Raw genomic sequence first — 72,089 nt, forward strand, 5'->3', positions numbered from 1 at the left:
ACGCCCTAAATCTTTGCCTCATTGACACACATTGATTATGGTTCTCATGCATTTCAATATGTTTTTGAAAAACATGCTGTGCATTCCTTTCCTTCATCCTATAAATATGATTGTCATGTTGACATTATTCCTGAAAAGAAAGTATCTTTTGATAGAATATATTCATTGTCTGAACATGAAAATGTTTTGAAAGAATGTCTTGAGGAGAGTTTGCAAAATTGTCTCATTACTAGGTCTCGTTCAACAGCTGGAGCACCACTCAGTTTTGTAGCCAAGAAAGTGACTTCAGAATTAAGACCTAGTATAGATTACAGAGGATTGACCGACATCACAGTAAAGGACTGTTATCCTTTACTCTTAGTTGGGGATATGTTACAGTCAGCACAAGGAGCTAAGATCTTTAGAACACTGTATCTTCATGGCGCCTATTACATGTTAAGAATAAGAAAAGAAGAGACGCTCGGCTCCGCGAACCCTCTCACCCTGCACATACATCCTGGCAATTATCTTGAGCCGTAGCGGCCTATTTAAGTAGGCGAAGGGAAGCTTTCACTTACCGTTTGCTCCTGAGGCTTCTACGTGCGGCAGTCCCAGAGAAATGTCCCTGACTGTTTTGCGGCCCTCGCGGAGCTGGGACTGGGGTGTCGAGTAGGAGGAGCAGCCGGCCGTGACTGCGACAACAGCGGCAGTCAATGGAGGCGTAGAGTCGGCCGGAGGGCGCCGGAGAAATGATGGACCGCTGGCGACAGTGCTGACCCAGTCCACCTAACGGAGTGCCTCGTGTGGATGTGTGGCTAGGCAGGACCGAGGAGAGTGCAAGATATTTGGCCCCCATCTCCGTTTTGTGTCCGGGCATGATCAAGGACTACCCCCGGAATTGGCGGGCGGCTCCCGGGGAGCGGCAGAGATTTTGTTTAGCCTTTTGGTGACTCCCCACTGGGAAGCCTGCCCTGACTCTCTGGGTCCACGCTGTTCCTTCTGTTGTGCCCTGGTTTGGGGCCCGGTCTCTGAGGTGAGGTGAAGAATGACGAGGCCGGATCAGCTAAGATGGCGGCCGGCGCCCTCCTACGCGGACCATGTCCGGATCGAAAAGCTGCCATGTGGGTGAGATCAGGTGACTGGCGGCACGATAAGGAGCCCACGTCCAGAGATATACTGGCTGCTCTAACGACCCTGCATGTTACCCTGATCTGTAATGCCCGGAACTTGGGAAGAAGGATGGCCGCCATTGTTGTCCCGTCGTTACACCGGCACAGTTCGATCTCGAGGAAGTGCCGATGTGCCCGCCTCTATATCCGTGAAGAGTGCTCCAGCTCCGCCTGGGTTCATGGAGACGCTGGGGGTCCCGGCTCATGTGATCCCCCTGGACAGATCTGATGTATATGCGAGTATCTCGTCGGGGCACATGTCTACTTGGCGGCTGGTGAAACAACGCGGATCCATTTTTTGGGCTGCCCCGGCGACGCTTCGACGCTCGCCGGATTGTGCGACTCTCTTTCCTTGGATGGTGAGACTGTGCTTGGATTTGAGACTGTTTTCGGGGTTGACGCCGATTCGGACGGACTTTCGCCATACATGCTCGGCTGTTCATTGGTTACTGCAGTTCCATGGAGCGGTGGCACGGCCCGGTCCGCCCAGATCACTTGGACCCTCCGCGTCGTTCTGTATGCCGATTGATGAGTGGACGGATGTTGGTACCATTGATAGACCAGGCCAGGGGTGATATCGTCCAGAATCCAGTGGACTCTTTGTTGGCTGATGGTGACTGAGGGACATTTGGTGGGGATTATATTGCTGGTGCGGTCGGTGATTAATGTGTCCCATAAATATTCTGATCTTGCTTTTCGGATGGTTACTTGCGCAGGGGTGGGGGTGGGGGCCGGGTGGCGAGATTGTGGGCCCTTCTCCACCTTTTTCTTCTCTTTTTCTTTCTTTCTCTTCTTCTATATTTCGGGTCTCCATTAGGGCGACAGGCACGCTGCTGGGGGGGGTAGGCTGTGGCCTTCTGCGCAGGGGTGCAGGGTGGGGGGTAGGGGAATGGGGTATGTTAATTTGTTTGTTATTGTTTCTATGGCCCTTTAGTCTTTCTTCCTTTTTCATGCTGTCTTTTTTCATGTTTCCTACAGTATGTTTCGTTTTTAGGGTCGGGGTCAGCTTTGCTACATAAAGGGTTTGTGTTCCCATTTATCCTGACTCGGGTGTCTTACCCCGATACTTTAATTGTATTTGTATATGCTGAATTCCTGATTCATGCCTGATATAGTAGGACCATGTATGATTGTATGGCATTTATTATTCGTTTTTTCTTTAATGTAAAATGAACCTTCATAATCCTGAATCTAGGCCAGTGCGCTTGAATACTAGTCCGATCATGAATGTTTGTAAGACCCCGGTTTTCGAGCTGCCATGACTTTCCACATCGCTTACTATGCTTATGATTTGACTAGCGGCCGGCCGGAGTGGTTGTAGGCCCGTGCTTGTAATTGCTTGAAGTAATAATAAAGGTTCCCCAAAAATAAAATAAAAAATAAAAAGAATAAGAAAAGAAGACAAATGGAAGACTGCTTTCCGTACACCTTTTGCACCTAACAAATACAGGCTAAAGTCCATTGGGCTTTGCAATACACCATTGATTTTTCATAAGATTATTGATGAATTTTTTTCTGATATGCTTCAGCAGACAATCATTGTATTTTTGGATGACATCTTGATTGTTTTCTTCAACCTTTTATCACCTTATTAAACATACCATAATTATTACAAAGAATATGAACCCATATGCTTGCATATAAGCCAGATAACTATGTCTTTGAGGTAACTAATGTTGAATATCTTGCAAACATTCTTTCTGAAGAAGGTCTTTTCATGGATCCAATAAGAATTCAACTGTCCCACTACTAATAAGAAAGTCCAATGTGTTTCCTTGGCTTTGCCAATTTTTATAGGCAATTCTTCAATATATTTTCACTATGGACTGTGCATATTATTAGATTGTAAAGGAAGGGGAATGTACTTTCTTGAGATGCAAGTGCTAATCAAGTTTTTTAGGGCACTATGAAGCTATTATTACGGTCCCAATTATTGAGTCATCCTGATTCCCATTTTCCTTTTATACTGGAAACTGATGCTTCCGAAAAAGCCACTGGAGCAGTTCTTTTATAGAGCTAGAATAATGATTAACCAGAACATACAGTATTTTTCTTCTCTTGTTCTTTGAGTAGTTGTGACATTAATTACTGTGTTTAAGAGAGAGAGTTTCTTGCTTTGAAGGACGCCTCTACAGATTGACAACATGTGTTACTGGGGGCCAGACATCGAGAAAATGTATGTGCTGATCATAGAAATCTACATTACAAAAAGTATGATGGGATTTATATGCAAAGATGCAAACTTCAAAGGTTCAGATGGAAGAATTAGCTAATAATAACAAAAAGAAGGACAGTCCCAGAATATAACTTTGGAGACACGCTTTGGTTGTCATTTAGATTTTTGGTTTTGAGGGAGATGTCAAAGAAATTAAGCAAAAATAATTTAAAAAGTGCCAGGGAGTATTTTAAGACCAGGAGGCACAGACACCCAGAGACATAAATCACATCAATGTACCTGGGTCTAACAGCTAGAACTGGGCTAGATGTAGAAAATCTCACCTCTAATCAATGTTTCTAAGAAAAGGAAAATAAAGCTTTCTTTTGTACAAGAACCCACACCTACCCTACGGTGGCATGCTTCATCACAAGGTTCCTCCTCACAACAGAGCAACTTGTTGTGATGTGGGCTACAACTCCAAAAATAGGAGGAACTCTTGAAAGTTCCACTACCCTATGAAAGTCTAAAGTCTGGGTGAGCTAGTCATTGTGGTGTAAGGAGGAACCCTATGATGAAGCATGCCACCTCAAGGTGAGTCAGAGTTCTCTCCCTAAAAAAAGCTTTTGCCAGGATTCCTGCCACAGCTCACCTCTCTTAACTATCACAATCTACCGGCATGATTCATATCATTTCTCCCAACACTTATGAATGAACAAACATCTTGTACCCTGACTTCTGACCATATTGCATGTTGTTGGTAATAGCTACCTGCAACTGGTGTTCCCCGGTTGGTTTGAAAAAGCTTAATAGCTTTTACAAATGTTTTACCATGCAAATGCAATGTTAGGTTTTAGGTAGCACAGAAACATCCAGAAAATCCACCAGAATAAGCATTAAAAAACCAGCATAGCTTACCTCAACGTGAACTTTTCGGAAGACAGTCCCCATCAAATGAACTGCATGGACCTGCTCCTTGCTATAAGCAATTAGAATGTGACCTTTGTGAACATTCTAAAACACCTTCTAGAAGACAGCCTAATCAAATTAATCATCTGCACTTGTTCCTTGTTATAAACAATTAGAATGCAACCTTTGTGAATATTCTAAAACACCTTCTAGAAGACAGCCTCATCAACTGAAACATCTGCACCTGTTCCTTTCAAAAAGCAATTAGGACGCAACCTTTGTGAACATTCTAAAGCATCGTCTAGGAGGCAGCCTCATTAAGTTAATTATCTGCACCTGTTCCTCATTACAAACAATTAGAATGTGACCCTTATGAAGATTCTAAAGCAGTTTAAAGACCATCCACAGTCCTACCCTTCACTTAGCCTCTTTGCCTGCCACTTACCTGTTTCCCAGCTTCCAGGACTCTGTCTTGCCAGCTCCCTTGGTCCTCCCGCTTCAACTTCACTGCAAAGATAGTCCTGCATTAATCTCGCACCTGGATAGAAAAAAGAACAAGAAAAAAAGGACGGACGCATTAACAGACTTGATTTTACTATGCACTGACCTCAGTCGCAACATCGTGCGGCAAACAAGGGTAACTAGCATTTTTGTTCAACTTGTACATACTGTTGGCAGGGCTCTGCCAAAGAGGACTTGGGTGAAGTTTACCCTGTCCAAATTTGCTAGTATGTTTGATGCTGAAATCATACTTATTCCAGTTTCAACAATTTTGATAAAGGAGCCTCTACAGACAATCTAAATGAAAACAAAACAACAACAAAACAAAAGGTTGGTTGAGATTTGAAAAGCTGTCATGAGGTGATACCTTAAAAGATAGAATTAACACAAGACTAAAGCCTTAATATGTATTTGTTTATACTTATAGTTACCATATCTTCCGGTAACATTTATCAGACTGGTGTAAATTTATTTATTTATTTATTAATGACACTTGTAGAGCGCGTACAATTACCCGTGGGCGTCTCGGCGCTAAAATGCATTGATGTCTCACCATGATCAGAAAGTACAGAGATTTGAATTACTGATTGAATAACCACGTTTTCAGTTTTTTTCTGAACTGAAGTGAGGGGCTTATTTTTATGTGGTTTGGTAGGGTGTTCCAAAGTCTCGGGGCCGCAATTGAAAAGCGGCGATCACCCCAAGAAGCTGTTCGGCTGCGTTGAACCACTAGTTGGTTAAGTGAGGTAGATCGGAGAGTTCTCGGCGGGTTATAGGGAATCAGTTGCTCTTTGAGGAAGCAAGGTCCTTGGTCCTGTAGTGTTTTGTAGACTGTGCACAATGATTTAAATTTTACCCTGTTATGGATGGACAGCCAGTGGTAGCTTTTCAGAGTGTCCGAGATAGGTGCAAATTTAGGTTTTTTTGACAGTACGCGTGCGGCAGCATTCTGCACGGTCTGTAGTTTTTTGGTAACTCTGCTCTGTGCATTGAGCAGCAGACCGTTGCAGTAATCTAGCGATGTCAGAACTAGGGAGGTGACTAACGTTTTGGCTGCTGAGTCTGGTAGATAAGGTATAATTTTTCTTACCATTCTGAGCTTGAAATGGGCGTTGGCTGTCACCTTATTTGCATGGGCCATGAAATTAAGCTGGTCATCGAAAGTAACTCCTAGGTTTCTGACTTTAACCGTGGGGCAGGGAGGTGTACCTAAGGCCGATGGCCACCAGGCTGCTGACCAGACTGGCGAGAGATTACCAAAGATAACCACCTCCGTTTTATCGGAGTTAAGCTTCAGGCAGTTCTTTGCCATCCACTCGCCGATAGCAATCATCCCACTTTGGAATCTCTCTGCCACCTTCTGTCCATCACCCTTTATTGCCAGCACCAGCTGAGTGTCGTCGGCGTATGAGGTTAGGCTCATCCCATATGCTTTGATGACACTAGCAAGGTCCGACACGTATATATTAAATAGTGTCGGACTTAGGGATGAGCCTTGGGGAACCCCACACGGTAACGACAGGTCAGCTGATTGGAAGGGGCCCAGTGTAACCGCCTGGGTTCTATTGGCCAGAAAGGAAGCAAGTAGGTCCCTAGCAGTGAGCTGAATACCCATCCTCTCGACACGGTCGACCAAGATCTTGTGGTCAACCGTGTCGAAAGCTGCTGAAAGATCCAAGAGAACTAGCAGTGCAGTACCTCCTTGATCGCGGATGACTCTTATGTCATCAGCTGCTTTGATGAGAGCGGTTTCTGTGCCATGATGTTTACGGAAACCGAACTGAGTATCATCCAGCAAGTTGTGGCTTTCTATGTAGGTTGACATCTGCTGATTCATAGCCTTTTCTGTAACTTTGGCTAGGAAAGGGAGGCTCGCTATAGGGCGGTAGTGTTTTAGTTCACCTTTATCTAGACCGGGCTTTTTGAGCAGAGGTTTGATCAACGTGTTTTTTAATGAGTCAGGGTAAGTTCCAGATGTCAGTATTGTGTTACAGACACCGGTGATAATGGGGATAACTGTGTCTGGTACAGTAGCGATCACGGAAGTTGGGCATGGATCCAGAGCTGAACCAGCTTTAATCGATTTTACTATGCTCTTAATTTGGTCAGTGGTGAGGGGGCTAAAACAGGTCATGGTCCTGCTGCAGTGTTGCTGTTGAGTAGACGAGTCACATAACTTGGACTCTACACACACTATCCATCCAAACCCCATTCCCTATGGGATTTACCACCGGAGCAGTGTATTTTACTGTAAACCGAGGGCAAGTCTTGCACGGTTTCGGGAACTAGTGTCACTGCCCCATTGGAATTATCTGGAATCCAGGTAGGTGGCTTATTACTAACCCTGGGGGAAATTGGCATTGTGGGACTTTGCGGAGGTCCACGGAGTTGGGACCCAACTCCGTGGAACTCCGCTCCACCACCGGCCTTCATCCCCCCATTAAAAATTAATTTAACATGAATTAAAACAAACAAAAAACACTTACCTGACCTGCGGCGTCCCCAGGTTGCCCTCCTCTTCTTCCACGCCGTCTCTCTCTCGAAACTTTGTTGGTCATTGCAAAAACTGAGCATGCATGTGAGTTAAACTGAGGACCCATAACGGTTTTGCCTTCCTAAAAAGAACAAAAGAGGAGTAAAGAGCAGTGATGCAGCAATGGCAGACCTAATAGTTCTGGATTTAATGGCCACTCCACAGAGCTGTTAGCTCTGCCAATGCATGTGGATGTGTGGGTGGCAATAGATAACGTTTTGAAAAAAATGCTAAAAAAAGGTTGTCTGTGCGTGCGGACACAAGAGCAGCCACCTTTAAATGTTTGTGGTATTTTTTATTATTTACTAGTCCAAGATTTCCGATGTAATAACACAATGCATTGTCATGTTGTAACTGTAAAGACCAATAAATTATGACTAAAAGATTGAGAAGCATGATCCGCTCACAGACAAGGAAGGGCAGTCATCTTCGAATGGTAAACTGGTGGCTCTCTATAAAAACAGTACTGACATAGAAATAGTGCACTGAGAGTGGCCTGTTAGCAGTGTATGGGAAGTTGTGAGACTCCCACAAAAAAAGTTTACTAAGAGTTTGTATTAAGGCAAAAATATTATTTTGGGAAAATAGAAAGTAATGATTAGCCCACCAACCCTAGCACTTACGTGGTCTATTTTTAATGTGGATGTGCATAATGTGTACAACTATAATGCCACACTTCCTGTGAGGGGACACAGTGCCTTAAGTGTATGACCCATTGCCCCAGGCTGTATTGTGTGGTGGGCAGTAGTAAAATGTGAAAGACGATTTAACAGAGCAATAGATTAAAACTGCTGATCCATGACGTTCATACTTGGGGCCTTCTCATGACTTTGGAGGTCTTGTAGCAGGGCTGCCATGATGCCGTCCCACTCGAGACCACCATTAAAGACCATCCCTCAGAGTACAACTTATTTTTACTCTGGCGGGCAGTTCTTTGGACGTTCCACTGTGGTGCCACTGAAAAAGGCACTGCAAGGAAAGCCTTAAATGCATTTCTTGCAGGGCATGGACTGTTGAATGATTATCTTCTTTTCGGCTTATGTGGTGCACAGACCTTGCAGATTCTAATTCAAAGCGTGAATCAGTAGATCCCGACAGGAGCGATCTCATGTTCAGCAAATCTCCACAGCCAATAAAACATTGTCAGCAAGTTAGTCAAACAGCAGGTGTGACAAGACAAATGATCTGCCCCATTATAGCGTGTTAAGACGGTTTTCATACCAGAAGATGCATTGTAAAATTGCAGCAAAATCTAGCTGGCAACAGAATATCAGGGCGGACATATTTAAGACACAGTGGAGTAGGGTGCTGGAGTTTGTACATAAGAGCCTCATTAAACGCTCATCTGGAGCACACACAATTTAACTACTTACACCAGACTGACCTGACCCCCAAGCCCATTACCAAAATGTATGAGGGAGCGGGTGACAGATGTCCCCGCAGCCAGCATCTACAGGCAGGATTTTATCATATGGTATGGCAGTACTCTGTGATATCACAGTACTGAGAGGAAGTACTGTAAGTTGTTGCAGAACTGACTTGGACAACAAAGCCCTTGGAGCCAGCATCTCACTTGTATTGCCTAATGTCCCGACTGAAGGGATCTAAGTACCTCATGAGGTTTATCAACCTGGCTCTTGTCTTGGCCAAAGGCGTATAGTAATGAGATGAAAGTCCACCAGGGCCCCTGACATGAGTTTATGTTTGGGGGACATGCTGAAGTAGGCCAGGGCTAAAGCTGACACCTGGAATACCTCAAGGAGAACGTGGGGGGCCGGACAGGCTAGTATGTTGTGGGACACAATTTTTGCTAGTGCTGAAAGCCAAATCTTACATGAAACTCCCCTTCAAGAAACTGCCCAGACTTGCTGCTGGTCAGAGCATTGTGGCTTTGAGATCATTTTGGGCTCTTTCTCTTTCTCTTTAGAGCAGAGTTGTGGCATGCAGTGTGGACCCTGGAACCAAGTTGTGGCCTATGTGCTTTGGGAACCAGGAACTTTGGTGGCCTTCGTGGGGGCAGCTATACAGAATTAATGCTATTAATGCATAAACTTTTGCAATGCATATGACGGCGACCGAAAGCTAAGGGGTAAGCTCACTACATATTTTTAAATAAGGTGGAACTTTAAATTTGTATTATATCATATTATAAAACACTCCATGCCCATGATTTAGTGTAACAGGGCATTTATTAGGACATGGTTGCAAACCCTCAATTTGAACTTTAATCAACTTATAAACAAATAACATCAAATTTTATAAGTGCGACACACCCACAATTCCTGTAATCACTCACACCTCATGCCAACTTTAATTCCCAAGCCATCATACCTTGTTTCATACTTCCTTGTTCAACTCACTAAGCTCTTCCCGTATATTCAGACTTCACTTTCCTACCAAACACCCTCCACTGAAACTCTTTCCTTGTTCGACAAAATACCGCACACTGTCTTTTGTCACCCGTACTCTGTTCTCCCCCCTTCCAAAGGGGTGGATACACTCACATGTGACACTCCACCCCCCAAGATACCACCACCCAGAATAACCCCGGAGGGTGTTTTACTGCCCCCCCTGTCAGAAACCCTTTCAACAGTGATCCCGCCTGCATCAGATATCCTCATCCCACAGTCGGCTAACCACACCCTGCAACTCCATTATATAGTATGTGTAAGAAATGGGGGTCTCTAGTTGGCAATGGTTTGCACCTTTGTCCAAATAGGGACCCTTGCTTCAAGTCATGGTAAGGGGGATACACTCCTAAAATAACCCCTGCTCACCCCTTGGTAGCTTGGTACAAGCAGACAGGCTTATCTTAGAGGCAGCGCGTAAAGCATTTGTGAACACATACAGTAATACAGTGAAAAACAAACTTGGCAGTAATTCACTATCAGGACATGCCACAGACACCAAGGCATGTCCTGCCTTTTACATACATTGCACTCTGCCCACAGTAGTACCTTGGGCCTACTTTAGGGGTGACTAACATGTAGAAAATGGAAGGTTTAGGGACTTGCAAGTGTGTGCACTTGCCAAGTCGACACAGCAGTCCTAGACTGCAGACAGGCTCTGCAATGGCAGTCCAGAGTTACATTTTACAGGCTGCTTCAGTGGGTGGCACAAACCCTGCTGCAGCCCGCTGGCAGCATTTGATTTACAGGCCCTGGGAACACACAGTGCACTATACTAGGGTCTGACAAGTAAATAAAATATGGCAATCATCGAATCACTAATTCATAATAACAATTTACAAAGGGAGCACTTGCATTTTGGTACTGAACAGCATTGGCAAAGTGCCCAAAGCATCTAGACCAGCACAACAGAGTCCAACACACATCAAATACACAGGAGGCAACAGCAAAAATATAGAAGGGAGAACCACGCCAATGGTGCCAGGTCTAAGAGTACGCATTCACCATTTGTGAAAGAAGTACCCCATTGTCTCGAAAAAGACATCCATCATCTTCACTTATGTCCCCATGTGAGATCACCATAATGTTGTTTGCTAGGCAAAACATCCTCATGGCCCTGTTAAGTTTCCTACGAGCCTTGTCAATTGCAGCATGTTTCAGTGCTCCCCTCCAGACCATTTGTTGCACAAATTCTGTCCAGAATATGCATGTCCCAGCAAAGTTCCTTTTTCTTGCCTCCAGATCCCACTGCATGTGCTGTAATAGCGTTAATCCTGATAATTGCACCAGATCATTTCCCCCAGGTGAATCAAAAGCATGTCTGGGCAACCACAGTGCGGAACCAGCTTTGTCAACCAAGATAACAAGTTACCCCAGCGCATCTCCCCTTTATCCCACCATAGCACCTCATGCCTGCTGCTATGCAGTCCCAGGTTTCGTCTGTATATTTGGTGGTCCGCGTATTTCGATGCCCAGTGCACAAACGAATGTCCCATGATCCAGGTCACCGTCTTGGGGTCTCATTATGGTGGCGGACGGACATCAGTCCGCCCGCCACCATAACGGTGATGGGACCGACCGCCAGACGTGCAGCGGTCCCATCTTCCCAATTACGATGCGCCCGCCATACCGGCGGGCGCATTCTGCCCTTTTACCATTGAGGACGGTGCTGCAGGCTGCAGCACCGTCCGCAATGGTAAAAGGGCATGCACAGCATTTCCATGCACCACATGAGAGGCACCACATGGTGCCTGCCACCTGGTGCATGGACCTGCAGGGGGTACCATGGGTATCCCCCAAGTGCACGCCTCACCCCCAGGGGACCCGCAATGGGCCCCTGTAGCAAATCTCCGCCAGCGTTTCCATGGCGGCAACACTGCCATGGAAAGGCCAGTTACTGCACCCATCCTAATATGGATGGCGGTGCCTGATAGGCAACCCCACCATATTAGTGGCCAAATCTGCCCAGACCGCAATCAAACAATTGCTGAGTGGGGGAAAAACGGCTGACGGACTTTCCGTCCGCCGCGGTACCCCCACCATGATAATATGGCAGGAGTATATCAAGTTGGGATGGTGGGTGGCCAGGCGGTGGCAATCTGCCCGCGATTATGATCTCCCCCTTGGTCTCAGGCCCACTATCACACCCTGCATTAGGAGAAAAAAGAATTAGGTCTGGCGGCCAACCCAGACCCCAAAAACCTCCTATGGAGCAGAAAACCCCTTCATTTCCACACATAGCGTTCACAGCACCTTGACCTCCACCTACTGATCTGACATAGTTTACCCCAATCTCCCCCAAACTTGCCACTGCCTTCACTGCTCCAATCTGAAAAGAATGTGTCCCGAAGACAGCAGGGTCCCTCCCCAGGTGGTGAAGCGTCATCTGCAGCACTGCCAACAATTGAAAAGCTGTCACCTTCCTGCCTTCTTCATGACAAAAAACCACCCTATGCCATCCACCAGACCACACCTGAAGATTCCCACACAGTGCACACCTCCAGACTCCCCTTTCATACAGCCATATCCATTTCCCTCTGGCCTGCTGGTCTGTCTTGGAGCATCTCAACCAAATGCCCAATCGTCCAGGGTCCAAAAGCACTTCTTCATGCAGCACCCTCAACTCACTCTGGTAGACCCTAACAGCTCCGAAATACAAAAAGTTCCCAAGAACATCCTAATCATACGAAGACGAAAAACAGACACCTCAAAACTATCGTAACAACACACAGGCAACACTGCTGATTACTTCCACAACTCAAATGTAATAGCCTCTCGCACTGCTGACCCCCTCCCCCCATTTGTTTACCCCATCCCTTTGGAATCTGGCCCAGGATCTTATCCCTGGGAGGGTTGAGACCCGAGTTCCGCTTGTTATAGAATGAGACCCTCTCCAACTTGTCCCCATATAGTCTTGGGCAATAAACCTTTGTCAATACAAAACAAAGCAAAACGTAACACTCTCCTATCTGCTGACTGCAGATACATTGCCCAGTCATGTAGTGAACATCGCTCAAACAACCCAAACTCGCTCCAAGCCAGCCTCTAGCTCCTCCTGGTAGATTCGGTCAATCATCCCTCGACTAGACCCACAACTCTCATTAGCCCAATGCCCAAATGTCTGCCGTCAGTGATGTCTTGTCTTTCTCTGCTCCTGGTGCCAATATGCAAAAACGGGGCTGCCACTGCAAATGAGATAAGGAATCCCCAATGTCATTCTGCATACAAGGTACATGCTTAGCCCTGAAAACAATGTTGAAACACAAGCAGGTCAGCATGAAACCCCACAACAACTGCAGCACTCTCAAGTCACTAGCTCTCTGTCTATCAAAACCACCACTGTCATGTTGTGGTTATTAAACAACACTGTCATGTTTGTCAGTTCACTTCCCCACACCACCACTGCCAACAACAGTGGAGAAAATTCCAAAAAGGCTAGCTATGACCCTGGCTCATCCAGTGAGCTGGTCAGCATTCCGCACACCACCTCCCATCCCAAAACAGACCAAAACCTTGAGTGCCTGCAGCATCAGAAAATATTTGTATTTGCCAAACTGTGTGCTCATCCAAAAAACACATGGGTACTCCATTGAAGTCATCAAAAAAAGTCAGACAAACACCCAAGTCTGCCTTGACCACCAAAGAGATTAAAACCAGGCCTGAGTGTAGTTCGTGGAGTTTTGCTAAGTGGAACTCAGCGAAGTTACAAAAAAACTCCACAAAGTTCCACAAGTGTTGGAGTGTAGCGCCAACTGCTGTTTGCACTGGTCTTCTGGCCACCTGGGTAGAAATTCTATCAGAGCTGCAGCTTGCGCTTGCGAACTTACCATTCGCGAGCAGGGAAAAAACTCTGCTGCACTATGCAAAGCGGAGTTTTCTGCACTGCGCAAGTACTGCGGAGTGCGGAGTGAAGACAACTCTGCAAACTCCGGGAACGGAGTGGAGTTCACCTCCCAGGCTTAATCAAAACCCTGTGATGAGGCAAAACCTCACCAGACATGGCCATGTCCAGACACCGGCAAAATGTTTGGCCTGCCTGCACGCCTCGACATGCACATTTTTTAAAACCAAGCAACTTTTGCACAAACCTCAACTTCATTTTTCATTCACCCATCACCTCCAACAAGAAACTTTGAATCTCTACCACCTTCGCTTGTGGCAACCTTCCCATCAAATGAACCACAACCAGCTCAATGCCCAGGAAAGACAACACACAGAGCTAAAGGCACCCTGAAACACCCTGCCATGGATTGAAAATGCTGCAGAGCCCTGAGGCATTCCCACAAGTCCTTCCTACCTACAAACAGGAAATCATCCAAGTAGTGAGACACCTCCCGATGACGACTGGATTTTATGAAAACCATTGCAAGAAAGTACTGAAGGCTTCTAAAAAGGCACAAGAAATGACACAGCCCATCAGCAAAACCTTGTCAACACAGATGTACTTACTGCATTAGAACAACCAATATAGTTGCTTCTTACAGTGAACTGTAAATCGCTTGATTGCAGAAAATTGATGAAATAGGTTCAAAAGGTTCCCATATATTTTCTGCAAATAAGACTTATAGGGAAGAACAGGAAAAACTACCCAAGGTCAAGGCTTTGCCACCTGGGAGAGAGCATACATCTAGCATAACCACACCATTGTTAGACCCTTCAAGGAGTTCTGCTGCTCTATGCTTATGCTTGAAATAGTTGGCTAAAGCCTTCCCCATCCTGCTCAACACACAGAAGGACATACCTGGAAGACTGTGATGCACCTAAAATGTGCCCTTTTCAAAAGTGAAACCCTCTGGTGATGAAGCTGTAATTATTCTAAACTGTTAAACAGAAGTTGTGTAAACGTTTTACACTCGCTCGGCTGTTATATGTATTATTCACCACCAAGTCGCTCACTCTATAAACCAAACATGGATACTTTTTATGCTCTCTTTTCTGGTGGATGGGAATATCACTTGTGGTAACCTCATGTCACAGAGAGCCGTTGGTCAATTAGTAAAGTTACAAGATTTTTCCAATTCAGCAACGATGCTACTGTAACCCATCGCCATGAATATGTTTTAAAATACTGTAGGGTGCCACCTAAAATTGATTTACTAAAATCATTGTTTTTGTCTTTGCTTTTCGCTGTCAAGTTGTTATTTCCGTTACAAAACTGAAGCACATTGATGAACATATGTAGTCTTAGAGCTGTCCAGTAGGACAGTGTCTACTGTATGCAGTAAATACTCTATTGATTCATATGAAAACTGAGTAGAAAACTGGATGCTTCCTACAGGTCACTGATCAGCTCTGCAATGTAAGTCTTAACAGGAGCATTAGCTATCAAGATCTTAGGAGGCAATAGATTGCTAATTCCTAACTTCATTTGCTGTAATATTATTCCATCATTTTGCCAGAAAATAATTATCTATGCCATACCCTTTATGTTTCTGCCACAAAAGATTGTGAGCAATCTTATTGAGTGTTGCTGAGTAAACTTGGCTCCTACACTTTCACTACATATCCTCTCCCTGGAGGGCCAGGGCCCAGGGGGTCGGTGCCATTATCTTTATTGGGGCTGGGGGTGGGGAGGTGGTCCACTCCCTGAGTTTCTGGAGGCCCTAGAGATCTCATCACCCAGGACAATGTTAATTAATGGGGAGGTTGCCTGTGCCCCCCATAAAAGGCCCAGGGGATCAGATCCCCATGACTGATATGTTAATTAATGCAGAGGGGGGGATTCACCACTCCAACTCTCTGAGCAATAACATGACCCAGGATCAACGTCCAAATGTTGGAACTTGGGGCTAGCAGTGAAGCATAAGGCCCCCAGCCCTTGCCAATTCTCCTGCCTGCAAAAATTGCTAGAGCCGCTTTTAGTTGTGATTTGTATTGCTATTATGAATCCTTTCCCGGCTCACTGCTAGAATATTGATGTTTAAAATGTTGATGTTCAAAATATCAAAGAAAATCTATAGCCTCAAAAATATCGACTCCCATACTTACACAGGTAGGTACAAAAAAATTGATGCAACAAATTTAGATGTAAAAAATATTGATTTAAATATATATTCAATATAAAAAAAATATATTTAAATATATTGTTATTAATTTTTATTTTAACAAAATAAATTCAATTTAATATACAATTTTATAAAATATTACAAATAAACGTATTAAAAAAATAAACACACAAACATCATAATTAAAACATATATATATTTACTTCATTCATACATTATTATCTTTAATTTATTTTAAAACTTTAAAATTATAGAAAAACAAAATCTATATATATATAAATAATTTACAAAATGAAAAAACACTCTAGAATAAATTAAAACATTAAACAATGAAAAAATATTTAAGCTTAAATCGCCTTATACAATCAGTGCAACAGTAGGAAAAGTGTTGGATAGCAAAATAATTAACTGTACTATTCCAACTCCAGTCAATGCAACAGTAGGGAAAGTGTTGGAGAGCGGAGGGGTACAATTTACTATTCCCACTCCAAAGAGTGCAACAGTAGGGAAAGTGTAGGATAGCAGAGGGGTAAAAATACTATTCCCACTTCAGTCACAGCTGGGAACGTGTTGGATAGCGGAGGGGAAAACATTACTGTTCCCACTCCGGTGAGTGCAACAGTAGGGGAAGTGTTGTTTAGCAGAGGGGTAAAAATTACTATTCCCACTCTAGTAAGAACAACAGTAGGGATAGTGCTGGATAGAGGAGGTGTAAAAGTTACTATTCCAACTCCAGTGAGTGCAACAGTAGGGAAAGTGCTGGATAGCGGAGGGGTAAAAATTACTCTTCCCACTCCAGTGAGTGCAACAGTAGGGAAAGTGTTGGATACTGGAGACTTTCTTTTTACTATTAACACTCTAACACTAAAAAAAATACAAATTTTTAAACAAATAATAAAAATTAATAAACAATATTTACAAAATAAAACACAAATATTAATCACATAAAAACACATATAATGATATTAATTCAATATAACAAAACCCTACAAATAATATATATAATAAAATAATACATACATTTACAAAAAAATACTTCTTTTAAACTTACAAAATATTTACAAACAAATTAATTAAAACATAAATATATTTATTTTATTTCCTACCCTATAACACCACACCAATAACAAAACACTGCAACACAATTACATTTATTTACATAATTACCATAATTAATAATCAATAAAAAATATTATTAATGAAAAAATCTAACACAAACACCCAAATTAAACTATGAAATAATAAAACACAATTAAAACTTATTTTAAAAGTAACAACTATTACTATTAACAACTAATAATTAAATAATTAAAATGTATTTAATACACACCCTTTACCCCTTTAAAAGTAAAAACACACAAAAAATAAACAATTACCCAAAATAAGTATCAAAAAATGTATATTAACAGCTATACATTAATTAATTAAACACAATTTACTTCCCACCCTTTACTCCTATAAACACCACAACGCACACCTAAACTCAATTACACAATTACCATAATTAATTGCCAATTAATTTAAATTAATTAACAGCCAATTATTAATTCATACATTTAAAATAAATTACTTCCCACTCTTTACACCTGTAAACACCATTACATACACCTAAAATTACTTGCAGAATTACAAAATTAATAACCAATTCATTACTTTAAACTAATGAAGAACCAATTATTAATTCATAAATTAAAAATGAATTTCTTCCCACCCTTTACACCTATAAACACTGCAACAAACACCTAAAATTAAATACACAATTAACATAATGAATGACCAATTAATTAATTACAATTAATTAACAGCCAATTATTATTGAATTAATAATAAATTACTTTACACATTTAACACTATAATATCTCAACTAAACAAATATTAAAAAATAAAAATGAATCAATAAATGTAATACAGTTAAATTACTTCCCACTCCATACCCCCATAAACCCAAATATGCTACAGATCTAAAAGTGCAAAATTCAAATTAAAATAATCAATAAATGAATATAATAAAATTACTTCCCATGATATTCCCATATTAACCCATAACCCGCTACGGAACTAAAAGAGCAAAATTAAAATTAGAAAGAATTAATAAATGTAATATAATTAAATTACTTCCCACCCTATTCTCCAATAAACCCACAACCCGCTACAGAACTAAAATTGCAAAATTCAAATTAAAAAAAATTAATAACTACTAAATATTTAACAGATATATTAAAAATATAAACAATTCTTATACAAAAACACATACATCACATACATATAAAATATATACTAAAATACATAATAATAAAAACGATATTTTTAATAACTAAATTTTTTCAAATGATATTAAACAATTCAAGATTTTTAAAATCGCTATTACTTACATTAAGTCGATATTCTTGACCACAATATTCTTGCTGTCAATATTTCTGGCCCAGGATATTGTTGACTCGATATTTGTGCACCTCGATATTTTGTACTTGATATTCTATCTCTGCACCTCCTTTCCCTTAGTTCCAAGCTGCTCAACCAGTATGGGTGTGATCTTGTGGAATGCTGGAGTGCTTGGTGAGATGATGGAATGCAGGAGTGCCTGGTATGGTTGGAAGAATGTCAGATGGAGTCTGTGGGCTCTGCAGCGAGGAGGCTGCTCCTGGTGGGGCTATCTACATGCTATCTGCTACTTACTTACCATCTTGATTATCCTGTAACTAAGCTTAATAAACCTTCTTTCTATAACCTATTCTATGGCTACCTGGACTTCATTAGGATTACAACACTGGTGATGATTTAGAGAAAAAACTACTTGTCGTGGGAGATGAAGTGTATTTGAACCTGCTGAGAAAACCTGAATTAAAGAAACCTTTAGTTTGAAGGAAAGAAATTCCCCGTTTAGCCTCACCAGTGTCCTTTATCATCTTGACAGCCTGCCTGGGGCGTTTGACCTTCCTTACATCAAGGGATTCGATGAACTTATTGCAACAACATGATGCCTGATTTCTCTTTGCCCTGTTGTGCTATTACAAATTTAAATGTATGTCGAGGCACAAGAACCCGCTGAGCTCTGATCTCTGAGCTTCATACTTTGAACTCAGGTGTGCCAGCTGCGTGTATTTGGAGGTGTTTATTTTAAAGGAACCAGCAGCGTTGTGAGCTTTTATTTCAAAGCTTGGGAGCAGTCTGCGGGACCAGCTACATTTATGTGAGCTATGTTACCAGAGGAGCAGGTAGAGTTTGGTGATTTGCTTTATCATAGGGACATGCAAAATTGTACTGCAGAGTTGCTGTTACTATGGTGCGGTGTTTGAATGGGGCGTAGGACGTTCATTCCAAACGGTTTGCGCACCTCATACTGATGTCAGGGGTTCGGATGAAGGTGCTGTGAGAAGATCTGAAGCATCTCTGCTGATATCCAGAAACACGAGCTGTCCCAGAATGCTTTTGGAGCGCGCAGGCACCTGGAGCCACATGATGCTATTCACTCCTCCATGCCGCCATCTTTGTTTTTCAGGCAGCAGGCAAACCCGAGGTTGCGCTTCAAGCTGCATCGCCCAGGCCGCTGTCTTGTCTGCTTGCCTGTCCCGGTGCACTGTGTGCAGTGTGGGTAGGGGAGGCCGGTGACTTGAACCGCCACCAACCACAGCCGCTGCCGCTCCTCAGGGGACGGCCGCTCAACGAACAGGAGGACATGGCAATGGAAGCTGGTGTTGCAGATGATCCTCCAGGACTACTCCGAATTCTGTTATCGATGGTAACATGCTATGGCTGATTGTTATAAGAAGGATGAAGAAGACATGGAAGATGACACAAGTTGGCATTCAGAAGCAACCTTTTCTTGGGGGGGACGGAAATAATATTATGTTCTTGGGGTCCTATGCTTATGATTGTACTTTATTTAGAGTAGAGCATGCTTATGAGGATATTTTATTTTTTAGAGTAATTGCCCCAGGAGCAAAAAGGGGAGGGTGTAGTAGAGATCCCTTGTATGCGAGGCTATGTTGTGTATGCTTACTCCTCAACTAATTGTTGGATGCAAGCTGGGAGAGGGTATGCAGAGTTACTTTTCATGCTGAGTGTGTTGCCACAGTTTTATCTTATGCCATATGTGATTTCAGCCTAGGTGTGTTTGTTTACTGCAATTTGGATTTTCTGCATATATGCAGTTTTTTGCCTTTTTCAGTTTGTTATCTGTTTTAGTATGCTATCATTAATTTCTCACCTATGTATATAATGCCATGCGTGTGTGGGGGTCTAGTGTGTGGCATTGGCTATGTAGAACCTTATTGAGTTACAGGTTATGTACCCGTGTGCTGTATTATAGGGTTGTGTACCCTAGTGCTGTGTTGTAAGGTCATGTATGCAAGTGTGTGGTGAAGGGTTGTGTACCCTAGTATTGTGTTGAAGGGTTGTGTACCCTAGTTCTGTGTTGTAGGGTGTGTACCCTATTGCTGTGTTGTATGGTTATGAACGCCAGCTCTGTGTTGATGGGTTGGGTGCTCTAGGTGGTATGTACTTGGTACCCTCATTTTTCTGTTGTGTGCAAAAGGGGGGGGGGAGTTTCGCTATTGAAATGTCCATAATTCTCCTAGTCCTGCATAGTAATACGTTGGTGAAATTGTAATGTATGTAATGTCGTAGGACTATTTCTTTATTCTCCTAGTCCTGCATAGCGCTATATTGGTGCAATTGTAATCTTGTAGGGCTGGCTCTTTTTTCTTCTCGTCCTGCAGTCTACTACATTGATGAAATTATAATGTATGTAATGTCATTGGACTTGTATGTTCTTCTCTTATGCTTATAATATTAGATGATGTGTATTTCCATTGCATATTGTTTTATAATATTAATTGTTTTCCCTAAGGGTAGGCAATGTATTGTAACTTGAATTGTTATTATGCATCCTTTTCCTTAGTTCCCTGCTGCTCAGCCAGTATGAATGTGATGTTGTGGAATGCTGGAGTGCTTGGTGAGATAATGGAATGCAGGAGTGCCTGGTATGTTTGGGAGAGTGTCAGATGGAGTCTGTGAGATCAGCAGCAAGGAGGCTGCTCCTGGAGGGGATATCTACATGCCATCTGCTACTTACTTACCATCATTATTATCCTGTAACTAAGCTTAACCCCTTCGCTGCGGCGGCTATTCCGCCGCAGCACTAAAGAGGCAGGGCGGCCGCGCGGCGGCCGCATGCTGGTGACGGAGCCGCTCCGTCACCAGCCGCGGTTGAGCTATGCTGGTGACGGAGCGGTTCCGTCATGGCCCGCCCCGCTCATTAGAACGCCCGCGCAGGCGCGAAATCAGCGCTGCGCAGGCGCGGCGGCTGGGCCATGACGGAACCGCTCCGTCATCAGCACAGCGCACCCGCAGCTGATGACGGAGCGGTTCCGTCATCAGCATGCAAAGGGTTAAAAAAGCGTCTTCCTAAACCTACTCTATGGCTACCTGGACTTCATTAGGATGTCAACACTTTTCTTGTGTACCCTGCCTGCAAGAGCGTGGGCAGGGTGTTGATGTTCTCCTTACCTGATCTCTTATAGGCAGGTAACTGCAGTGTCTTGGCGGATAGTGACCCCTGGTACACGGCTGCCATTGGGCCTCGGGGGATGGGGTCCCTAAATGTAATGGATGGGTTGGGAGGGGTCTCCCAAAGTCCCCTTCCCACAATAAATAAGTCAACCCTGACGGATGCCATCCCATGGCCACTTTTAGAGACGAACTGGCACATACATCAACCAAAATTGCCCCCGGTAAAATAGCGAATCGGTAAAACCGTCCGTTACCGAACACAAAACCTGAAATCCCAATGCATCAACCGCATTACCGAAAAAAATAAAAAATCACAAATAAACCCACGCGCTAAATTACCGAATCGCAAAATAGCGATTCGTTAATACCAAGAAAAGCATCAGCCCCAGGAAATACTGAGTCGCAATTAAAAAATCGAAATGGAATGCATCAAAAATCGCAACCAGGAAGTAAAGTTGGTGAAAGGAAATAAAAAAATCAAAAATAAAATCCTACAGGTGGATACAATCAGAAACCCTTCAAATATGCCACTGGAGACCCTGTATGTCATCCAAAATGGCTGCCCTCTACGTGCTTGCTGGGAGGATGAGAATCAATGCAGGAGCACAGTGCAGGAGGAGGATCCAGGAGAGGGTGTTCAGGGTGCGCATCACATTACTGGGACAGAATGAGGACCTAATCTATGACAACTACAGACTGAATCGTGCCATAATTATGCGCCTCATTGCTGACCTGGAACCACTACTGCAGCACCAGACCTGTAGGACCAATGCCATCCCTGCCCACGTCCGGGTCCTATGCAGCCTGCACCTGCTGGCGTCTGGAAGTTTCCAGGGGGTTTTAGCGGTTGCCGGAGGCGTATCGCAAAACGCACTTTCACGCTTCTTCAGCAAATTCCTAGATGTCATGCTGACAATGATACATACCCACATCACCTTCCCCAAAACACGACAGCAGTTGAACCGGACCAAACAGGACTTCTACCAGGTGGCACAATTTCCCCATGTCATATGATGCGTTGACTGGACGCATGTCCCCATCTGTCCCCCCTCAGCCAATGAATACATATTCAGTAACCGGAAGTCCTATCACTCCATAAACATGCAGGTCGTGTGCAATGCCAAGCACATCATTACGGACATTGTAGCACAATTTCCCGGTAGCACACACAACGCCTACATATTCAGACACAGTGGCATCCATAGGCGTCTGGTCAATGGTGAATTTGGAGAGGGACACCTACTAGGTACATACTTATGCCTAATCATTAACTCCATCATCACATATATAATTGTATTCATGCCGCTAACCCTTTGCTCCCCAACCGGCAGGTGACAGCGCATACGCCTTGCGTGAATATCTCCTCCCTCCCTACCTCAACCCTGCAACACCTCAGGAGCAGCGCTACAACGCAGCACATATCAGTACCAGGAATGTGGTAGAGCGAACCTTTGGTATCCTCAAGAGTCGCTTCAGGATCCTACACAAGACGGGAGGTACATTGCAGTATAACCCTGTAACCTGCTGCCGGATAATAGCAGTGTGTGCCATGCTGCACAACATTGCCACAAGAAGGGAGATACCAATAGAGGTGAACAGAGATGACAACTTTCGTGCTGAGATAACCCCCCCCCCAACAACACCGACAGGCACACGTGCCAAACTTAGCTGAAGGTCAAAGGAGGCAGACATACATCACACAACATCACTTCAGAGACAGGTAAGAATGAGCCATCACTGCATTTTCTGGAGTGCAAATGTTTAATACACATGAGCACTTGTCAAGTGAATATGAAAAATACGTCAACATGACGCAGACTCAAAACATTGTGATCGATACATATCCGTTGGCATCACTGGAGTATCTTTATGACATGTAGGTGGCCTATGGTTACATCACCATGGCCAAATAGCCGGTAGTACATGACTATTTGCACCTACCACGTGCCCCCAGACTCCTATTGCGTGACTCCTCAACATCATCACATTGCGTGTCGGTGGCTGTAGAGCTGCGCGAACTGCGCCTCCTATCGCTGGTCTCCTGCACAGAGAGGCTGCTGATGCTTAATGCAGCCTCACTTCCCTCCTCCACTCCCAAATTGCTGGCACAAAATTTCCCAGACTGCAGATGTTCTACTGCAGTGGTCACTTGGCCCATATCCTTGGCCACATCACCACAGTAATGACCCAGGTCGACCTGCAGTGACACAGATCTGCGTGACAGTACAGTTGTGCTGTTGCAGAGCTTGGTGATGGCCCGCATAGATGCATTAGAATGGAGCAAGTTCTGGCTCACTCACTGTGTTGCCCTGCTAGGACGGCACGGTTTAGCTCCTGTAGGCACTGTTTGATGTCTCTATTCCCCTCTGCTACTGCTGTGGTCATTTGACGCACAGCGTCTGTCATTGTGCACATGTTGCTTGCCAATTTTGCTATGTTCATGTTCATTGCTCCCATGTGTCTCCCCTGCAGGTGCTGAACACGCAGCATCTGGGACTCTACCCCACCGTAGCCACGTGTAGGCTCTTCAGATCCCTCAGTGCAAGGCACCGCCACCATATTGCTGGCCAGTTCCGCCCGGTGGGCAATTGGGCGGATTGCCTACCGGCAGAAAAGCGGCAGACGGTCTTTTCGTCTTCCCAGGGGCCTGCGCCGCTGTCTCACTCAGACACATGCTGGTTTTGGAGCTCGCGGAGTGACATGTGACTGGCGGAAAGCATTTGTGGGTGCTGGCCCCTGCTCCGTCTCCATCACCTGCAGGGAGGGGACATTTGTCCTGCGTCTTGGTGGTGTTGTCAGTGGTGGTAGTGGTGATGGTGTGATTGGCGTCCCTGCAGAGTCTCTTCATTGGTCCCTGCCGGTGTTTCTGATATGATGAGGCGCTTGCTGTCATCAGAGTCCACGGGTGATCCATCTGTGTGTGAAACAGTGCATTGTTATTTTTATTTCAAACTGTATCTGTTCATCATTTTGCAATCTTTCTACTTCATAAATGACATATTTGGGCAGACTGTTAGTCCTGTGCTGCTGGTCTCATTTCTTGCACATTGGGGATCATACATGCACACTTTGATGACATGACTACAACTCCCATGATGCAACTCTTCTGTGAGGGTATATGTGCTGGACACTTCTACCTGTACACTGTGATTGGCCTGGGGGGATGGGCATGGATATACAACATGCAGCGTATCAGCACAGGCATGCATCTTACCTTGTTCTCCGATCGCTGCACTGGAAGTGTCCAGTTGGATGACTCCCACCACTGCCTCATCCTCAATGGTACCCTCGACGCGGTCATCCAGGGCTGTGTTGGGAGTGACATTGGATGTCTCCCCTCCTGTCCCTCCTGTGGCAGCTCCATCCTTCACCTTTCAGCCATTCTCCCCTTTGCCCTTTTTCTGAGGTCATACCACCTCTTCTTCAGATCCTCTATGCTGCTGTGCGTGACTCCGACCGCATTCACCCTTTTCTTGATGCGCAGCCAGATCCTGCGCTTCTCCGCCTCAGGATCTTTGAGTGACAGCTTTCCAAACAGCTTGTCATGCTTGCTGCTCACCCCCTCAATCAAAAGTTCCAGTTCCTTGTCAGAGAACTTTCTCTTCCTCTTTCTGGGCGTACCTGAGGTTTGGGGTGCATCGTTTGTCCATCCTGGATTGCTGGTTTGTGAGGGTTGAGGTTGAGTATCTTAGCTCCTGTGCTCTGCCTCCTCGTCTGAGCTCCTCAGGGCACTGAATCAAGCATGGGCTGGATGACTTTCTGGTTGTGATGTCATCAACCTGCTTCCAAAGCGACCCTTTTTTTGCGATTTCGCTAATACCGAAATCGCTAATGCCGATTCGGTATTTGCTAATTCGGTATTTTCTGTTCTTTATTTTGCACTCTCGCTATCGTGCTTTCGGTATTTTTTAATGATTTTTACCGAATCGGTAAAAAATACCGAATCTGTAGATGCATCACGAAAAACGAATCCTTATTTGCGATTCCTTATTTATCGCTAATAAGGACTCGTTTTTCCGATTTTTGATGCATGGGTCCAGAAGGGGTCTATTAGAATTGCGCATGGACTCCAGTCCGCTCGCCACCCTAGCAGTGCTGGGACCGGCCGCCAGTGATGCAGCGCCCCCACATCGCCAATTTGGATGCCACCTCCACGGTGACGGTGACAACCTGTATATATTACATTGTGGCGGGGGTGCTGTAAGCAGCACTCACCACAATGCAATATATGCATGTTGTGCACTGGCATGCACAACATGACAGGCACTGTGCGGTGCCTGCCACCTTGTGCATGCCAATGTTAGGGGGTACCATGGGTACCCCCAAGTACTGCCCCCCAAACCCCTCCCCTGGGGTTCCACAACAGGCCCCAAAGAAAACACAGCATGCCTTTCCATGGCGGAGTCTCTGCCATGGAAAGTCAATTCACCGCCATCATCCCTATATGGATGGTGGTATCTGCAAGGCACCGCCACCATATTGCTGGCCTGTTCCGCAAGGTAGGTAATCGGGTGGATTGCCTACCGGCAGAAAAGCGGCAGACAATCTTTCCGTCTTCCCAGGGGCCTGCGCCATGCTAATGTGGCGGGGGGTAAAAGGCTGTCATGCCGGGTAGGGCGGTGGAGATCTACCCGCAATCCTAATAGACCCATTAGGGAGGGAGGCCTCATGCTCACTTACCAAAAACATAAACATCAGTCCCGGGGGATGAGGTTCCTGGGCATTTAAATGATACTGAGAGACGCAGCCGCACTCTGCATCTCCCTGAAAAAAGAAAGGCGATCAGCACTGGGGGATGAGGTCTCAAGGGCTCTTGTGTGGCTCGGTGAGGGGGACCACACGCGCCCTCTCCATTAAAAAACTGATCTGCCTCTGGGAATAGGGTTCGTAAGATAAAATAAAATCTGTGAATCTGACATGAGTGGAGTAGCCACTCATTTTGCATTCACTGCTATAGTGGTGAGGGGCGGGGGCACCACCAACCATTTTGTTATGATGGGCTGTAGATAGTGCAGGAACCCTCCAACAACATTAAAAAAAACACAGTAAGTCTCCTGGGTCGTTGAGTTCATGACCCCAGGAGAGCTTACCCTACATGTTTTTAAAGCATTCCAAGCAGGATCTGTATACTCTTTATCTGGAGAGCAGGAAGCCCTTGTGGTAGGTTCTATGGCTGCACTTTCTGGCCTAGAAAATGTTTAAAAAAAAGACTTAGAGACATATTTAGTGTTTGTTTCTAAATAAGTTATTGAAAATATTTTGTGATAATCACTAATATAAAACATTTCAATGTGTGAATATATGAAATATACATTTGATTATAGTTATTAGCGACTTTTTAACAAAGCCAATAGGTCTGCTTTATGTATGTTGATGTGCTGACCCCTTGATAATGCCCAAAGGCATGCTGCTTTTTCAATTTTGGAATGTTGATCCTTTGACAAAGCCTTACTTAAAATGGCACCCTTTATATTGTCACTTGACATAGTCAACTCCGCACCCAAACTCACTCCACGCACAGCAATGGACATCTTACTTTATTTTTTAAAAAACATAGAAATTCACAGAAAAAACAAAGGTTTGAGTGACAGTATAATTAGGATTCGTAAAAATATCTTACTTTACATTTGTTTTTAAACTTAGAAATTCAATAAAAAATAAAACAAAGGTTAAAGGGACTTTTTAGTTAGGTTAAAATGTCAGTAACACATACCATTTTAAGCAAAAATCAGTTATAGTTATCTCAACTAACTATAACACAACACACACATCACACCCTGAAGTAATTATAACTCAGACCCTTGTCATGCCCTGCTAATTACCTTATAAATTACAACACTCCTCACCTGTTCTATGAAATAATTGATGATGTCACCGCTACATCTGAAATTACATCATTGATGACATCAGTGTGCATTGCTTTGGTTTTATATATGCATTTCTATCTATATTTTGCATGGTGGAAGGTGCAAGTTATGGCATGTGTTGTGCGCGTTGCTAAACCTAACTAGCAAATTTCAGTGGTTTGACAAGTTAGAGACAAAACCATAACTCACTTTTTAACAATATTTTTTTTCTGATTTTCTAGACCATGCACACAACCCACCTTAGATGCTCAACACCCACTGAGCATTGCCTTCGGCCAATCCTTGCTGGGATTGGGAACAGAGCAAGGCCTGCAGCCAGACCCAACACTTAACATGTGTTTGGTGTTGCACAGCAGAGCTTGGGCACGGGACCTTGCCTGCAATCAGGGCAAGTACCCTATATACTGCATTCCAAGCAAAGCCAAATACTTCATGAAAATTACAAGCTGGCTCCAACTTGAGGGAAAACAACAAAATGGCGATAGCATCCAACATTTAATATGGCTGCTCATGAGCGTGCAAGTCTGCCCCAAATCGCGATTCTTGTGCCAAAAAAGGTGCAGTTTTTTTGGAAGTACTTTATATTTTCCACGCACATAGGCACCCCTCACCACTGCCCTACAGTTGGTCACCTTAGGGGTTGGACCCCCCTCCCTCCATGGCTGTGGAATTTTTTTTTTTTTTAGAGCACATAATTCATGTCAGGGTTGAGACACATGTTTTAAGAAGGGCTATAAAAAATGTACCGCCCTAATCCAGCCAACCACAGTGTACAAAATCCAAAATGTGACTGACAGGATTGACACATGAGGTTAAATGGCAGTGATATTCAAAATCTTTAAATCCAGACAGGCTTCTTTTTTAAACATACCAAATTGAATATATATACATATATATTTTACTATGGATTTTTGTTCAGGCTGGAAAGATAGGGGCATATTATCAAGGGGGTTTATCTCCGCTTTTTTGGCTTTAAAAGCCAAGAAAGCGGAGATAAAATTATCTCCCTATTACCAAGCTGTCGCTAACACCAGTTAGTGACAGCTAAAAGGAGATAGCCACCATCTTGGGCCCCGCTTTGCATGTCAGTGATATTTATCACTAATGACATGCAAAGTGGGCGTGCCAAGATGTTAGCGACTGGAAACAGTCCCTAACATCGCTATCTCCTATTACCAACTTTTGGAGATATTCGCGCTAAGCGCGAATATCTCCAAAAGCTAACACCTGCTCTGAGCAGTTCTTAGCCATGTTATCCAATGGGAGGTGGATAACATGGCTCAGAGCATTTGCTCGATAATGCATGAATATCGCTGACTTTTCAGCGATATTCATGCATTGCGACCGTTTTTTATCGCATTTGCGATAAACCTTGCTAATAGCAAGGTTTATCTGCGATAAAAATCGCCGATGTGCGGCGATAATTTTTGTCTCTAAACAAGTTAGAGACAAAAATTATCGCTAGTTGTTGGTAATATGCCCCATAGTTCTTTAGTTACTAGAGGTTTCTAGAATCAAATGGAAAATCCTCAAACTCTTTTAACAAAACTGAATACTTCAAGTGGTTATTAGGTGCCTCACTTGAGTCAGACCAACTGAAGTCTCCACAAACCTGCACTACCACGAGTTGGTACTTGGAGGTACCCTCGAGTGAGATGAAAAGCCTGGAAATTTGTTGTGAAAATGTTCAGGTAGGCAGCAGGATACTTCTTAGTAGTTACACGTTAGGTTTATTAAGTTACAGGGCTTCATTTCTTCTTGTTAGTGGCCTCAGTTGAGGGGTACACAGTTATGAGTTATTGGTGCGAGGTGCTGCTCGTGCTGTTCAGTTCTTGATGGACTGCCTCTCTGGTCTGGTTAGCCATGATCATAGCCAAAATGTTGTGAGTTGTTCAAATAAGCAGAAGGATACTTCTTGGTAGTTATAAGACAGGTTTATTAAGTTACAGCAGAGCAACACACCTCGCCAGCTGACCAGACCCTCAACTGACAAATGTGGAACATTCAAGTACAACATAGAATGTACACAGGCATTCCGGGAGGCTTAGTTGGCAGGAACATAGAGGAAGGTGTAATGAGAGATGAGAGATGCTGGGAGGAGAACCAGTTTACTACAAAATTCTTTCACAAAGTTGCAGTAACTCAAGTGGGTATTAGGTGCCCCTTTGAAGTCAGAGGCACGTGCTTTAAATGACCTTCACAAAGCTGAGAGTGTGGCTTCAACATATAATAAATGTGTATACACACGTGTTTGCTATTTATTGCTTTGTGTGTGTTTTCTATAGGATAAACAAATATGCCAAAGCTCGTTTACGATGAAGAGTCAATATTGCAGATTTGAATACATTTCTTGAAATGTTTTGAAGTAAGTGATGACATGCTACTAAACTTAGGTCATTGGATAATACACGTTTCTCTAAATATTGAATGGGTGGGGGGTTTGCTATTTTGGTTTTTAGGCGGATGCATACATGTGCACAAGCAAAATGTGCTCACTCAAAGTGAAAACATCCAATGGCTTAAGTGGGCTGAACTATCATTCTATATTGTGTGGTCCGAGGGTGCATAATTTGAGTAACATTTAAGAAGCTCAGTATATAAAGAAGGTTGATTTTTTATAATGAGGCTTCTGTAAAACATGAGGATGGCAAGACAGAAAACGTTGTCTTTAGGGCAGACTTACAAACTGGGGATAGGAATGTCCCATTCCAAAAGAATGGAACTATTTAATAGTACAGATGGAATACCGCATTTTTCGGAGATCCAGGAGGCGTGTTAGCTGTATTTGTATCCCTAGGTCTCACAAAAGCATACACCACTCTTTTTCTGGTTGGTAAGTTGCTCTAGGGTGATCTAACACACATCCATAGCCTATCATCACGCAAAACCCTCTAACATCTTTCTTTCTTTAACATGGAAGTCTGTTGCTTCCTTGGTACTCCTTTAATATGTTGTAATCAAGGTTTTAATGTATGTCTATGATTCCATTGTCATCTGTTTTCATTACTCATAGGTTTACATGTTATCAATATCTGATGATATTAGTTCTGAGTCCAAGGTTGTTTGCTATGGATATTTCTGGAATGGAACAAATGCAATAGACACGAAGCCTGATGATGCTTTTTTCTGAGGTATATTTAGGTAGTGTTGATTTTAAATTCCGTATAACAGCACAGTCAGTGCATCGCTGTTTTGCTGTAACATCAGCAGTCGGTGAAAATAGTCTTAGTTGATTGAACAAAGTGGATGGTAAGCATCCCCTATTAAAGCAAAGCTTTTATTGAAAGACCTGAAAGGGATGCTGTCATGCTGATAGGTATTTGTTCACAAGAAGGATCCCTTCAACAGAGCTTTCACAACTATTATTCCTGCCTTTTCAGCTCGTCTGCCACATCACGCTGGTGAAAACATTTTATTGTGGATTTTTCTGAATATCAAATGTTCTGCTATCTGAGACAAATTGGTTATTTGATCTGATTGGTAGTAAATAAAGTAAAGTTGGATTTTCAATGAACCGTGGACTCACTCATTGGTGCATAGACACCATGGGCCTCATTCATGAAAAGTGCCGCATCGCTTAGTGAAAACAACGATGCGTCACTTTTCATTGCACCCTCCTTGCGACACCAATGATGCATCATATTTACAGTATGACGCATTATGTCGCAAGAAGTTACAAATACGTCAGTATTTCTGACGTATCTGTAGGCGTAAAAGTGACGCATTGCTGGAGTGTGTCACAAAAGTGACGCAACTCCAGCAATGTGTCCTTTCACATGGGGCAAGCCCCATGTGAAAGGGCCTGCGTCAGTCTTACGCCTGCTGTGAGGCAGGTGTAAGATTTTGACGATTTGAGTCCTAGAAGTGGCGCTGTGAAATCTTATAGATTTCACTGCGTTACTTCTATGACCCTTTCTTGCGTCAGAACGTCCCACTGCATACATTATACCTGGCGCAGGTATAATGTGGCGCAGGGGTTTACAAAGTGATGCATCTTCCTAGATGCGTCACTTTGTAAATATGGCGCAACAGGCGCATTTTTTACGCCACTGGTGCATCACAAAAAGTGACGCACCGGCGGCGTAAAAGTGACGCAGAGCTTCATAAATGAGGCCCCATAACTTGTGGCAACTTAAGCCAATAATTCGATCTATGAGGCAGAATCACTAGTGGTAAAAGAGCCCTCTGCCCCTCAGCTTTGAGATGTTTCCTGCCTTATTACCTGCATTTTTCCTTAGTCAATCGCGTAGGTATTGGGAAGGCTTCGCATTGACAACAAACCTAGTGCATTCGTGACCTTTTGCGGAATGGGCTACCAGCTCATCCGTCTGCTCCATCCGCAGGCTTCTCGAATGCTTCCTTCCTTTCATGCGGCCCTCGAGGGGACGCTCTGTCTACTTAACCAATTTGTCTGACTGATGAAACAGGATCTGATTTGAGCAGCTGAGCTCCAATTAAAAATGCTAATTCTCCACTTGTGGCGACAGCCCGAGGCTTTGTTTGCATATATTATTTTCAGCTTTTTAGAAATGGCCAGTTAATGGCATTGAGCCTCTGATTGTCTTGCATATTCCGTATTCAACATGTTGTCTTGGATACCTGAGTTATTTCGAGGCATTAAATGCCGGGGTGTCGGAGTCCTCTTCAGTCCTCCTGCCCTGATGATGAATGGGACAGTCCACCTGGTATAGTGGCAGCTGCTGTTTCGCCTCACAGTGCCACTGTGTTTTTTGAATGAGTTTAATGCTATTGCAATGGTTTCTATAGCACCAGTTTTGACTGAAAACCAAGGTCAGGGTTTGAACATGAATATAGGGAAGACAAGAGGCATAGCATATTCAGTTTCATTATGTGTCTCACGGTGCCTTTCTACCTGAGAACACTGCTGAATTTGGATAGATGAGAAACCAATGTAAGCTGTACCTCCAGCCATCTAAAACCCTCCATATAATCATTGGTGCTGCCATACCAATTCAGCTGTATCAGAGTTGTTGCGTAATATTGAAGCATGCCTTTGATGAGGAAGCACTTGTCCTGACATCCAGAGACACAATTGCAAAAAGAACAATTGATGGACGGACTGCTGAACAATGTCAAACACTCATCCCAAGTACAGAGATTGGGGCCTAAATCCATAATTTGTTTGCTCACCACGCCACCCCGGTTTGGACCCAGCCATTTGCAAATTAGTCTTGAACTGCTCCCCAGGGGAACAGCCCAGTCTGAACTGCCAGACCAGGGACTGCATTACCGAAGTGCGCCGGGGCGCAATAGGTGTTTGTGCCTGCTTTGCGCACCCCTGGGGCACTATGGCATTACAGAGAGGGCTGTAGACTCTTGTGTGCCCCCTTCTGTAATAGCGATAGCGCTGGCGCACATAAAGTACCAACACTATCATCAGAGGATGTCCCATCATTTGCAAGGGGGCATGGCCTTGTGTAAATGGGGAAATCCCTTTTCTGTATTACAGACGCAGGTGCAAAGGCAAAGACAGTGCGTTCCCTGATAGGAGCCTTCTGCTGGGGGCTAACAGGGTAACATACACTCTCCAGACATTCCTTTGCAGGTGGGTGCTGTCACTCACTGCACGTGCCTGCAAGGGAATGTCTGGAGAGTGTATGGTACCCTGTTTGCCCCCAGCAGAAGGCTCCTATCAGGGAACGCACTGTCTTTGCATTTGCGCCTGCTTCTGTAATAGAGCAAAGGGATTTCCTCATTTACACGAGGCCACACCCCCTTGCAAGGGACTCTCTAAACCTCTTTAGCCTCCTGCACTGTGAAATACAGGGCGACTTCAAAGGATCCACTCAGTTTTTCACATGAATGTGCTGCCCGAGTTTGCGGCTGTCCTGGGGCAGCTCATTCATCCTTATACTGCACATTTTCCTTGATTGCGCCATATGTGTAATAGGTCCCCAAGTTCTCCCAGGACCGGAAACATACATCCTAGTACTGGTTTCGGGGGTATCCGTATCATGTATCATATCATGTTTGGGCATCCCGGTCCTACTTATGGTGACAAGTGCAAAAAGAACAAATGATGAACTAAATGCTGAACAATGTCAAACACTCACCCCCAGTACAGAGATTTGGGCCTAAATCCATTATTTTTTTGCTCAGCACGCCAACCAAGGTTGGACCCAGCCATAATCAAATCAGTCTTGACCCTGATCTCCATGGGAACAGTCCAGTCCAAACTGCGAGAACACCTGTTTTTTACTGTAAACCAGGTCTACGCTGCGGGGCGAGGGGGGTGGAGGGGGGGCAGGTTGGCGATGCTGCAAGTGCAAGGTAAGTGGTTTTATTTATTTATTTTACATTCCCTAACCTGTTGTTTGTCGTTTTCACCACCCCACCACAATTACCTGCACGAGCCTCCACTGCTGTAAACCAAGGTCAGTTTTATAACATGAATATAGGGAAGGCAAGAGGCATAGTGTCTCCAGTTACATTATTTGTGTCACGTCACAATGCCTTTCTATTGAAGAAGGTTGCTGAATTTGGAGTTTCGAGTGCTGGCGTAAGGTCAGTTAGAGAAGGTCCCAGGTTTTTTCTTTGGAGGTGCCCATGGATGCAAAGTGGCTCCTCTTGACAATATCCGGAGAGGAGCCCTGGCCCAAATATAAGAAAATCTGATTAGAAGCAGCTGTGTGGATGGCCAAGTGATATATTGCACCGGCATGATCATTCCCCCAAGAATCGAAGATTGGGAGTCTGACTTAGATTGGTGCCAGAGAGTTGAACAGGTAGTCTCTCAGTCTAACTGAGGATTCTGAATTGGCCCTAATAATCTATCACCCTGCTACATTGGATAGGAAGGGCAGACACATCATTATGCCTCAGGGTGTGATCAAGAGGGTACCCTTTTCAATATCCTTTGGGAGTGCCCAGTGATACATGAGTACTGGCGGAAGGTCACTGAGAGAATGCCTCAGGTGTTGTCTCTGAAGGTGTCCATGGATGCAAAGTGTCTCTTCTTGACAATATCAGGTGAGTACCCTGGCCCAAATGCCAGAAAATATGGCCCGTAGTGGCTGCGGAGTGGCCGAGCGATATATCTCATGGGTGTGGGGCATGACCGTCCCCCCTAAGGATCGAACATTGGGAGTCAATCAATCAATCAATCAATCAATGTACTTGTAGAGCACTCTACTTACCCGTGAGGGTCTCAAGGTGCTGAGCGGAAGGGGGTGCTGCTACTGCTCGAAGAGCCAGGTCTTGAGGGGTCTTCTGGCGGCGAGTAGGTCTTGGGTCTGCCGTATGTGGGTAGGGAGGGTGGTCCAGGTCTTGGTGGCGAGGTAGGAGCAGAATCTGCCACCAGAGGTCCTTCGTTGGATGTGGGGGACAGTGGCAAGGGCAAGGCTGGTGGAGTGGAGCTGGCGGGTGGGGGTGTAGAAGCTGAGTCTGCTGTTAAGGTAGGATGGTCCGGCGTTGTGGAGTGCTTTGTGTGCGTGGGTGAGGAGCTTGAAGGTGATCCTCTTGTCGATGGGGAGCCAGTGTAGGTCTCTTAGGTGGGGGTGATGTGGCTGCGGCGGGGGATGTTGACGATCAGTCGGGCAGAGGTGTTTTGGATGCGTTGTAGTCGTCGTAGATGTTTGGCTGGGATACCTTCATAGAGTGCGTTGCCGTAGGCCAGTCTGCTGCTGACGAGGGCCTGTATCACCGTTCTTCTTGTTTCGGTTGGGATCCACTTGTAGATCCTGCGGAGCAGCCGGAGGGTGTTGTAGCAGGAGGAGGAGACGGTGTTGACCTCCTTGGCCATGGAGAGGGAGGAGTCAAGGATGAATCCTAGGTTGAGTGCATGGTCGGTGGGTGTTGGTGCTGGTCCCAGTGTGGTAGGCCACCAGGAGTCATCCCAGGCTGAGGGGGTGGGTCCGAGGTTGAGTACCTCCGTCTTGTCCGAGTTCAGCTTCAGATGGTTGCTCCTCATCCAGTATGCGACGGCTTTCATTCCCTCGTGGAGGTTGGTTTTGGCGGTCTGTGGGTCCTTGGTGAGGGAGAGGATGAGCTGGGTGTCGTTGGCGTAGGAGATGATGTTGAGGTCGTGCTGGCGGGCCACTTGTGCGAGGGGGCCAAGTAGATATTGAACAGCGTCGGGCTGCGGGATGAGCCCTGGGGGACGCCGCAGATGATGTTGGTGGCTTCGGAACGGAAGGGTGGGAGGCGGACGCTCTGGGTTCTGCCGGAGAGGAAGGACGTGGTCCAGTCAAGGGACTTCTCTTGGACTCCGGCTTCTAGGAGGCGTGTTTTTCGAGCGCGATGACAGACCGTGTTGAAGGCGGCCGACAAGTCCAGGAGGATGAGGGCTGATTTTTTGCCATTGTCTAGTTGGTGCCTGATGTCGTCTGTGGTGGCGATGAGGGCTGTCTCAGTGCTGTGGTTTCGTCTGAATCCGTACTGGGACTGGTCCAAGATGTTGTTGTCTTCCAGGTGGCGGGTCAATCGCCTGTTGATGATTTTCTCGATGACCTTTGCCAAGAATGGGAGCAGGGAGATGGGCCGGATGTTCTTGAGGTCCTTGGGGTCCACCTTGGGCTTCTTGAGGAGGGCATTGATTTTGGCGTGCTTCCAGCTTTCCGGGAATGTTGCTGTTTCTAAGGAGATGTTGATGACGTTCCATAGTTGTGGTGCGATGGCTGCGTCTGCTTTGTTAAATACGTGGTGTGGGCACGGGTCTGACGGAGATCCTGAGTGGATAGAGTTCATGACCTTGCATGTCTCATCGTCATTGACGTTGGACCAGGAGGTCAGGCAGATGGTGCTGGTGGTATTCACAGGGGATGAGGAGTCTGGCATAGTCGGACCGTTGTGCTGTTGAAGCTGTCGTGGATCTCAGGGATCTTGAGGTGGAAGAAGATGGCTAATGAGTCGCACAGTTCTTGTGAGGGCGGGATGTCGTTGGCGTTGGCGCTGGGGTTGGAGAGTTCTTTTACGATGCCGAAGAGCTCTTTGCTGTCCTGTGCGTTGTTGTCCAAGCGGTCTTTGAAGGAGGATCTCTTGGCTGATCTGATGAGGTGGTGATGTCTGCGGGTGGCGTACTTGTGGGCTGTGTGGCTGTCCGGTGTGCGTTCGTGGAGCCATATTTTCTCCAGTTTCCGGCATGCGAGTTTGGAGGTCTGGAGCTCGTCGGTGAAACAGGACACTCTCTTGCTGGCGTGGCTGCTGGAGGGATGCTTGAGCGGGTGAGGGTGTTGGCGCAGTCGTCTATCCACTGTCTGTGGTAGCGGGCTGCGGCGTCTGGGTTGGTATTCCAAACTAGATTGGTGCCAGAGAGATGAACATGCAGTCTATCAGAGATGGGGCTGCCCCAAGAAGTGGGAGAAAGTATGGGGTACCTGGTGTGACTTTAGGGGATACTAACAGGGAGGAATGGTGATGGGATAGAATGAAGGTGAAAGAAGCAAGAAGTACAACAGGCCATAAAAGTGCCACTCTTGATGTGTATTTATGCTTTGCCTTTGACACTGTAGATCTTCATTGCTATGCATGCAACACAATAGTCAACATTCCTTTGCTGTATACACTGTATGATGAGCAATGTTTACATAAAAATAGTATTTTTTTTTAAGTTTGGAGACAGCTGCTATTAGACATCACCAAGAAGATAGAGCCACGCCCATGCTGATTTTCTGTTCTGCTAACAGCCTGGCAGAATTGCGGTGTGAGGCCAGGGTAGACTCTCACAAAGGGATTGACCCCAAATATGTCATGGGTAAAGCTTTGCGTGTGCTCTCTAAGTATGAGCGAGAGGTGGGGAGATTTGACGGAATTCTCAGACTTTCTTTTTCTGAAAGCTGTGCCCTCCCCACCCCACCATACTTGTGCCACTGCCTTTGTGGGCTCTGACTACTTTCGATTGCAAAAACCACAGTTGATGGACAGAATGCAGAACAATGTCATACATTCAGCCCAGTACAGAGATCTGGACCTAAATCCATCGTTTTTTTTGCACTCCACACCACCCCAGTTCAGACATGGCCATATGCAAATTAGTCTGACCCTGTGCATCATGGGAACAGTCCAGCCCAAACTGCCAAGCCATGCCTTCCCTGGACCGGCTTCTGGCATTCCAGCAGTCTTTAGCCCGGCTTGCTTGAATCCAGTGGTGTGGAGTGCATGGGACTCAAGTCTGAGCATACCCATCCCACTCGGGGTGACAAACGCAAAAACCACAGTTGATGGACAGAATGCAGAACAATGTCATACATTCACCCCAGTACAGAGATCTGGGCCTAAATCGGTAGTTTTTTTGCACTCCACACCACCCCAGTTCAGACATGGCCAAATGCAAATCAGTCTGACCCTTTGCCTCATGGGAACAGTCCAGCCCGAACTGCCAAACCATGCCTTCCCTGGACCGGAAACAAGCTTCCGAGGATCGGTTTCTGGCATTACAGCTGTCTTCAGACCGGCTTGCTTGAATCCAGTGGTGTGGAGTGCATGGGACTCACGTCTGAGCATACCCATCCCACTCGGGGTGACAAATGCAAAAACCACAGTTGATGGACAGAATGCAGAACAATGTCATACATTCACCCCAGTACAGAGATCTGGACCTAAATCCATCGTTTTTTTTGCACTCCACACCACCCCAGTTCAGACATGGCCATATGCAAATTAGTCTGACCCTGTGCATCATGGGAACAGTCCAGCCCAAACTGCCAAGCCATGCCTTCCCTGGACCGGCTTCTGGCATTCCAGCAGTCTTCAGCCCGGCTTGCTTGAATCCAGTGGTGTGGAGTGCATGGGACTCAAGTCTGAGCATACCCATCCCACTCGGGGTGACAAACGCAAAAACCACAGTTGATGGACAGAATGCAGAACAATGTCATACATTCACCCCAGTACAGAGATCTGGGCCTAAATCGGTAGTTTTTTTGCACTCCACACCACCCCAGTTCAGACATGGCCAAATGCAAATCAGTCTGACCCTTTGCCTCATGGGAACAGTCCAGCCCGAACTGCCAAACCATGCCTTCCCTGGACCGGAAACAAGCTTCCGAGGATCGGTTTCTGGCATTACAGCTGTCTTCAGACCGGCTTGCTTGAATCCAGTGGTGTGGAGTGCATGGGACTTACGTCTGAGCATACCCATCCCACTCGGGGTGACAAATGCAAAAACCACAGTTGATGGACAGAATGCAGAACAATGTCATACATTCACCCCAGTACAGAGATCTGGGCCTAAATCCATCGTTCTTTTGCACTCCACACCACCTCAGTTCAGACATGGCCATATGCAAATCAGTCTGACCCTGTGCCTCATGAGAACAGTCCAGCCCGAACTGCCAAGCCATGCCTTCCCTGGACCGGAAACAAGCTTCCCAGGACCGGTTTCTGGCATTCCAGCCGTCTTCAGCCCGGCTTTCTTGAATCCATTGCTGTGGAGTGCATGGGACTCATGTCTGAGCATACCCATCCCACTCGGGGTGACAAATGCAAAAACCACAGTTGATGGACAGAATGCAGAACAATGTCATAAATTCACCCCAGAACAGAGTTCTGGGCCTAAATCCACCGTTTTTTTGCACTCCACACCACCCCAGTTCAGACATGGCCATATGCAAATTAGTCTGACCCTGTGCATCATGGGAACAGTCCAGCCCAAACTGCCAAGCCATGCCTTCCCTGGACCATAAACAAGCTTCCGAGGACCGGCGTCTGGCATTCCAGCAGTCTTCAGCCCGGCTTGCTTGAATCCAGTGGTGTGGAGTGCATGGGACTCAAGTCTGAGCATACCCATCCCACTCGGGGTGACAAATGCAAAAACCACAGTTGATGGACAGAATGCAGAACAATGTCATGCATTCACCCCAGTACAGAGATCTGGGCCTAAATCGATCATTTTTTTGCATTCCACACCACCCCAGTTCAGACATGGCCAAATGCAAATCAGTCTGACCCTTTGCCTCATGGGAACAGTCCAGCCCGAACTGCCAAGCCATGCCTTCCCTGGACCGGAAACAAGCTTCCGAGGATCGGTTTCTGGCATTCCAGCTGTCTTCAGACCGGCTTGCTTGAATCCAGTGGTGTGGAGTGCATGGGACTCACGTCTGAGCATACCCATCACACTCCGGGTGACAAATGCAAAAACCACAGTTGATGGACAGTATGCAGAACAATGTCATACATTCACCCCAGTACAGAGATCTGGGCCTAAATCCATCGTTTTTTTGCACTCCACACCACCCCAGTTCAGACATGGCCATATGCAAATCAGTCTGACCTTGTGCCTCATGGGAACAGTCCAGCCCGAACTGCCAAGCCATGCCTTCCCTGGACCGGAAACAAGCTTCCGAGGATCGGTTTCTGGCATTCCAGCTGTCTTCAGACCGGCTTGCTTGAATCCAGTGGTGTGGAGTGCATGGGACTCACGTCTGAGCATACCCATCACACTCCGGGTGACAAATGCAAAAACCACAGTTGATGGACAGTATGCAGAACAATGTCATACATTCACCCCAGAACAGAGTTCTGGGCCTAAATCCACTGTTTTATTGCACTCCACACCACCCCAGTTCAGACGTGGCCATATGCAAATCATTCTGACCCTGGGCCTCATGGGAACAGTCCAGCCCGAACTGCCAAGCCATGCCTTCCCTGGACCGGAAACAAGCTTCCGAGGACCGGTTTCTGGCATTCCAGCCGTCTTCAGCCCGGCTTGCTTGAATCCAGTGGTGTGGAGTGCATGGGACTCACGTCTGAGCATACCCATCCCACTCGGGGTGACAAATGCAAAAACCACAGTTGATCGACAGAATGCAGAACAATGTCATACATTCACCCCAGTACAGAGATCTGGGCCTAAATCAATCATTTTTTTGCACTCCACGCCACCCCAGTTCAGACATGGCCATATGCAAATCAGTCTGACCCTGTGCCTCATGGGAACAGTCCAGCCCGAACTGCCAAGCCATGCCTTCCCTGGACCGGAAACAAGCTTCCGAGGACAGGTTTCTGGCATTCCAGCCGTCTTCAGCCCGGCTTGCTTGAATCCAGTGGTGTGGAGTGCATGGGACTCACGTCTGTGCATACCCATCCCACTCGGGGTGACAAATGTAAAAACCACAGTTGATGGACAGAATGCAGAACAATGTCATACATTCACCCTAGTACAGAGATCTGGGCCTAAATCCATCGTTTTTTTGCACTCCACACCACCCCAGTTCAGACATGGCCATATGCAAATCAGTCTGACCCTGTGCCTCATGGGAACAGTCCAGCCCGAACTGCCAAGCCATGCCTTCCCTGGACCGGAAACCAGCTTCCGAGGACCGGTTTCTGGCATTCCAGCCGTCTTCAGCCCGGCTTGCTTGAATCCAGTGGTGTGGAGTGCATGGGACTCACGTCTGAGCATACCCATCCCACTCGGGGTGACTAATGCAAAAACCACAGTTGATGGACAGAATGCAGAACAATGTCATACATTCACCCCAGTACAGAGATCTGGGCCTAAATCCATAGTTTTTTTGCACTCCACACCACCCCAGTTCAGAGATGGCCATATGCAAATCAGTCTGACCCTGTGCCTCATGGGAACAGCCCAGCCCGAAGTGCCAAGCCATGCCTTCCCTGGACCGGAAACAAGCTTCCGAGGACCTGTTTCTGGCATTCCAGCCGTCTTCAGCCCGGCTTGCTTGAATCCAATGGCGTGGAGTGCATGGGACTCGCGTCTGAGCATACCCATCCCACTCGGGGTGACAAATGCTAAAACCACAGTTGATGGACAGAATGCAGAACAATGTCATACATTCACCCCAGTACAGAGATCTGGGCCTAAATCCATCGCTTTTTTGCACTTCACACCACCCCAGTTCAGACATGGCCATATGCAAATCAGTCTGACCCTGTGCCTCATGGGAACAGTCCAGCCCGAACTGCCATGGGCATCTGGACTGAGTTTCCCGATGTCCCTCGCAGGGCAGAGACTCTTCAAACGCTGCTCCACAGGGAGAAAGTTGATATCGGATATGACTGCGCTTAGGGCCCGATAGCCCGACAAGCCTAGGAAGGACCTGGCGGCTAAAACGGCTTGAAGCACTGACCTCGGGGAACGACTTACGGACACTGACGAGAGAACAACATGTGCAATGGTCATGGAGACATCTAGAAATGCTAGGTACAAATCATTACACTTTAATTATATCCATTGTACCTATCTCACCAGATTAAATAAAGTAGAATATACGTCGGTCCCACTGCGGCCTGCCAGCGATGCGGACAGGTGGCTGCGGCTTCCTTTACTCAGCCTGGAATTGTCCTGTGGTGATGACACATTGGAAGGCAGTGGTACTCCATCTCCAGGGAGTTCCTGGATTGTCCTTGAGCTCGCCCCAAGGCAATGCTTGTTGAGACCCCTTAAAAGCAGAAATAAGGGAAGGTGCAATAAAAAGCCCAACACTCTGTATAGTTATTAGCGAAATGACACAGCCATGGTTCGGCTTGGACCCAAGGCCCACGCTGTCGCACTTAGGGCAAGGGACATAATGGAATGGGAGCCAGCGAAGGAGACTCACATTCGGATGATAGCGGCAATAAAGTTGTGGAGGAACTTGATAGATGGGCAGAACTACCAACTGTTTCTAATGAGTGGAGCGGACAGGGAGAACAACCATCGATCATCTCCATCACAACAGGGTGAGTGGAGTGAATAACATGTTCGACGGGGCGGGAGTTAGATGCAGGGACACAGCGCCACCTACAGGCGAGATATAGTGTGCCGTGTCTCTATGATGGGCGCCAGGCAATACATCAAACTCAGGACACAGGTTAGTCATGCAACACTTCTTTTATTACTTTCTCTTGAAGCTGGTTACATGCACGTCCGTTCCAGTACCCGTCCTGGTCAATCTGCTGTCCTTCCTGTCCCTAACCGGATGTGGTGTCTGGTGACCTGGTCACCTCCCTCATGACCCACAGGGTCCTAGTGTCCTACTGTCCTGTCGCCCTATCTGTCGGGTCACGACATCTCCCCCTTTAATGCGAACAAATATTCATGGTACAGCTCTACTGATCATTTTCACCCCCTCACCCCTTTGACGGTATTTACTGATTGTTATGGTGTGAGAGATAGAGAGAGAGAGAGAGAGAGAGAGAGAGAAAGAGAGAGAAAGAGAGAGAAAGAGAGAGAGAGAGAGAGAGAGAGAGAGAGAGAGAGAGAGAGAGAGAGAGAGAGAGAGAGAGAGAGAGAGGGAGAGAGTGTCCATAGGTCTGGTCGACCCGTCTCCCCAGTCTCTGACTCCTACGTTTCATCACTTAGTCTCTTTGTCCCCTTGCATTCCTCCCTTGGTCGCTGTTCTCTGCTATCAGCTTTTGCTTCTGTTTGTCGGTTGTCCTCCTTCTGTTCTGCTCTTGCCAGCCTTTCTTCGTCTGCTTCTAGCTCCTTGCCATGTGCCCAGAGGTGAGGGCCGGCTGGCGCCATCTCTTTCTACTGCCACCCTTCGTTGTGTTTGTTCCCTCAGTGATTCTTTTTCATTCTCTTCCTCGTTCTCTGGTCCCTGCGTCTTCTCTTTGCTTACGCTCAGTGTGACTTTTGTTTTTTTGTGTCATATGTCATAGTTATGAGACCCATGGTTTGGGTGGTGCTGTTGCTCAGCAGGCATGGTCCTAGGACATCGCCTTTCAGCACATGGATGTCCTTTTTGTTCTTTTTGTCTTTATACCTCAGTTCCTCTATGAACTTTCCCATGTTTGTTACCTGTTTCTTGGACCCCCAGGTGAAAACCTCAGCCCTGGATGCTCTCAGTGTTGGCTTGACTTCCATCTTCTCGTACTCTGATGCATACATGACATTGTATGTTTCACCACTGTCCAGTACAAATTCTGCTTCATGTGCTCCTACTCCTATCGTTGCCGAGTCCGTCTTTTCCCGTGTGTTTCTGTCTGTTGTGTGCGTTGTTTCTCCTTTTTCGTCTCCCCCACTCAGTTCTGTGTGGGCCTCCGACATGTGATATAGCCTTTCCACTTTCTTTTCTTCCTCTGTCATCTCTGAATTGAATGCCTTGGCACACACTGGCGTAGTGGTTTCTTCCATTACATCTTTTGCACGTCTGGCCAAACGCTGGGCACGGGCCTCTGTGTGGAAATTCCATTCCGCACCTGTAGCATGTTCCTTCAGGTTGTCTCCTCTCTGTTTGTTCCCTCCAGTCATTCCTCCACCAGCCTGTGCGATAGTTGTGTGTCACGTGGTGTGCGTTTTCGATTTCGACGTTCTTTCCTCTTTCCATTTCCTTGGCATGTGCCGTTGCTCTCGCCTCTGCTCTTGCTAGGGACAGGATGTTCTCCAATGAGGTCGGTTCTTTTAGGATCTTTGCCTTGAATCCTGTGTCACGACAGCCTTCAATGATCCGTAGCCTTATTGCTTGTTCGTTATCTAATTTGTCGAACTAACAATGTGTCACCAGTTTCCTCAGCCTTGTCGCGAAGTCATCTAGCGTTTCGTCAACTTGTTGACACGCAATAGTAAATGTATATCTTTCGAAGTCAACATTCCGTTGTGGGTCAAATTTGGCCGTTAGGCATTTCTTTAGTTTCTCATATGTCTTTGTTTCTTCGGTAGGCAGTGTCACCAAAAGTTATTCGACGTCATCCCCTGCTAAATTCAGCAGTAACCCTAATCTCTTTCCGTCTGTTACATCTGTCGCTTCCATATATCTTTCAAACCGTCTGATCCACTTCTCCCACCTGATTCCTATTTGTGGCTCAGATAAGTTGAACGGCAGTGGCCTCCTGTATTGTGCGCTGGGCTTTGGGTCTGCCATTCTTGCCTTCTTGCCTTTATGTGCTCTTTTCTCTTTTTGTTCTTTCGCTTCTTTGTGTGTTGTTCTATGTTTCCTTTGCTCTTTGTCTTTTTCTTCTTTATTCTTTTATTGTCTCTTTTCTCTCATTTCTGCTTCTGTTTGTCTTTTATTTTATTTTCTCTTTATTTGTTCTTTGCTCTGTTACTTGTTGTTATTATTATTTATTTTTTTTCTTTCCTTTTCACTTCTTTTTGCTTTTGTTGGTTTTTCTTTTCTTTGATTGTCTCTTTTTCTGTTAAGTCGATCCTTTTCTTCTCTCGCCTGGTCTTGTGATGACCTCCCTGCTATTCCTTATGCTTTTTTTTCTTATTGTCCCACTTAAAATGGCCGCCGTCGGTCTCGCGAGATTTTGCGATCGAAATCTTGCCTTTCCTGACCCTAAAATGGCCTCCTTGCTGATGCTGCACTTTGACAAACTCAGGACACAGGTTAGTCATGCAACGCTACTTTTATTACTTTCTCTTGGAGCTGGTTACATGCACGTCCGTCCCAGTACCCGTCCTGGTCAATCTGCCGTCCTTCCCTTCCCTAACCGGATGTGGTGTCCGGTGACCTGGTCACCTCCCTCATGACCCACAGGGTCCTAGTGTCCTACTGTCCTGTCGCCCTATCTGTCGGGTAACGACATCGTGAAATATCCAGGAACAATGGAAGGAATATGTAGGGATTATCGACAACGGTACTCTGCGTCACTAAATGGGAGGGGAAAGACACGACCAGACCCCTTTAAGATCCATGGGTAAATTTTCTGCAGTGATCTGTGGATTCATTGACAGCCATGTTTGTTATATGGAAAGTTTTGCTCCCGTACTGCTGAATGTAGGTTTAAAATGGGAAAAAAACAATAAACAATAAAGAAATACAAATGCATGCCCTTGCACCCGTAGGCTTCCATGTCTTTTCCCTCTGTAATCCCCTTATTCTCTACTTCCTTTCTTCCTGGTCATAGTGCAAGTCATCCTTCTGGCAGCGCTTTAGCTTCTTTCAATTGTGTAAGCACACTACTACCATCTATCTCACTCATCACCCTTGGAGCAAGCAGCAAGTAGCAAGAGGCCCTGACAGTGTTCCTGCTCCTCAGCCTCCTGTACCAGGGCTTAGGGTGCTGCCTCACACACCCCACCTTTATCCATGCAGCCTTAGGCAGACCCAGCCCTGCCAGCTGGTCTTCCGCACCACAACCACTGGCTTTCATGCACAAGTATGGCATGTAATAAGCTACCACACACACTACCGCCTGCTTTTTTTTTGTAAAATATTTTTATTGGGTTTTAGAACACAAAACACAAACTTCCACTTTAACAGAGAACAAGGTGTCCCAACAAGTTCTCACAATTGTATATAAATGAGGGGACTTTGACGTTGCTAGGTGGGGGTTCAGGCACTGGTAGAGGTTCTGGCATATGTCAAGGGGTGTAGCTGTGCAAGAACGTGACAGATGGGTGGGGGGAACCAGGTGGGCAGGGGACATGGGTAGGGGAGGGGTGCAAAATCCCTTGTCATATCTTGCAGCTACAAGAGCAAATCCACAGCATAGAGGGACACCAAGTGCGTCCAATCTGCCAGTGGGATATCCCACTCCCGGCCCTCCTTGTGGAGGCATATGGCAAGGGGTTCCATCACCAGGGCGAATAGTCAGCCAAAGAGAAGACAGACATGCCTTGTGTCTCGCTCGACCGGGTAGAGAGCAGAGACGAAGCGGCCCAGGTGGACTCTGGAGGTAGATCTGGCGTGAAACAATCAGGTGTTTACTAATAGTTTAGGCCCTATCCCCATATGAGAGAGTACTCTGAAGAGGTAGCATCATTCTGAAGTGTCAAATGCCTTTTCAAAATCGAGAACTCAGCACGCCACTCTCGGGAAGAGGCCATGCACCCCGTCCTGGGCATGGAAGAGCTGACTGATATTCTGGGAGGTACTGAGCCCAGGCACAAACCCGTTTTGGTCAGCATGGATAAGGGATGGAAGAATTTGGGTGTACCTGTCCACTGAGATCTTCCCATGGATTTTATAATCCGCACCCAGAATGGCAATGGGTCCCTAGGAACCTAATCTAGTAGGGTCTTTGTCAGGCTTTGGAAGAAGAATCAGGAGGGATTTGCGCAGTGAATGTGGTAGTTCACCTGCGTGGAGCATGGCCGCACATATGGTGGTAAGTCGGTGAGCCAGCTGTGACTAGAAGGTACTGTAGTACTGCAGGAGCAAGTCATCTAGTCTCAGAGTTTTATTACGGTCACAAATCACCTGTTTCACATCTATTGCGGTAATTGTCGCTTCAAGTGAATCCCTGAGGGATGTTGGGATGGTAGGGATGGGGATAGTGGATTGGAATGTCTTAGTGGGGCTTGGCGTATTGGTCAAAGTGACCCTGTAAATAGTGGTATAGTATTCATAGAAGGCCTGCAAGATGGCTGCCTGCTGATGTCTGGTGCCATCAGAGTCCACCACCTCTGTGATTGGGTGACTGGCCGTCTCGCAGCAAATTAGTGTCGGATGTGATCTTCTTCCTGCGCTGCTTTCAAGACAGGGTCCTCAAGGCGGTCCTGTGGCAGTCTTCTCATGGGCACTGGGCGATGAGGAGGCTTCCAGCGGATGCCCATGATATGGGCATTATGATCTGAGATCATGCAGTACAGATAGTCCGAGTATTGAACTGGGGGAGAAGGAGGGGAGAACAAAGGACGCAATACAGTCGGACAAACAAGTTCTAAGGTATGGAGTGGAATGAGCACAGAGGGACGCCAGGATAAAGTAAGCAACTGACATCTTTCAGGGGCCAGTGGCGGGTCCACTCAATCAATCAATCAGGACATTTGTTAAGCGCACTACATACCCGTGAGGGTCTCAAGGCGCGGGGGGGAGGTGCTGCTACTGGTCAAAGAGCCAGGTCTTGAGAAGTCTTCTGAAGGTCAGTAGGTCTTGGGTCTGCCGTAAGTTGGTGGGGAGGGTGTTCCAGGTCTTGGCGGCGAAGTGGGAGAAGGATCTTCCGCCGGTGGTTGTTCTTCAAATGCGGGAAACTGTGGCGAGAGCGACGCCGGCGGAGCGAAGATTGCTGGTAGGGGCGTAGAAGCTGAGTCGTCTGTTGAGGTACGCTGGACCGGCGTTGTGAAGGCCTTGTGTGTGTGGATGAGGCTCTTGAAGGTTATCCTCTTGTTGACGGGAGACAGTGTAGGTCTCTCAGGTGGAGTGTGATGTGGCTGCGGCGGGGAATGTCAAGGTTCAGTCATGCCGAGGCATTCCGGATGCGTTGCAGCCATCTCAGTAGCTTGGTTGATGTTCCTGCGTAGTGGGTGCTTCCGTAGTCCAACCTGCTGGAGACGAGGGCCTGGGTGACTGTTCTTCTTGTTTCGGTGGGGATCCGCTTGAAGATCCTGTGGAGCATTCATATGGTGTTGAAGCAGGATGAGGAGACGGCGTTAACCTGTTTAGTTATGGAGAGGGTGTAGTCGAGGATGACTCCCAGGTTCCGTGCGTGCTCAGTGGGTGTCGGGGCTGTTCTCAGTGATGTTGGCCAAGCGTGGAAACAATCTGTCTGTACCATAGGGGGTATGTGAGATAGTGGGGGATGGGACCCGTCCAGAGTGAGGTCTAGTGTGCAACTAAATTCTCGCCCGGCATCCAGGGCAAGTGTGTAATAGGGGCAAGTCCTGCCATCAGAGTGTCCCAGAAGGCCCCTTGTTCTGTTTTCGGGGCATAAATGCTCCCTATGAGAAGCAGTTGGCCATTGAGTCACCCTCCAAGCAGAACATATAGATTATCTTTTTCGACAGTCAAACGTATTTCTTGGTAGGGAACCCCAGGCCGGATCCATATAAAGGCGCCCTGCATACCCCACATATGTAGTGTCATTGATGCATCCCCTCCAGCGCTTTTACAGGCGGTCCTGATGGTCAACCGAGATATGCGTATCCTGCAGAATGACCACCTGTGCCTGCGGGCATTTGATGTAGGAGTAGACTGCATAGCGCTTGTGTGCAGTGTGCATGCCGTGGATGTTCAGCGTAAGGAATCACTTATCTGTTGTGGAGGTTATGGTGGCATACAGTGGTAGGAGGTAGCAGGGAAGGGGCATATGCCACTGGAAAGTATTACCCGAATAGTACCTCTGTGTCCTGTGTATACAGTGCATGTAATTAAAAGCCTAGAGTGAGGCTGATTCGCCAATATTATCAGAAAATGTGGTAGTGTGAGTGGGCATTGCCATGGGATAATTACGGTCTGCATTTGCAAGTGGTTATGTGGCTTTAAATCATCCTCATACCTTATCATAGAGAGAGCTCTGCCCAGGTTGAGGAGCTCTTCCTATGGTAAACTATCAAAAAAAGTAAAAAAGTTAATTAAACTTTAAACAAATCAGTAAAAATATTGTTGTTTTAAAAAGTAATGCACACTAATTATACCTATATTTATTATAAATGTAGAACAAAATAAAAAAAAATGTTACAGCACTATTAATTTAAATTTAAAATGTAATTACTTTGAATATGTTAAATTTCAGTTCTGAAGGCTAAACTGAAAAACCCAGCTAAAGTCAAAGATTACTTTTTATTATGTATTAATAAATATTAAAGATCTGTCATTTTTAGAATACATTTTTATTAAGTCCCTAGCTCCATTTTGTTCTAGATAAAATCTCACGTCTTGAGCGTTTAGAGAAGAAACTGGTCCGGACCCGGTGGCACGGCCATCTTCTTACAAGGTATCTTAAGGAAAATATCATTCCTGTGGGGTTACAAATTAAAATGGAACCAGCTATTTTCACCGAAGTACCAAAATTCAAAGAAGGATTTAGTCATATTTTCAATAACTGCTCCCGTCATTGGATGGTTCTAGGTGTAGAAACCGCTGCCGAACAAGTCCAATTGATTACTGCCGAAATCAAGGCACTTAAAGCTGAAATCGCTGCCGACCCCAACTTTGTTAGTGCGAAAGACACATTAAGCAACCTAGAGGCATCACTTAAGGACTTTGACCTAACCACTCAGAATCGTAAATTGGAAAAACTAGCTCGTGATATACAATTGTATGACAAAAAAAGACATATCCATACTTGCAGGAGGATTATTTCCACCAAGATAACCAGGGCAGATTCACCAACAGAGGACGGGGATCCTACCGAGGCAGACGGAACTATCAAACTTTCTCAGACTCATCGTACAGCTCTGAAGGTGAACAAGAGCAAGCTGGCCCGAGTAATCTTTATAATTATTCTGACACCGGTTATCAACAACATCAATATAATCCTTTTTTAGGACAACGTTAAGCATCATGGCGACCTCCCCTCGGCAGAGGAACCAATTGGTCCAGAGGCCAACAGCGCGGCCCTCAACACAACCAGAACAATTGGGATGGAGGACGTGGCCAAGCCCCGAAACAAGTTCATTTCCAACCCGAACAGCATGGCGAGAGGGTAACTCGCAACAAAACTTACCGTTGGTAAAGACAACAGAGACCCTCAATCCTGTGGTGAATATATCCCAACATTCTCTAAATAATGATGAATTGAGAGTACTGAGCAAAGGACTTTCCTATGTCCCTACGCACAAACCAGACAACTTCACTGTACGTACTGAACTTTTCAAGTTCTTCCGGAAGATCCGACTTAAATATTTTTTCCGAAACTCAGAACCACAACTTAATCCATCAGTAACTGGGCTAAGAACACCATCGACTTTTGTCCCCTTTGCCAACACTATGTCAAACAAAATCCTAGCCTACGAAGCGGTGGTATGGAGAGATGTGCAACAACTCCTCCAGGACAAATCCTACATCAGGTACAATACAAGCAAAACTGAAAAGGCAGCATTACAGTCTCTAGCCTCGAACATCAAAGTTGTGATAAAGTCTGCTGACAAGGGCGGGGCAATTGTTGTCCAAGATGCATCTACCTACGAATCTGAAATCCTCCGCCAATTGAATGACGACTCAAGTTACCAACTACTGAGGTCAGATCCTTCCAAAGCCATTGCTCTTGAAATTTTGGAGTTAACTCAAGCCGGTCTCAATCAGGGCTTTCTATCTGAAAATGAATTTCAATTCCTCAATCAGAAACACCCTCGCTTGGCTACGATATACACCTTACCTAAAATCCATAAAAGTATGGTCAATCCTCCCAGACGCCCAATTGTGTCTGGGTGCGGTTCCATCCTCGAGCCACTGGGGAAGTATATTGACTTTTTCTTGAAGCCCTTGGCCGAATCCACGCCATCATATTTACGGGATACGATGCATACAATTAACATCATCGAGAATGCATCCTTTGACCCTAATCACCATAGATTAGCCACATGTGATGTGGTATCACTATATACATGCATCCCCCAGCAAGAAGCTCTAACGGTGATCACACGTTGTCTCCAACGACGTCCTGCCCCAGTACAAGTTCCGTCTGAGTTCATTGTGGCACTGCTCGGAATAGCGATGACCAAAAATGTCTTCTTATTCAATAACAAATTCTATCTCCTGACATCCGGGGTAGCGATGGGTGCTCCATTTGCTCCAGACATGGACATTCTGTACATGGCGGCCTTCGAGGAAGATACTGTCCTCAATCAGATGAACCCATTCAGAGACCACATCGGACTCTGGATGCGGTACATTGATGATATCCTTCTAATTTGGAATGGCAACCAGGAGGAAATATGTTCCTTTTTCACATGGCTCAACCAACAATCTGCCCATTTGAAATTCACAATCCAATCTGACAATCAAACCATCAACTTCTTGGACATCACCGTTTTTCATCAATCGGGAACACTACTCACTAAACTATATCGAAAACCCGCTGAAAGAAACTCTTTACTAGAATAGAACAGTCACCATCCACGAGCTCTGCGTGACAATTTGCCCTTCGGGCAATTCCTACGGATCCGGAGAAATTGCTCCAACAAAGAACATTACTTCTCTGAATCCGAAGAACTTACTAACCGATTGCAACAACAAGGATACCCAAGATGTCTGGTAAAGAAAGCACGCAAACGCGCTTGGTTCTATCCTAGAGAGGAATTACTTTCACCTAAAGATAACAATATCCAACAAGAGAAACGCATTGTGTGCGTTACCACTTTCAATACTAAGAGCAATAAGATTAAGAGCATCATCAACCAACACTGGCAACTGATATCAGATGATGTCAAACAGCCCGAGAAACCCTTACATGCTTTCAAAAAAGCCAAGAGCATTAAGAACTTTGTTGTACGATCACTACTACCGACACCGGACCAGCCCACCATCACCTCTATGTGGGATCTGCCACCAATCGTTGGCCATTTCAAATGTGGCCACTGCAGAGCCTGTGACTCTGCAATCCAGACTAAAGAATAAGTATGGGCGGAAAATCCGTTCCGCTCGCGGATTTTGCGGATTTTCGGTAAATTCGCAATCCGCGAGATTTGCGAATCTCCCGCAAAATCCGCAAATCCGCGAGCAGCGGATTTTGCTCGCACTGTTCGCACTGTTCGCGTGAGTTCGCGCCCCGCGAATAAGTGCAAAATTGCAGAAATACGATCTTAGCAAAACTGAAAGTAACTACTTACCAGGTTCAAAAGTTCAGGCTCATCATTAGTAGCCATTTCCTGTAGTGCTTCCTGAGGGGCCCCTCCAGAGTTCAGTTGCCAGTTGCAACTATTATGTGACCCTGCTCTGAACCTCAGAATAGTTACACATATGCCACAAAGGTCCTGAATTACAGCTAAGGGAGACAAGCAGGAGCCAGGCTGGAAGTTAAAATCCATTAATCAGCCCCTAATTCATTATTGTCAGTTGGGGCAGGGCAGGTGTTGTAACTAATTTTGCAACAAGGAAAGCACTTAGCAAGTGCAAAAGATCACTAATCAGGGCGCACTAAGGAAGCAGGTGCCAGCTAAAAAAATATTCTGTGACACATTAATCAGCCCCAAATTAATTCAGGTCACTTGAGGCAGGGAAGGTGTGCTTTGCTTTGCCGAAAATAATGTACACTGGACAACCAGAGGGTGTGGTGATGAAACAGAGGGTGGCATGGGTGGGCCAGAGGGTGGCATGAGTAGTCAGAGAGTGGCAGTGGTGACAGAGAGTGGCAGTGATGAAGAAGAGTGTCCCAAACAGGCTGGACACGTAGAAACAACAAGTTCGCAAAACTTGCGACCCGACAGGTAAGTTCGCAAATTGCGAAATTGTAAAAACCCTCGCGAACTGGCAGAAACACGGGCGAACACAAAAAAAAAAAATCCGCAAATTCGCGGGAATTCGCGGATTTTGCGGATTGCGAGTTCGCAAATCCGCAAAATTCGCGAACGCGAGATTCGCAAAATTCGCCCATGCTTACTAAAGAATTCCAACACCGACATCATGAAATCAAGCTAAAGACTCATAGTAACTGTAACTCGACCAACATTATCTATGCTATAATTTGCCCGTGTCAGAAGATCTATATTGGGCAAACCCAACAAAATGCCAAAGCAAGGATTTTACAGCATATGAGTAGGATCAGATGTGAGGTACAGGGCGCACCCTTAGTGGACCACTTTAATCTGGCATCACATCCCCCAGATAGCTTGAGGTGGGTGGTAATTGAAAAGGCTGTCCTGGGGCCCCATGGGGGCAACATCTCCAGTATCCTCAACACACATGAACTTAAGTGGATGTACTTCTTTGATTCTATCGACACTGGCCTTAATGAACATGATAGTTCCTTTTCACAACTGGCTACATTACCTTGAGGTCCACGTGTCCCATATATTCAACATATACTGTGTTTAGATTGGCCCTACCCAGCTGGTAGTTATATGCCGTTCTGATATCAGGTTGGTTTCATGTATCTATTGACATCATTTTTACTGGCCTTTATCATCGTATGAGAGGTACGCCAAGGTAATCATGACTGTGCTGGAACCAGGGATATGGCCTTTACCCCCATGCTTGGGAGGTACACCACGTTTGTATGTCTCTATGTGCATCATGTATCACATCACTGTGTTGTATACTGACTATTTAATGTTCCTCTGAGATAAGAGCCATAACCAGTGATACGGTTTTTACCCCCATGCTCGGGAGGTACGGCTCACTGTTGTGCCTTTATTTACATCATGTATTTAATCACGGTGTTATACACCGACTATGTAATGTTCCGCTGAGATGGGGATCCATTTCTGATGAGGTCATGACATGCAGCAATTTCCACATAACATACACCGGTGATTTGCCTTGCAATACCGGTATTATACCAATCTTACTATGACGTTCCAGATGTGTTTCCAATTTCGGGATAAGCACCTATCGCATACTACTTAAGATCTGCACTGGAATATGCCCCGATAGACTATTATGTGTATTTAGGTAGCATTCAGTATTTTCATGGGACTGTTACCCGGCCCATTACCTCGTTTACCATTGAACATTCGGATCATGACCAGAGCACGATTTGAGTCTTTCTTCTAGCTCCATACGTGTGTCCAGCATCACGTGGTATCGTTACCTAGGTAACTTTACTAATAGGAAATCGGGCTCGACACTGCGAGTTCCAGCGGGGTTGGCATTTCTCGATTCATTCGGCACGCGTGAGTAGTCAGCCCCCCCCTCGCCACTATCTTTACCCCTCCATCTTCTAAGTTGAGTTTCACCCATGGGCAGTAATGACAGTTTCCCGGATATTTTTTCCCAACAGAATTACGGAATCACATTACCCGCGATTCGGTGGCAGATATGTTCTGATACCGCATTACTGACGGTAAGCCCTTGATAATATTTAATCATGTTAGTGGTGCACAGTTCTCTGTGTTTTTCTAACTGTATTTACCCACATTAATTAAGCCGCCTGTTTGCTTACAGGCGCAATTGTCCGACCGGCCCCTTTTCATTCTTGTCAACCCACGTCTTTGAAAATTCATATAGCAGGTAAGCCAGTTTCACTAATTGCCGATGTGATTTTCACTACGCACACGGCCCCTGTAATTCGTATTTACGAGTCTCATCACTGACACGCACTAGAACCCTGTTTAATGACATCGCCTGTCCCCATAAACTCACTATTAATTAATTAACCACTCTATATCTTGATTTTTAAGGTGGCCCCCACCACCCCACGTGCCAGTTTTCTGATCGTAACGCTTTGGTCACTAATCCAAGTACCACCTGTATTTATGTCGACTCTTTCATTTCTAACTGTACTAATGAGCCACAGTAACCATGTTCTACTGTGGCACCAAACGTCAACACTTGTGGAGCGATTAATTAATATTAATGGACAATGCTTTCCTCTAATAAATCCATTGTGTAACTTTATTGATCCCACACAGGGAAGAATAATACCCCCTTGAATAATAACAATATTTCCATTTATACACCTTAATTAGGTTGCCTGCCCCTTCCTTTTTGTTCCTGAAGAAGACCCCACAGCAAGGGCACGACTAAACCCTGCGTCGTTTAGAGGGTCGAAACGTTGACAACCACCTTCCTTTTGTCAACTTCACGCCACCATTTTAACATTGATTGTATCTTGTGAAGTATGCTGCCTTGATTTAACACGCCAAATTTATGGTTATTTTGTTCTGTACCGAATTGTCAATATAGTTTCACTAATTGACTGATTTTACTTCACCAATACCTTTCATCATCACATCCTCACTTTATCACCACTTCCCTTCCCTCGCCTTCCTTGGGACACTGTACAACCGTTAACTGTGTTTGCTAAATTGTTTGTATATTCAATATACCTCATCCCATTGTGAATTAAACAGTGCGGATCAATTCAGTGTTTTGAAGAATAATTTTGGTATTTGTATATATTATTCAATTTCCACACTGGGACCCCTTCCTCCTAGTACCATTTTGTTCTAAGGCAGGCTGCTGCAGTACCAGTGGTTGGCCATGTGTAGTGCTTTGCTTACACCAGCTCTGAGCTGAAGCACATTTACTACAATTTTGGGTCCTTTTTAGGTCGAGCCTGAGCAGTGGATGAGCTGCTCAGCGTGGCATGCTGTATTGACAGTGGCGTCACTAGGGGGTGTGGGGGGGTGCGGACCGCACTGGGTGACACCAACACGTGGGGTGACACTGTTGATTCTATGTCTCTCTCTCTGCTATGAGATTGTTCACCTTCGCAGCTCTCAACTTCTCAGGTGCTAGTTTAACTGAAGAACTTTAACACAGTTGCCAAGGTTTATAAACTGGCTGCGTGGCACGAGGCAGAAAATGTTCTTGCACGCTGCTTCTTCCAGAGACCAACCTTAGCATAACTGCAGTCACTGACACAATGAATTAACAGCTCGAATTATTAGCGGTGCCTATTACTCCCCCACCCCCGCACACACACCACCCACCTGTGACAATAAGAAAGACTACCACCATATACACAAACACGCAGTCTAATCTGGAGTTTAGTGAGGCGTGTAACGGGGCCAGTCAGTGAGCTCGGTGGGTTAATGCACACAGGCATTAAACAACATTAACGTTTTAGACATGCTTTGGAATGAATAAAAAGGGTGCACCTTTTATTCAAAGCGTTCAATGAAAGAAGCATCGCTCTGGAATTGATAGAGGCGTGCACGTGTGCAAAGCATTGCACAAAAGTTAAAACACTGTCTTGAAATGATAAAATGTTGTTCACCCTTCACTTCACCCGTTATCTCTTACTTCCTCTCCCATTGCCCAGAGTGCTCCGAGCTGTCTTCCTCTGATATCTAGGCTCCATGTGGTGTGCTTATAACAAGATCACCCTATAGTTTGAGACGCGGAACTCTGCTTTGTCTATTAGCTGTTGTCCTGGTGTTCTAAGAATAGTTTACTGGTTGGTGGCATGTGTGTATGTAGCATGTGGCATCATATTTTGCCATGTCGGCCTGTTTTTCTGTCAGTTTGTCGTACTCCCATCCCCAACGGAACAGAATTCTGAAGAAAAAAGACTAGACTTTTTACTTGTGTTGTTATACGGTCTGCTTTATCTAGTCTGAAACATTATTTCCTTTAGCGATCTTCCACTATTCTACCCATGACATGCTTTCCTACAAGGCAGCAGGCCGCCCGCTTTGATATTTTTCATACTAATGGCTGTGGGTCCACTTTAACTATAGCAACTTGCTTATTAATTTATTTAATTTGCAGCGAGATCTGCTTTAACTATAGCAGACTTGCCTTTTTATTTCATTTTCCAGAGCGGTCTGCTTCAACTTTTGCGGCCACGCTACAGAACCTTTGTTTATTTATTTATTTTTTGGGGTGAAAGCGCCCCATACCGCGCTTTCACTTTTCAATGTTTGCCGCACCCCTTTCTTTAGTGAGACGCTGCTCACGGTAACCTGAATACAGCAAGCAGCGTCTCAAGAAAGGGGTACATTCGCCTTTAAAGTAGTCTCACATTTGCGAGAGTTTGACCTATTGAATTATAAATAACAATGCATTATATATGAGTGTTAGTTTTCAAAAAACATAAATAAAAGGCAAACTCTCACAAATGCGAGACCTATTACATTGAAAATGCTTCTTAGCTGTAGTCTATCTTAAAAGTGCTGTCTGTGAATGGAATGGACTTATGCTTTTGTGGGTGGATGCATGTTTCTCCCTAAACTCCTCCTTACTCCTCACTAAACTCTGTTCATTTAGTAGGTTGTATGTCCCCTTTTCAAGGTGAGGCGAATATCACCGGAGTTAAGCCCTTGACAAAGTTCCCAAATGTAGTAGGTCACAGCATGGCTGCTAATTGAACAGCATCCATGGATCTTTGGGCAGGTGTTGCTTTGGGGAGACAGGCCACAGGTGATTTGTGGGGGGCACTGGGGGTGGGATTTTAATAGCAGTTTAGTGCAAGGGATTAGCAGCAGTGGTCCTCTTTCCAGGCAGGTCTTTGTGGAGGTTATCTTCAGGCAAAGGATTTTAGGTTTTGACCCACCTTCCCTCGCCTATATTTAGACTGGAGGAGAGTTTAGTTGTTGGTTACAAGCATTGGTTAGTCTCACTTCTCATTGGACGGTTCTGTTCGAGGAATGAGTAGGAGTGTGGGGTTGGAGAGAGCTGTGATGTCATATGTTGAAGTTCAACCAGGTTGGAATGGTTTTGATCATGGTGCTTGGTTTATAAACCAATGTTTGAGGGAAGGTATTGTTACAGAGATTCACTTTTAGGGTCAAGGTTTGTTGGTGTGCTTAATGGTGGGATTTATGGATGGGATTAACATGGTGTATAGTGAGGTTGTTATTTCTGTAAATAATAATAATAATTCCACATTTGTAAAGCGCAAACTTATCAACTCTAAGGGTATCCAGGCGCTGGGGCCCGTCGGGGAGATTGGGTGAGTTATTGTCGAGTGGAATGATGCTGAGCTGAGCTGCCACTAGGGATCGAACCAAGAGCCCTGTGCTCCAGAGTCAGCCGCTCTGGCTGCTATGCCACACTTCTCCAAGGAATTTGTCAAGAATAATTTTGTCATGTGTACCTGTTTCATTAAAGTGGCCTTTTTCAAATAGCTTTGGCACTGGGGACAGCACATCAATCCATACTAGCTCTCTGGGGGAAAGACAGGCTGCCGACCCGGCAGAACTGGCCAATGCGAATATATGGTACCTTTTTGGGATGGAGAGGCTTTCACTGACATTGACACAAGGGGATTGTACGGAGAGATGTGTCAGCTGTTTCTTAAGCTCTTCTCACACAGGAGTTCACAGAGCTCACCTGTCCCATGTATTTGAGATTTCTACGCCTGACTGCGTCACCAGGATTGGTGTCACTACAACGCATGCTTTTACATCGCATGCCTTTACAACGCGGTTTTTACCACGCAGTCCATTACAACGCATAATGCTTTTAGGTGCTGGATAGTGAATTATTTAATTTACTATTCCAACTCCAGTCCCCGTGGATAGCAGGGAAGGTGTTGGATAGTAAATTAAATATATTCCCTATCCTAGAGCGCCCCCCAGCCCAATGCGTTGTAATGGTATGCGTTGTAATGGTTGCGATGTAATGGTAGTGCGTTGTAAAAAATGCGTTGTAAGTGATGTTCCCCGCGTCACCGCAGTGGCCCATTCTGGGGCCCTGTCATGGGATTGGCCACGATGATCTATTTTTGTTAGAAATATAGAGTATGTATGAGCACCGGAGGGCGAGAGGGTTTGAGGGGGGAGTTGTTAACTCAAAAGTTGCCAATGAGGCTTAAGGTTGATGTAGTCCAGTATTGATATGGCATGACGGATATACATATATATAGTCCTTGCTTATTGCTTCAACAATAAAAACAAATTTAGACTTGAAGTGGCTTTTTTCACTTGTGCAACTTTGCCACACCCAATGCCACAGGCAGTACAAGTAACATCCTTCACCCATTGACCATTGGTCACTTCAGAAAATTCTCCTCTTGTCCCCCCTCATTCTCTCAATCTCTCATATTGGCTCCTGAAGGGCTACAAGATACCCAAGGAGTGCAATTGAAAGAAAGTAAAGAGGGCCTGTATTGCCCCCTTTAATTTCTGTTCGTGCCACTGCCTCATTGGTCTCAGACCTGGGGTAGTTAGAGCAGTGCCAGAGAAGCCAAAGACCCAGCCAGGGTTCACAGCTGCCACCAAAGGTGATGTCTGTGGGCCATTGAGAGCTTGGAAACAGTCCATGAAGATGGCGTCCTGCAGTGGCTGCGTCCTTGAACAACCTGTCATACATCAGCGCCAGCACGCATAAGTTCAAGACATAAGATGTGCATCCATCTAGGGCTCAGTCTGGAGCCGGGCTTTGATCCATTGCCTTTACAGTATGCTCCACAATGCAAACGCCTGCTCCGCTGAAGGGACTCGTGAATCAAGGTTGTATGTGCATGTGGCTGAAGGCAGAATGGAGGAACTGTGATTGCGTCCCGAATTATTTATTAAAAAATAAATGTGACGCCGAAGGAACAAACAGCTCTGCTGGCCCCCGAGCACATCATTCTTGATAATGCCCTCAGCTCTCATGCATTCCTTTCTGTTTCCGCAGACGGCGGAGCAGGTTGGCCCATCAGCTGCTCCCAGGTGGGCCATTGGCAAGCTAGAAATGGCAGCCGCGCGCGGGCGCATTCTGCAGTCTCAGGTGTGCTGTAAGGCGAAGAGGTCACAGGGGTCACTGCCTTACACTGCAGCTCTTGTGCAGAAGGAACCTGGAAGCTCCGCCATTTTTACAGCATTTATAGAGAACTTCACGTTGGGAACCCTGTCTTCTGTGCTCGCTTTTCACTGAATAACAAGGGCATGGGCTGCAGTGACCAGTTCACTCTAAGTCATTATGGACAGTGTCCTCGGTTCTGACCTCCCACCTGCAAATCACAGATATCAGGAGTGTTAGACTGATTCGTTTAATAGAAGCAAAACAAGACTACAACACCCAGAATGCATTAGACTATCATACAGAAATGTAGGACTGGAAACAGTGTGTGCAATGATCTAGGAGGAGGTGGCCTAAAAGATCAATTGACAAAGGTTGACTCTTGCCTCCTTGAGGAGCTATAAACAAATTTCTTATTATAATGAAATTGCTCCGCTCGTCCTCAGCCTTGCATCCACCTTTCATGACTGTTTCAGCCCCTCCCTTTACTCTGTCATTACCTCTGCAAACAGACAGTCCGTCCACTCTGTTCACGAGCACTCTTTATTTATCATACTTGTACCACTTCTGAAAGTGAACATTATGCAATAGCTTCTGTAACGTTCTACACTTCCTCCCATCATGCTCTTCTCGGCCCCTGGTGTATCCTTAGCCTGTACCCTAACCACATACTCGCCTCTACTCTACAGTCTGGGATATCGCTATTACATGTAATTAGGACTTTGACATTTTCCTCTGTATTTTACTCATAATTCACTTCATGCTGCATAATTTACACACTGAAGAAAACAATATTTTATTTTAGATCAGACGGTTCAAGGGCCACTAAAGGGTGCACATGGAGCGCAAACCAGCTTGGTCATCTCTATGGCCCCAATGGCTATTTATGCACGCTAGCGGCTGCATTCAGAGGCTTAAGACATGTGAAGTTGCCCAAGTGCAATCTAGCTAATGGCCCAACATGACACGATATTCAACAAGAGCTCACTTCATTACAGGACCCGCCTTTAGGGCCGGATGTAGGTCGGTCGGTAACGGCCGAAAATCGGTATTTTCGGCCGTTCCCTTCCGAGATTCACAAAATGGTATGTAGGGCCACATATTTTACAGATTCTGTAAATTTACCGATCGGTAAATTTACCGAATCTGTAAAATACCGATTCAGTATTTTTACCGATTCGGTAACAATGAGATGTAGGTGGGACTCTTCTGAGTCCCACAAGCCTTACAGAATCGGTATTTTACCATGAAATCCAACTTCATGGTAAAATACCGATTCTGGTGTGCATGCACATGTGTGCATGCACACCTGTACCATATGACAGGCAGACCTGCCCTTAGGGCAGGTATGCCTGCCACATGGCCCCCGAATCTTTTTTGGGGGTGCTAGAGGGTGTCAAAGTGACACCCCCTGCACCCTTGTCAAAATCGGTATTTACCGATTCGGTAAATACCGACCGGTAATGCCCCATTCATTCCTATGGGCTTCAAAGCCCATAGGAATGAATGGGGCATTACCGGTTGGTATTTTCCGAATCGGTAAATACAGATATTTACCAATTCGGTAAAAGGAACATCTGGATGTTCCTACATATCCACCCCTTAGATTTACAGATTTTTAATTACCAAATCGGTAGAATTCGGTAATTAAAAATCGGTAAATCTATTTTACCTACATCTGGGCCTATGACTTTTCAAACCTTAATGTAGGAACCTGTGAGTGTTGTGCCTGGCCCTGTAAAACACTTTCAAGCCTGAGGACAGAAACGACCTCCAAACACTTAGAAATTACCTTTAAACTGAACTGTTCCTGGTTTGTCTATAAATAGGGTGATTGGAATTATTTAATCGCGCGGTTCCTGCATTTTACGGATAATTATACTGCATTTGCCACATAACCCAACATCTGCTGCATAATCTGATATGTTTTAAAAGTTACTAAAAATGCAGAGGCACATTGCTACTGAGTGGAAGGCCATTTGCAAAGCTTAATTTGTCAACTTTCTGTTGCTTAGTGCTATATTTGCATGTCAAACGGGTACTAATAAGGTGCAACCAATGCCCAATTGGTGTTAAAAAGTGTGAAAATGGCAAAATAATGAAGTAGTACCCTATTACACCATATAATTTGGTGAGGAGGCTGATGCCTCACCGCCAAGATCACCAGTCTTCCACTAAGGTCCTGTTGGCTTGGATTTGAAGGTGCCACATCCAAACATTGGGAAAGGCAAGAAATAGGTGACCTGCCCATCCTCACTGGTAAACCTGAAGCCCATTCCTGTCCATAAGGGCATGCCATGCCATTCAACTCAAGGTATCAGGCACTTGTCCAGCATGGATTATCTACCATGGACCAACTACAGGTGGCTGCCCATGCAACTGTCTTCATGTTGTATGTTACATGTCTGAGGATTCATATGTGCTCTTAGTGTGAGCGTCTGTCCCATCAAACGGTCTCACCATATCTGTGGTGTAGCCATTTAGTTTAACATATTTTTGGCACACCTGTGCTATGAAACAACTCAGCATCAGATAAAGAGCACTCTCATCTGCAGTTCTGTGTCTGCCCAGACGAAATCCCTCTATTGCACAACAGTAAGCCCATGCCACCCTCAGGTTAATTCAGTGTTGCCTAAATATTGAATGTTTTACAGTCTTTTGAAGTGCCAACCATGAACTACGCCAGCCAGTGCCACATAACTTATATTACTTCATCTACTGACTCTGTAACATGTAGCGTGAGCTACAGATGTGGAGTACCTCCTGCTGTAACACCGCAACCACCTCAACCTCAGCAAACAACATTCACAGCACATTTTAGGCCAGATGTTTTAACCTTTCACGCAACACAGAGTAAGAAGGCAACTTGCTGTGCTGCATTACGTAAAAAGGAGAGAGCAGAAATGCACCATATTTACTAAGATATGGTGCACTTATGCTTTCTCATAGCGCTGGAACACGTTACGCCACACAGCACCAACACAGGCACCCTTGCACCACGGTGCAAGAGTGCCTGAGTTACAAAGAGAATTCTTTTTGTGCAGGAAGGAAATGATCACTTTGCAAAAGTGGCATTTTCAAACACACAATTTAAAAACCAAATTCAGACTCTATTCCTTTATCTTGTCCCAATGGAAAGTTATACTTGTAAGATGTTACAAGGTAGCTCCCATGTTAGCCTATGGGACAGATAGCCATTTTAATAGTGAAAAAGAAATTGGCAATATCAGGACATGTCACACACACCAGTACATGTCCTGCCTTTCATATACACTGCACCCTGCCCATGGGGCTATATTGGGCCTACATGAGGGTGGCTTTACATATAAAAAAGGGATGGTTAGGGCCTGGCAAGTGAGTGCACTTGCCAGGTCGATATGGCAGTTTAAGACTGAGAGCAGACACTGCAGTGGCAGGTCTGAGATACACTTACAGGGCTACTTAGGTGGGTGGCACAACCAGTGCTGCAGCCCCACCAGTAGCATTTAATTGACAGGCCTACGGCACACAACGTGCACTGTACTAGGAACTTACCAGTAAATCAAACATTCCAATTATGGATATCCAATCACTTATCCTAATTTATACAGGATGCACTAGCACTTTGGCACTGATCAGCAGTGGCAAAGCGCCCTAAGTATCTAGACCAGCAAAAACGAAATCCCATACACAGCAAAAATACAGGATGCAGAGGCAAAGGCAGAGGAAACCACCGCAAGGATGCTGGTCTAACATTGAGCTATTTCAGATTCACACTACTGCTGGTTAGGGTATGTGCAGCCCTCTGCAACAGGCACATTGATATACCATACTAGCTGGCTTCTGCAAACAAAAAAGAGATCTCCACCGGGTAATATTTCACAACAGGCAGTGCCCTTAGAAATGGTGTAGGCTGGAGCAATGTCAGCCAAATGTCAGTCATATCTGACTGGTGATGACTGCCCTAGCTCAATAGGCTAATCAAGGCACTATGTCATACTGTAATCTGGAGAATTCGCTATTGTTCGTTACTCCTGATGGGCTGGTAGGCTTAGTTAGCAACAACCACGTGTGTATCAGGAGTAGGAAATTTCATGAAAGCTGCTGGCTTAAAAACAACATGACTACATATCCTGCACAGTTGTGCAATCTTTTCACATATGTGAAAGATGATAATGGAGTTCAACGAATGCCCATTGAATTCTTGGCCACTCAGCTGTGACTCTGAAGTATTGGTGATAACATATTTCACTTCAGCTCCACACTCAACACTGTGGTATCCTTCAGGGATACACAATATCCTCTAATTTATTCAACATCTATCTATCCCTTTTACCAAACCAGATTAAATCACTCAACCTCACCTGTTACAACCATGCAGATGACACACAAAGCATTTTAAAATGCCTGGTGAAGTAGTGTGGCTCACCGGTTAGAGGCGGCAGACCCGAGAGCAGAGGACGGCCCGGGACCAGGGTTCGATTCCCGGCGCGGCAGGTTTCTGGACCAGGGTCAGCGGACTCGATAATTCTCTCGCCTCGGTGCCCACTCTGATCAGCGATCACACTCGCCAACTCTGGGCATTAGCTTGCCTCATCTTCACTAACGGCCCCACCAGACCGCCGGGGATGCCTGGTCTCACCCTGGAGATACCCATTAAGGGACCATCTCTCAGGGAAGCCAGGAAGGGTTTCGCAGCAGTCGAAGCGCCTTGGGACCCTACGGGTATGTAGTGCGCTATATAAATGCCTATACATTTACATACATTTACATACCTCTGCAATCAGAAACTTGATGACTGTCGTCAGGCCATAAACACATGGATGATGATTAACCGTCTAAAACTTAATACCGCATAGACAGAGATTATGACCTGTGGACAATGGCAAAAATTCCAGCATATGCCATATGGACTAAAAACATGAGGCCCCTTTAACAATATCAACAGAAGTCATAACCCTAGAGGTAACCATGGATTCAGACCTATACTTGTTATTGCATCCTAATAATGTCACACATAGTGTCTTTTACACAATAAAACACAGTGTTGTCTCTTCCCAGACCTTGGAACCCATTAGAAACTGCAAGCCATTCTGCAAGACATTTATAGTCTCTTAGCTTGATGATCTCAACAGCCTGTACCTTGGCGCTCTCACAGTCATAATGCGCAAAATACAACGCATCTAAAATATGCCACTAGACTTCTCCGTCTTCATCCAGGGGAGCATATGACACCAATGGCTACCTATAGCTAGAAGTCCAATTTCAAGGCACCCTGCACGGTTCAGAGTCTCCTAAGGAAAAAGACTGCTATACCTACAAGTTAAATTCAACCAATACAAACAAAAAAAGACACTGCGCACCAGGCTTGCACCATTTATCATTCAACCTTACCATAAGGAATCATAAGAGGCACTACTTTCTCAGTATAAGCCGCCAAGCTCTGGAACTCTGTACCAGCCAGCATTCGAAGCATCCAGGAGCATATACGCTTCACAAAACAGGTGAAAATATGGCTACATCAAGACAACTACACCACCGTACATCCCACCAACAGAACCCGGAAAGACTGATGCACTCTCAAAATTACCCTTTACCTTACAGTCCACAGACTGGAAACAACCCAATTAGCAACTACTTTCGATAGGCAAGCAGCATGTCATTTCATACAGCATTTATTGCCAACATAATACTTAGGCCATGATACTCAGCATTCGGCAGCCAATTACATTCACATAAGACATATCGGCTACGAGGGTTGTCCATCACCAGTACTGTGCAGCCAGTAAACCAGCCATTACCCAGTGAAAAGGCATGGAAGAGATCTGTTGCACATTGCTGGTCAATTGGAGGACTTTAATAGAGTCCACCTCTGCAGGTCCCACATATCTAACAGGTTATATTTGTGTTGCCCCTCATAAATATGCTAAAACAGCCTGGCCTGTGAGATTATTTTGTGTCAGAACCATGAGTCAGTAGAAAAGGCAGTGCTGGGCAGAGCAGGCTTAAATATTCTGCTCCATGTGGAGCAATCATTGGTACCCTTATTTTTGCTTCAGTTATCTTTAAAATTAACCCTTTAAGCCCTTTAGGAGCCCGATTCACCAAGGTAAATGTACATATGTATATTTAGTGCTAAGCATAGGTGTAACTCTCCTTTTCTTAGCTATTCACAGTTTCTGAATGGTGTATACTCACATATCTCCACCCACTCCATTGAGGGGTTGGGGGGTTTTGTATGAAAGAATTAATAAACTAAATGGTGCTTCAGGTAATTTCGTTTACTATATTTTAAGTTTTATGATGTTGAACATGATTTTCTCTAATAAGGAGATCTCCTCCACGAACATGGAGTTCTCCTTATGGGACAGCGCAGGGACATTTTATAAAGTTTATCGTTTTTTATTATATTTTTTATATTTTAATGCATAATACAAATGTAAAATGATTTTAAATGTGTATTATTATCTGCCAATAAAAATCAGATTTGCAGCACATTCACTAATACAATTAAATGTGTATTAACCAATACAATAATTATATTTAAGAATATTTATAAAAACATGTAAACAATAATTTACTGCGAACATGCCAATCAAGGTAGAAATTTAACACGATAACCAGAACACAAAAGGCTGTTGTTCATGCTACCTTTGTTTTATTGCCCTATTTTTCCACATGATGTGTCCTTGTGTCAAAAATTGACTAAAGAATGCATTTCACACCAAAATACATTACTCAATGTCTGAATTGCATTTCACGTAATTATGGGTAATTTTGCTGAAATTTTGCATAATTGCACAAAATCAAATTGCACGAATTTCTTACTTCCCTAGTCATTTATTGACCCCATCACACAGATGTCCATATTACCTTCAAAAAGCACGAAGAGCACCTGTATTTGTCATGTTAGGATAAATGGCTGTGTTGGTTTCTGCCACCCTTCATGATGGGACTGGAGGCTCTTGGCCAGTTGTAGGTAAATACCATTTACTGTTTCTAAAATACTGAATTTTACGGATTCAGTATTTTAGAATGGGTAAATGGTATGTAGGTATTACATCGGTAATTTTTACAGAATCTGTAAAATTCGGTAAATACCGATTCAGTATTTACTGATTCGGTATTCCCCATTCATTCCTATGGGCCCGCAGGCTCATTGGAATGAATGGGGAATACCGATTCGGTAAGGTAGGAAGAACTTCAAGGGTGGCAGGGTGTCACGCTGAATAGTGCATGGGTGCACATGTGGCACAGCATGTATGTCTGCCACATGGCACTGTTAAAAAAGCACAAAATTGCTCTTTTAACGGTTTTCGTTATTTACCACCAGCTTGTAGTTGGTGGTAAATAACAAATCCTTACAGGTGAAAAGCACTCACTTGAGTGCTTTCTACATTTCAGATTCGGTAATTTCCCAAATCGTTTTTTAAGAATTCGGTAATTTACCGAATTCTTAAATACCGATTCGGTAAATTAAAGAATCTGAAATGTAGCCACCTACATCCCAAATGCCTAATACCAGACGGTAAAGGCCGACATTTGGTAATTTCGGCCGTTACCGACCGGTATTAGGGTTCCTACATCTGGCCCTCTGTGTCTTCCTCCATTATGCATCCGTATGCTTACACATACGGTCCTGCAATCCTGGGTCGATTATAAAAAACGGTGCATCAACAACTCCTGCGAGGGCTCGGACGCACAAACTCCTGACAGACAAAGGAATATGGATAAAATGTCTTCCGTTTCACTGAAGCTAAAAGACAGAGCATTCGCCTGTTCCTGCTTCTGCTGGCTGACAAATGCTCTCTGCAGAGCGGAAAACACAAGGGGTTGGATGTAAATTTTTAAACTCTGATTCCTGAATAAAATCCCCGACAAGCCATTACAAGCGAGCATCTGCCAAGACCTGCACGGCTAACCACAACAAAATGCAGTTTTCATATACCCTAGGGTACGCATTTTAAACTCATACCTAAGTAAGGGTTATTCAGATATATTTTGCTGTCACATGACGATTCACCTCTTAATGTCGGAAGGGACATAGTTACAAAGATTTAGCATTCACAATATGTCCATTGCACGCAGGCATCCCATAATATGAATTTCCGCAATGAACAGTGAACTCCCCCAAGGAGTGCATAAGTAAACAGGCCTAGTTGCAGAGATATGGCAAAAGGTGCAAAACTTTTTTTTTGTAGCCAAGAAGCAGGCTTGTTCGACGTTTCTGCGAGGCCTGGGACAAGCGCATACTGACGGCCCTCTTGATGCTTTGTCCGTTTTTGCCAAGTGCCAGAAGCGCATGTTTCTAGGTATTAAAAACATGTACATCAGGGAAAAACAAAACATGCCAACCAGTTTTATGGCCATGTAAGCAGCCTTTATATTAAGAAACACGGCAGGTTTGCTTTCATTTAACAAGCATTTGCAATAAAAAGGTCTTGCATTCACACGAGTTTGAGCTATTGGCATTGTAAATGACAATGCCTTTTATTTATGTTTTGGGTTTTAAAAACATAAATAAAAGGCATTGTCATTCACAATACTAATAGCTAAAACTCTCACAAATGCGAAACCTATTGCATTGCAATAAAGGGCCTTCAAAACCGCCTATTATATTGTAAATATCAGAGGAAGAGACCGGCCTGCAACGTCTTCAAAGCAGTGATAAATAGTGCAGTGAAGAAGATGTGTAAGTGTGTAAATTACACAGAGTGTGAAGTAGGAGTTACATATAGGAAGAGCAGTAGGGGGGCTATTTCCTGTCTTCTTGTGTGTGCTGTGTGGCATTGTGTAATGTAATTGCTATCTTTGGCCTAATAAAAACACTCCAGTGGTAGTAGGGCCCTGGCTTCACCTCCTGGTGCAGGGCGGGCTGTATTGTATGGCAGGCATGGAGGGAGGGAGGGATGTCCTCAGCTGCAGCTAGGCCTCGTACACTTCCCCTGCTATTACTAGTGAGCGAGAGGCACTGAGGAGGTGGAATTGATATTGATGGCGGTGGTATTGGTGGTGCTGATATCAGTGGTATTAGTGTTGGTGTTATTGGTGACATTGGTAGTACTTGTGGTGGTATTGGTGGAGGTGGTGGTATTGGTGGTGGTATTGGTAATGGTGGTGGTGGTGGTACTGGTATTGGTAGTGGTGACATTGGTAGTACTTGTGGTGGTATTGGTGGAGGTGGTGGTATTGGTGGTGGTATTGGTAATGGTGGTGGTGGTGGTACTGGTATTGGTAGTGGTGGCATTGGTATTGGTGGTACTGGTGGTGGTTGTATTGGTGGTGCTGATATCAGTGGTATTTGTGTTGGTAGTATTGGTGGTTTTGGTGGCATTGGTGGTATTGGTGGTGATATTGGTGGAGGTGGTGGTATTGGAGGTGGTGATATTGGTATTGGTGGTGGTAGTATTTGTATTGATATTGGTGGTGGTGGTATTGGTATTGGTGGTGGTATTGGAAGTGGTGGTATTGGTGGTGGTAGTCATGGTGGTGGTGGTGTAGGTGGTGGTGTTGGTATTGGTAGTGACAGTGGTATTGGTGGTGGGGGTAGTATTGGTGGTGGTGGTATTGGTGGTTGTGGTATTAGTGTTGGTGGTATTGGTGTTGGTGGTGGTGGTATTGGAAGTGGTGGTATTGGTGGTGGTGGTCATGGTGGTGGTGGTGTTGTGGTGGTGTTGGTATTGGTAGTGACAGTGGTATTGGTGATGGGGGTAGTATTGGTGGTGGTGGTATTGGTGGTGGTATTGGTGGTGGTGGTATTAGTATTGGTGGTGGAGGTATTGGTGGTGGTGGTATTGGTGGTGGTTGTATTGGTGGTGGTATTGTTGTTGTTGGTGGTGGTATTGATGGTGGTGGTATTGGTGGTGGAAGTCATATTGGTGATGGTTTTGGTAGTGGTGGTAGTATTGGTAGTGACAGTGGTATTGGTGGTGGTGGTATTGGTGGTGGTGGTATTGGTGGTGGTGGTATTAGAATGGGTGGTGGTGTTATTGGTGTGGTATTTGTGGTGGTGGTGGAATTGGTGGTATTATTGGTGGAATTGTTGGTGGTGATATTGTTGATATTGGTAGTGGTATTGGTAGTGGTGGTATTGGATTGGTTGTGGTGGTGTTGGTGGTGGTGGTATTGCTGGTGTTGGTATTGGTGGTGGTGGTACGGGTGGTGGTGGTGGTATTGGTGGTGGTGGAGGTGGTGGTATTGCTGCAGGAGGTGGTGGTATTGGTGGTGGTGAAAGTGGTATTGGTGGTGATGGTATTGGTATTGGTGGTGGAATTGGTATTGGTTGTGGTGGTGGTATTGGTGTTGGTGGTATTGGTGTTGGTGGGGGCATTGGTGTTGGTGGTGGTATTGGTGTATTGGTGGTGGCATTAGTGGTGGTATTGGTGATGGTATTGATGATATTGGTGGTGGTGGTATTGGTGGTGGTAGAGCTATTGGTGGTGGTATTGACAGTGGCAGTGGAGGTATTGGTGAGGTGGTATTGGTATTGGTATTGGTATTGGTGTGACTGGTATTGGTGGTGGTATTGGTGGTTGTGTTATTGGTGTTGGTGGTGGTATTGGTGGTGGTATTCGCGCAAAAAACAAAAAAGTCTGCGAATTTGCAGATTTTTCTGCGAAATCGTGGATTTTTTTGCGATTTCCATTTACTCAACTGGAGTACTTTCTACTGGCTAATCAGTAAGTGCTACCTCGTTGGGTAAATGATAGTGCTTTTCCTACACTGCAGCAGCGTAAAGGGCCAGAAGATTTGTCCCCACTAACCATGTGTGCCTGTAACTTTGCCACCGCGCCAAAAGGCGCTGACGTCCCTTGAGTGAGCTGTCCATCATAGTTGGGAAAGGGCGGGAAGACGTTTGATACCGCTAGTGTGTGGTGCAGGGTTTCTATACGTGTTCACATGCATCTTGTGTATAAAGGGTCAGAGAGCGAGCAGGGCAGCAGGTGAGGAGAAAGCAGCCTCCTAGTCACAGGAACGGGGATTGCGCTCGAGAAAATCAGGGATGCAAAGACCTCCCTCGGGTATTGCAGCTAATTTTCGACAGCAGATATGTGGTTAAAGCACACTTGCCCAGCCTCGACCGTGTTCACTAATGTTTTGGGCTGATTAAAATGTTACTGAATTTGAGCTTCAACTCGGGCACCTGCTTTATTTATATCTGTAAGTGCTTCCTGTTGAGGTTTAATTTTTGGCCCACAGGATGCACTTGCAGAGTTAAGGCAGGTGCCCGAGTTGAAGCTAACTTTGTAACCATTTTAGATTCGCGCCAGCAAGCACTCTGGCAGCTTGCCGGCGCCGTTCTAAAATGGTTACAAAGTTAGCTTCAACTCGAGCACCTGCCTTAACTGTGCTTCCTGTGGGCCAAAAAAAACCGCCCACTCGCAAATTGTTCGGCAATTTCGCGAGGTTCGCGGATCGCGAAATTGCAAAAAATTCCGCAAATTTCGCAAGCGGAGCGGATTTTGCACCCATACTTACCATGCCAACACCGAAGCCAGTGGTTAAGAACCTGGGAGTGTGGATGGATGCGGCTCTCAATTTTCAGACCCACACAAGGAAGATGGCTGCGACCTGTGTGGGCCTGTTGAGAGGTCTCCACCCCATCCTGAAGTTCTTTAATGCACCAGTTCGGCAGCTTATTGTCCAGGCCACGATTTTATCGCGCCTGAACTATGCGAGCATGCTGCTACTGGGCGCAAACAAACCCGAGATTCTGCGACTGCAACAAGTCTCAAACTCGGCAGCTAGAGCACTGGTTGGACTCCCTTGCAGAGCCACAATCAGAGGCTTACACTGGCTTCCGATTGGCGCACGGATCCAGTTTAAAGCACTCTGTATGGCGTTTAAAATCCTGAAATGTAAAAGTCCTGAGCTACTGCGGCCTCTTCTAACCTCATACATTCCCCAACGTAGCTTGCGCTCATTGGGATAACATCTGGTAATCATACGTGGACTAAACTGTGCCATGCCGGGGGCCGTTAATTCCGGCTCCTGGCAGCTAAGTTGTGGAATTCTTTGCCAGTTTCCATTTGTGGCATAGAGGACACATTGACCTTCCGGAAAGCCATTAAGTCCTTCCTCTTTCCACTGTCTTAGGTGAAGGACTGGGTTTTTCTAAGACCCAGCGGTGCCAGGGGACAACACCTGAAACCTTCGTGGGTAACCTGTTCCGGCGTACAAATGACAGAGACACGGGACACTTCCTTCGGCGTCAAAGATTCGAGGTTTATTACTGCAGGGAACACAGAAGTCACGAGAAGTACATCACATGTAGGTTCGCGGAGCCTGCTTCGAATTGCTACTGTGGGTCGCTCCTTTTATACACATTTCTCTCATAGGTTAACATGATACACAAAGGTTTACAACTTGGTTCCCATCATAAACACCGGGGGAGGTTGCTTTCATGTATTCAGGGCCCGGAACATAAGTACGGAAACATTTGGTGGTTCCCAACTGTAAAAACCCATCTTCCCACCATTAATACATTCCAATCAGCAGTAAACAGATCGAAGAAGGAACAGAGACAGGTGCAGAGGAAGGCAGAAACAGTGGGGAGATCGGAAAGGGTGTAAAAGGGGTGGTATCAGAAAACACGAGCTGCAAGCATCAAAGGGACGTGCCAAATGAGATGCACGGCTGAGACAATAGACCGGCACGGCAAGATGAGCCTCGAGCGGGGCCATCTGCCTTACAGTATCATCCCCCTCATCATAAAGACACTTTCAAAGGAAACGTGTCTTCCGCAAGAGTCTTGGGAATCCCAGGGTCGCGAAGCGGACAGCGTCCGCTCGCTGGCTGCTTGAGGGCAAGAGACAAAATGGATGCTGCATCTAAGATGGAACCCGTGGGTACAGATAGAAAAACCCACGAAAGAAACGAACGGTTTAGGTTAGCACAGCGAAACCGTGTACACCCACTAAACTCGTCATTTGCGGTTCATAGATACCAGACTCGACCATATTCGTGCGAGTCAAAAACACCACTTACGATTGTCACAGAACCTCATAGGGACTGTGATTTCTTTGGTCAGCTTCTGTTTATTCTGTACAATTAGACGGACAGCGCCGGGACGCCCCTTCGCTGGGGCAGCTGTGCGCTTAACAAAATTATAACATTAACATTAACATTAACTAAGTATTATTGTTATTGGTGGTGGTGCAATTGGTGGTGGTATTGGCGGTGGTGGATTTGGTGATGGTGGTATTGGTGATGGTATTGTGGTGATATTGATGGTGGTG

Source organism: Lissotriton vulgaris, chromosome 2_1 (genome assembly GCF_964263255.1).
Source record: "Lissotriton vulgaris chromosome 2_1, aLisVul1.2, whole genome shotgun sequence".
In the NCBI taxonomy this organism is placed as follows: domain Eukaryota; kingdom Metazoa; phylum Chordata; class Amphibia; order Caudata; family Salamandridae; genus Lissotriton; species Lissotriton vulgaris.